This window comes from Lipophrys pholis (assembly GCF_963383615.2).
Source record: "Lipophrys pholis genome assembly, chromosome: 18".
Classification (NCBI taxonomy): domain Eukaryota; kingdom Metazoa; phylum Chordata; class Actinopteri; order Blenniiformes; family Blenniidae; genus Lipophrys; species Lipophrys pholis.
Window position 1 is genome coordinate 24,570,669 of NC_137646.1, and position 71,733 is coordinate 24,642,401.

The following is a 71,733-nucleotide window of genomic DNA, read 5'->3' on the forward strand; positions in this document are numbered from 1 at the left end:
CGGAACACCTTCCGCCATTTTGACAGCATCCGCGTTGGTGACTTTGGAAGGCCTGAACATTTATCGTATTGCTGCAGACGGTTAAAACCTTGCTTACATCAAAGATGCTGCAACGGAAGCAGAGAGAGAGAGAGAGAGAGAGAGAGAGAGAGAGAGAGAGTGATGCCAAGGCAGCTCGTCCAGAGCTCGTCTCACGGCAGACACCGCCATGGTAACAGCGGGCCGTAATGACGGGCCGGCGGAGGACGACAAGATGGAAGCGATCACCGTCGTATCAAACTTTGCATAACCGCTTTGCATTTTGTTTTTTTTCTCCTCGCAGAAGCAATTTGTTGATTCGTTTGAGCCGAGTGGAAGTCATTTCAAAATAAAAGTCTGCTTTGGGGTCTGGAGGGAAACCGAGAGCGTTGAGAATCAGAATCCTGATTGAGGAAATGTCGTTGTGTGTGTGTGTGTGTGTGTGTGTGTGTGTGTGTGTGTGTGTGTGTGTGTGTGTGTGTGTGTGTGTGTGTGTGTGTGTGTGTGTGTGTCATTGCAATTGGGAATAAATCTGCAAGACGCCAGAGTCAGAGACGATCGTTTGTAGATGAATTGAAATCATTCAAACTTTATTCATCCCTCTCATGATCCGTCATTACAAAGCTTTGGGGCCGCTAGCTCGGATTGTCATCAGCCGTTTGTCGCCCAAACAAACTCGTCCGTCCAATCTCAAATATTCAATCAAGGAAAAAAACCAAAAGAAACAAAAAACAAGTGTCATTCGTCTCATTTCGCAGATCACAATGTTATCAAGTATGTGGAAATGAACAGTTTCCTTTATATTTATTATTTCCCCTCAGCAGGGACTGAACAAAACAAACAAACAAACAAACAAACAAACAAAACTGCTCCAGCACAAGCAGTCCTTACATTTTGTACGGAAAAACAAGACAAACAAGCTCAACAATGGAATAAAGAGGGCAGCTCAGGAGACTTTGGCATAACTTTCTCCAAATGTTTTAAATCCTTGTGACATTTTTTTCTTTAAAGAAGAATTGTCGGCAATAGGATTGACTTTGTACCGTCACTTTGTCTAACAATAAACGGGGATTTTTCCACAATGTTCACACGACAACGATCGACTGGAAACTGCATTTAAGTTCGAACTCCAACGTTTTGATTGCTGAAATGCCAGAAATCCTGTAGTTTGCATGCCAGGCCACTAGTAGGTGCTGTTTTTAACAACACCACCATACACACACAATGTAAACATCCAAGCACCTTTAAACTGACTCTCTATGTCATACTTTTCTCAATATCTGCAACAAAATATTCTCTACTTATGCAGATGATGGCATTGTTTACTGTTTTGATCGTAAAGAAATTTGGTTACATTTTGGGGTGTCAGTTTATGACAATTAAGTTTATGATAAAACTCCATGCAGACTAATTTAAATGTAAAATAGAAGCCTTATATTGAGTCACTGAAAACGCAGGTAGACGGGCGAAAACTTTCTGTGTAGACGGCGGAATGGCTGTTATCGCCATGGTAACTAGTAGTTCTGCACAAGCTCAGTAGAGCCAATCAGAATGTTTCCTCCGTCGTGTCATGACTCCCAGTCCATATTCTCCGGGGACTCGGTAGTTTTACAGTTGACAGTCACCCGGAATGGCACAACCAACAGCACCATCTTGTGGCCTGGCATGCAAACTACACCACCTTCCGACATTGTTTTCAGAAATGTTTCTGAATCCGTCTAAGCTGTGTTTGAATAAACGCAAAAATGATGCGTTTTCTCTTGAAACATTGTCGTGTAAAGGGGTGTTTCTGATCAGTGCCGAACTTTTCCATGAAAAGTTGTGTTTTTGTTTACACGGCCAGTTTCTGAACGCTGTTTTCAGTTGACTCCCAACGCCATTGTCGTGTAAACAAACAGCCCCAAAAACACTCAAAAACGCTGCCGAGTAAACAGCCTCGGTCGGATCTGACACAGAAATGCTTTTGTGGAAACACGTAAAGGCTCAAAAAGTACAAAATGACACAGATCAACAGTGCACGAAGTATTGTAGCTGGCAGTTTGGTTTTCTTTGTTGTCTCCAGTATATCCCTTTAAGTTGGTTTGTCTTAATCATTCAGACAAAACAACCCCGTTACGTAACGGCCGCTGCCCTTTCCGTCTCATTAAAGTGACACGCTGTGATAAAAGGGAATAAAAATGTCACCGTCTGGTATAAAGCCCATGAATAAAATAAAGTGGAAATAAACTCTTGATGCACGCGCTGTGTATCTGCCGCTCCCCGAACAAAAACATACATTCAGTTTCTTTGTGTTACAGCACTTTGTTTTGTTTTTTATAAACAGTAGATACACAAGTGGTTGGATTCTAATAAACTCTTTCACACAGTCAACTGACCGAACATCAAAACGCAAAAAAAAAAGAGAGAGAATATGTTTAGTAGATTATTTCTGTTTTCATCAATGCTTCTTGAAAAGAGTTTTTTCATGGATGTAGGATTCCTTCTTTCCTTCCAAATGTAACCGTTAAAATAACACCAATGGAAATACTGTTAGAAAAACTAGGCATTCAGGTTTGGGGCCCCATATTAAAAAAACAAACAAAAAAAACTTAAATAGACTTAATTTTTAATTTTAATTTTTAACAAATTTGCTTTTTTTTTTTTTTTTTTTTTTTTAATGTATTGACCATTTTCTCATATGTTTGATGTTTTTTAAGTGCCTGTTTTGTCTGGAATTTTAATGTACCGCTGCCTGTCGACACTCTTGAAAAAAACATTTTGAATCTCAACGAGGTTTTTCAATTTGTAAATGACAAAAAAAGCTGGTGGAAAGCATAAAACTCACACCCTTTTTCCAAATCCTCTACACTACCGAGTCCTACAAATTTATTCAGAAACTCGTCGATATGACTTGTTTGTTGTATTGGATGAGAGTTTAATATTACGCACTGGTGTATTACCAAGAAGAAGGAAGGATGATACAAAGTGGAGCATTTCCAATTGAAATTTTTACTTTAAAGCATGTTTTCTTTTGATTTCCAAGGAAAAGTTAAGAAAAGTATACGTTTTCCAAATATGGCCGCTTGTCTAACAAACAGATTGCCGAGAAGCAGCGTCTCAACAGAAATGATCCATAAAACACAGATTTTCTAACTTTATTGTTTTTTTGTTTTTTTTGTATCCCTCTTAGATAAATCCCCGTGAAAACACCAAAAATGAAAGGAATCAATGAGCGTCTGCAGACGACTTCAGGCTTTGTTTTTTGTCTTTTCGTGGGATTTGTCAACAGAGAGAACAAGAAACAAATTTAAAAAAACAAAAAAACATGTAATCCAGCTTCACCCACTTGAACCAAGTTTTTTTTTCTTTACAGTGTAAGTACCTTCAGGAGACAATACAAGTATCCGGACATATTTTTTGAAGAAAGCGTACTGCATTTACATCTGATTGAATAAAAAAACTCCAAATTACGCAGAGGAGCTCGACTCAAGTTTTACTTGTCTTTAGGTTTAGAAAATACTTTTAAATAAAGACAAAAAAAACCAAAAACTGTTTTAAATGATGAGAAATACGGGAAAATGACTGGCACAATAATCAGAGAGATCCCTTATTAACAACAAACTATGACAAACAGTATTATCCTGTAACATGTGAATGCAATACGCTTCCTCGGATTTTCAAAATCAACACAAACGTGTCTCAAGTTTTTCCCAGCCGAGGTTCCCCGGTAACAAGATCCACACATTCAGCGGCTTCGAAATAAAAAGCGTACCGTTTCTCTTCCTCTTATCCTGTCAAAACAGCAGCAGTTTATGTATTTTCACCTGCGACAAACCACACGTCGTGTGGTTGAGCACTTAAGTAGCGCAGAGTGAACGATTTAATCTTAACGCTCACGTATTTTATTTTTGTTAGTTCTGCATTATGTAAAAGAAGAATCGAGTAAATATTTGATACCTCGTTCCTGCTCTCATCCAGTGATTCGTGTCAAATAACAATTTAAAAAAAAAAAAAAAACCTCAGCGGAATAAATAATATATAATTTTAATCAAATCTCACACGCAAGTCTCACAAACGCCCCTCCCCCCGCTTAACAGCGCCCCCTGCTGATCGCCGGAGGATAAAACAGAAATGACACAATAAGCACGAGCAGAATATAAAGGAATCACAGCGGAGATAAGTGGTGGCATTTCCCCACTTTCCTTCAGCCTCCTGCGACTCGAGAAGCTTTCACCTGGATCCAAAGTCGCGTTCCTTGATGAAAAAAAACATACGGCGGCGTAACCCGAGAACGCAGGCGAGAGGAGACGATTAAATATTCAGACAGCGTGACTCCGGACGCCTTTCAAGTCTTTGTCCTGTCAAGTGGCTTTATGCTTTTTTTTTTGTTGTTGCTGTTGTTGTTTGCCCCAGCGTTTGCTGGTAGGTTATTAAATCCATGTCTTTCATATATAAGATGGAGGCCTGGAGATCTTATTGCAATAATCTTTAAAAAGAAAGAAAGAAAGGAATCGTCTAGAAAGCTTGACGTACAACATAGAAGGTTGGAGGAGAAGGTTTCTTCTGTGTGGATGGAGGGATTGTTCAGGTCCAAGTGTCTCTTGTCTCCTCCAAGAAGAGTCTTTTCCTTTGTTGTTGTTGTGCTGTTGTATTATTGGTTGGATGTGATCTCAGAGTCCGCCCGGCCTCTTAGGAGGCTCTTTGGAAACCTGACAGCCGATCCCTTTATGTCATTATGGCTCTCCCAAGGACTTTAAGTGGCATATGTCAGGGAGCAGGAGAGAGAGGGAGCCCGAGAAACAAAGAATAAAAGCAAAGTAATGTGATACTTTTACCAGTGTGATACACACAAAGACGCACTCTGTGCCTCACAATAGGCCCGATATCACCACTTCCCTATTGAGTCGCAAGTAACAGATTTGCTTCAAAGAACCTTTTTTTTTTCAGCTAAAAGTCTCGAGCGAGAGATTCAAGTTCAAGTTCATATATTTCTAACCCCTTAATTGTTTTTTTTTATATCACAAACTCCATTTGGGATTAAAACGAGACGAAATATCAAATATTTTCGTCCCCTTTTCATTATGGTGGAGTCCGGGGCCGGGATGGGAAGAATGACGCAGTCTGTTGGACACATATGTTTGTTTGTTTTTTCAAGTCACTCTGCAGTTTCGCTCTGTGAAGCTTGAGGCCCTAACACTGCGGTCCGACCTGGAGATCCCGCCGCCGGCCTCGAGGTGGCGGTGGACCCTGTTCCTGAGGCAGGGCCTGGAGCCGCGGGTGGCGGCGGCGCTTGGTCTCGGTGGACTTGAGGGTGTCGAGGCAGGACTGTGTGTATGGGCTGCTGGAGCGGACGTGACGGCGGCTGGGGGCGGAGCTGGTAGCTGCGGCGGTACCGCAGGGACTGGGAACGCAGCAGCACCTGGGTGTACTGGACCTCCGGCATGATGAGCTTGAGGCAGAGTTCCTGCGCCTGGCCGGAGAAGCCGTGGCTCAGGTTTGTCGGGAGGTCGTAGCCCACAATGTCCACTTTCCCGCTCGGCTGCCAGGGACGGAGGTCTTTGTTTTTGATTTGCGCCGCCGACCGCAGCAGCGGCATCCTCCCGCCGAAACAGCTCCTCATTAGCCTCTCCTGGGCCCGCCGGAGCAGCCGCACCTCTCGGGCCACGCAGGCCGCGCCAAGGGCCGACAGCTGGCGCCACAGCGAGGCGTTAAAGTGGTCGTACAGGCGGGCGTCCAAAGAATTCCAGGCCCGGATTTTGGCGGGGAGGCCTGGCGTCAGGCTCCGCTTGGAACTCGGCGTCCGCATGTTGAGCTTGACGTAGAGGATGTCGTCCAGATCCCAGGAGAGGAGGTGGCGGAGGAGGACCAGCGACTCGTCAAAGTACTCGGCGATCATCACGAGGGAGAAGACCCGCTCCACCTCGGCCACGAAGGCCCGCGCGTACGCCACGTCTGTCGCTGGGCGGTCTTTGTCCCCTCCCAAGTCGAAGGTCAAAGTGTTGCGTGCGTACATGGAGTCCTTCTCGTCGGGCCGGTAGTAGCGCCACGGCTCGTCCAGGAAGGCCTCCAGGGACCCGTTGGGGACCCTCTTGAAGCTCTGGCAGTACTGGTTGTAGTAGCTGAACAGGGACTCGAACATGGAGCCCGGCTCCCGCAGGATGGTGATGTACACGGTGTCGTTGGGCATCAGGCGCTGCAGCTCGCCCTTGTTGAAGCGCATGTGGCTGCTGACCACGTTGGGCGGCAGCGTGTGCGGGTGCACGAAGTGGGCGGCGAAGGGGCGCGGGTAGCAGAACTGGTGGCTGCAGGCCTGCACGGGCAGCGCCACCGTCAGGTTGTTGCGCTCTGCGAAGCGGAACAGCAGGTTCTGCATGGTGGTGCTGGCGGTTTTATGGGTCTTGAGGAAGACTACGTTGGTGTGCTTGGGCTTCAGCCCCGCCGCCGGGTGGGAGCGCAGGGCGGGGCAGCCCAGGTGGAAGGCCTCCATGGTCCTGGAGGGGGAGAGAGAGAGAGAGAGAGAGAGAGAGAGAGAGAGAGAGAGAGAGAGAGAGAGAGAGAGAGAGAGAGAGAGAGAGAGAGAGAGAGAGAGAGAGAGAGAGAGAGAGAGAAAAATGTATTTATTTGAGGCTCCATTAGGTCCAAAAAAGAGGAGTAGCTGCTACTTCAGATAAAATAGGGACATTAGCCGAGTAATTGCACAGACATTGGGCTCCTAATGGAAAAAGGCCGAGGTGTGGAGCAGGACAGGGGGAGAACGACAGGAAGGTAAAAGGAGTGATGGTGTGGGGAAGCCAAGAAGAAATAAGGAAAAGAGTGCGAGATAATGAAGGAGTTTAAACCCACTGAGTAATGGACCGGACGGAGAGCGCAGGATAATGTACTGTCCGTCTGCCGTACAGTCGCTGGATGACAAAGCAACTTCATTGTTTACCAACTGCAAGCTGAATTATAATCGATATGAACTTACTGATAGCCTCATAAAAATAAAATCTGATGAGTTATTTTCAGTTCCTACATGTTTGGAAGTACATTTATTAAATAGACGCCACAATGCTTTTGAACTACCCAGTTTATTCAGTGATATCATATTGGTTTACTTTATGTGTAGGTCAATTTCCCATCTTATTAGAAATACACTGATAACGATACCAATAACAAATGTGATTTTCCCTGAATAAATATCCATTACAAGTTTCAGTCTTCCGGAGAAATACAATGTGATTAATCGCAATTAATTACAGAAAATTGTGCAGTTAATTATTACATTTTTTCAATTGATTGACAGCACTAATATTTTGCAACAGTGTGTTATTCCTTTTAAACTTTTAATTGGATCAAAATAAGTTTGTGCATGTAACATTACAGTGTTTCTTATACAGTATTTTATTTGGTTCTGGGCCGCAAAAAGAGAATCAAAAGTTTTATTTTGAAAAAATAAAAAAAACACTTCCGTCAGCGCTTCATTCCTGAGTTTAACTATTTTTTCCTCCACACGTCGTTAAGGCCTTATCGCACACCGTCTGTGCAGCAAAAAAAAAATTAAAGATCATGGAAGGTCACATTTTCAAAAGTTGTCGACACAAGGAGGGTCAGTGAAGTACGACAGAAAAAATATGAATAATACAACAGAATACTGCACTGTCAAAAAAAAAAAAGAGTCTACACTCCCTCTGCTTTTATAATTGGTCCCTAGAACCCCGTGGTGGAACATCGGCGTTCAAAGTCTCCACATCTGAGTACAATAATAAGCCGGAGCCGCTTTAATTTGAAGGAGGACGACAGGAGCTGCCATCGTCGGGATTCTTCATTGTAATTAGCGCCATATGGGCCTGATGGGGGAAAGTAGCAGGGACACCGTGTTTTCCTGGCGTATCGTGGGCGTGTGATTCAGTCACTCACCAGCTCAGGTGACCCCCATGGTGCAGCAGGAGACTGACGGTGCTGATGGCGATGAAGACCAGGAATATCTTCTTCTGCGACATGTCTCTCTGCTTCACTGGGACTGCAAGCAGGAGGAGGAAGAGGAGGAAACAATGAGGCCGGATCAAGAGGAGGCCGAGCAGCGAGGGCGAACAGGTGGAGGTGAGAGAGAGAGTATAAGAGAGAGAGAGAGAGAGAGTTTTGTTACGACTGCTGTCGTATCTGTGTGTGTGTCTGTGGGTGTGTGTATGTGTATCAGTGTGCTTCTGTGTCATCTGGGATTGTCTTTGTCAATCAACTATGGAATTAGGGCTGTGGCGTCCCGACGACCTGATTGGTTGAAGTACCCCGGTTCATAAGGAGGAGCTTTGATCAGAGGGGCGGAGCCAGCTTTCATTCTGCCAAATATTTTTCTTTTGTTCATTATTGTGTAGGAAGGAAAGACTTTGTGTCTGTTAGGCAATTTATTCCTAATTTATTTGAACACTAGAGCGCCATGTAAATAAATTCACTTTTACACTTAGAACTAGTTTGTTGTGGCTGCTTGGACCAATGGAGTGACGGCAAGTTTATGTCACGTTCCAGTAGCTCCTCGGCTGGATTCATGTCAAACTTTAGACGAGTGTGAGAAATCCCGGGTCGTGGGAGGACGTAGTAAAAACTCAGAATATACTGATGCCCAGATTAATTCTTTGGCAGAGGCCCTACACAATCGAGCATCACTCTTTTAAACGGCTCCCCAAGGATAGGAAGTGCGTGCAAAGGTGCCGGGGGAACAGGTTGATGAGGTTTTCCAGCGAGCTGACAATATATGACAAGATCGGCAGTGATTGGCCACGTCTATTCATCCATCCATCCATCCATTTTCTCCCTCTTATCAGTTTCTGGGTCGCGGGGGTGTCAGTCTGAGCACCATCACCCAGATCACATAGCACCCATTAAGAACCTTCCTGCAGGTGGCGAGCCCACGGGAAAGTGGCGCTCGGCGTGGGACATGAACCCTCTACCTTGAGATTACAAGTCTCATGCTCTACCAGCTGAGCCGGCCGGGGGCTCACGTCTATTCACACCTGGCCAAAAGAAATTGCGCAACACAAGGCTGCAGATCAAAGAGGACAAGGTATGCAGGCAGGAGTCGGAGGTAGTGTACCGCCTACTGGTGCTTTGTCTTTATACACCATTGTTTAGCAGGCCATCTTGGTGTGTTGCGCAATTTCTTTTGGCTGGGTTTGAATAGACGTGGCCAATAAATGACGATCTTGTCACATACTGTATGTCAACTCTATAGAAAACCTAATCAACCTGTTCCACCGGCACTTTTGATCGGCCTAAAGTCAGGAAGGTTAATAAGGTTCATAAGGAGGAAGTTGGCAGAGCTTTGATCAGAGGGGCGGAGCCAGCTTTCATTCTGCCAAATATTTTTCTTCTGTTTATTATTGTGCAGGAAGGAAAGACTTTGTTTCTGTTAGGCAATTTATTCCTAATTTATTTGAACACTAGAGCACCATGTAATTAAATTCACTTTTACACTTAGAACTAGTTTGTTGTGGCTGCTTGGACCAATGGAGTGACGGCAAGTTTATGTCGCGTTCCAGTAGCTCCTCGGCTGGATTCATGTCAAACTTTAGACGAGTGTGAGAAATCCCGGGTCGTGGGAGGACGTAGTAAAAACTCAGAATATACTGATGCCCAGATTAATTCTTTGGCAGAGGCCCTACACAATCGAGCATCACTCTTTTAAACGGCTCCCCAAGGATAGGAAGTGCGTGCAAAGGTGCCGGGGGAACAGGTTGATGAGGTTTTCCAGCGAGCTGACAATATACGACAAGATCGGCAGTGATTGGCCACGTCTATTCATCCATCCATCCATCCATCCATCCATTTTCTCCCTCTTATCAGTTTCTGGGTCGCGGGGGTGTCAGTCTGAGCACCATCACCCAGATCACATAGCACCCATTAAGAACCTTCCTGCAGGTGGCGAGCCCACGGGAAGGTGGCGCTCGGCGTGGGACATGAACCCTCTACCTTGAGATTACAAGTCTCATGCTCTACCAGCTGAGCCGGCCGGGGGCTCACGTCTATTCACACCTGGCCAAAAGAAATTGTGCAACACAAGGCTGCAGATCAAAGAGGCCAAGGTATGCAGGCAGGAGTCGGAGGTAGTGTACCGCCTACTGGCGCTTTGTCTTTATACACCATTGTTTAGCAGGCCATCTTGGTGTGTTGCGCAATTTCTTTTGGCTGGGTTTGAATAGACGTGGCCAAAATGACGATCTTGTCACATACTGTATGTCAACTCTATAGAAAACCTAATCAACCTGTTCCACCGGCAGGAAGATTTATAAGGTTCATAAGGAGGAAGTTGGCAGAGCTTTGATCAGAGGGGCGGAGCCATCTTTCATTCTGCCAAATATTTTTCTTCTGTTTATTATTGGTAGGAAGGAAAGACTCTTTGTTTATTCGGCAACTTTGACCCCCTTGTTAATGATTCCTAATTTGTTTGAACACGAGACCACCGTGTGAATAAATTCACTTTTGCGTTGCACTTCAAAAGAATAATTCCGGCGATGGAACCCGGGACAGCGTCCTTCTCTCCCTCGACAGCTTTAACAATGACGGACGTCTCTCTCTCCTCGATCACACCGCCCCGTACACCGTCGCTCCGCGCCGCCGTATTTCACGCCATCCGGCGGAGGGAGGCGTCAACGAGGGCATCAATTTCAAACGACTGAGCGTGGCAGCGCGACTCCGCTCCAATAAAAATGATCATTAAGGCTTCGCCGTACAGGCAGGCAGTCCAAACGGGAGGAAAATAAGTGTTAAATCTGTCTGGCAGTTCGGAATTTACGTTTCCGATGAAGTGACTCGTCATTTAGCTCGTAGAGACTCATGAAATGTCGGCGAGGAGGAGCAACGTGCAGCTGATTCTCCAAATTACATGTAAATAAACGTTCGTATTTTTCATTTTTGCAAACAAGACTTTTCGCGCCGACTCAAACATTTTTCACTGAACATCGCTAAACCGCCAACGCGGACGTGAACACACCTTTCAAAGAAAATTCATATGAATCGATTGACGCGACGTCTCAGTCCAACGTCAGCGTCTGAAATCAGTCAAAATCGCCGACTGATCAAACCGAGGCCCAGTTTACACGACAAGGTTTCGAGTAAAAAAAAAAAAAAAAGCCTCATTTTTGCCTTTTTTCGTTTCAGAAAAGTTCCACGTTGACAAGGCAACGTTTTAAATGCGATGTCCGATCACACGGAACTGGTAGTAGTTAGCCTGACAGAGGACGAGAGGTGTTTTCCTCCCGTTTCCACGGAAACAGAGTTAGAGTTTTCAAAAAGTAAAGTCCCACCCCCACCCCCTTTTTTTTTTTTTTACATGGAAACGTGGTCGGCGCGTTTTCAAAAAGTTGCATTTCCCCCTTGTTTCCACAGATTCGGAGCATTTTCAAAAAGTTTTGCTCCTTGGATAAATGATATGACAGGTATGACGTGCTCCCAGTCAAAATCTTAATAAAGCTTAATAAACTAATGGTGTCAAAATGAAGGCAGGAAAACATGCCAGAGGAAATAGATCACTTTAACATTGGAATTTCAAACATTTCAAAAATGGAAAAGCGGCTCGCAGGAATCATTAATGAATGCACAATAAAAAAAACCCATAAGAACAATTTCCATGCCACAAAACACAGAGTCACACTTTAGTCTGGAAATCCAAAGCTCATAAATAAGAATGAGCTCATTTCATGTGCAAATTGAGAAAACTGTGGCGGAGAAAAGTGAGTCATCGCCTTCAAGTAGAATCGAGATCCGTTTCCCACGTCGTAATTAAGCCTTCGGTGCAAAAAAAAAATATATATATATATATAAGAAAAGAAAAAGGAGCTGATTTTATGTCAAGTTGTTAAAGGCAAGCTTTGTGAGATTAGAGTGAAAACTGACACTTTAATTTAGTTTAAAAACCTTTAAACGGCTGTGGGCTGAGCTCGGTGGGAATGCACACACACACGCACACACACACACACACACACACACACACACACACACACACACACACACACACACACACACACACACACACACACACACACACACACACACACACACACACTAATTGGTGTACTAATTGCAGTGGACACACAGTTTGATTGGCTGGTTGATGTGTGACTGTTGGTGTCGATACGGTTTGTCCTCTCTCCTCCCAGCAGGGCGGCGACAGTGTCTCTCGCTAATTGATCTCAACATTCAACTCGCTTACGTTCACAAACTCTCATCTTTTATAGCATAAATCGTGTTTAGTTTCCGTCTTTACTTCAATCACGTTCTCCTTTTAGTTTTATTACGTCTTACTATTGATGTAATACACTGAAATGACAACATGCGCTGTCTATTAGGCAGCGTTTACGCAACATTTTCGTTTTGTAAGATATTGTTTGTAAAAAAGTTGTCACCCGGAAATTACATTTTTCCTTATTAAAACATGTCTTTTGGTGTTGGAACTCAGTTGAAAGCTGAGGTTTGAAAATGGCAGTTTCCTTTTTTTGTTTGTTTGGGCACTTTGTTCAAACCAGAATCGCCCACAAGGGGGCGCCACCCCCCAAAACAGGAGGTTTTGATTGTCGTCAACGCAGGAGGACGATATCTTAAACCCACCGCCGTTAAATTGATCTACAACAACAACAACGTTCCTGCGACTCTCCCAACTGAATTTACAAGTAAACAGACAGGACCGAACTGCCAGTCGGGCTAGCGCTAGCTGCTAGCATTAGCCGCTAACAGGACTAGTATAAACGTTGAGCCTCATGCAATTTAAAAATGAGCCTGCGGCGTGGATGTTTGTAGACGCCGGCACTATTGTTTTTTTTTAATTTTTTCGTGTGAGCAAAGGAAACTATGGAAACAGAGGAAAATGAAACTTTTTGAAAACACTCCCTCTTGCTGGAAACGGAGGAAAACGCAACTTATTTTTTTAAAGCTGCGACTGATCATCCTCACCACGGCTGTAGTGACTAGTTCTTCTGCACATGCTCAGTAGAGACAATAAGAACAAAGTTTCCTTCATGGTGTCATGACTCTCAGTCTATACTCTCCTGGGACTTGTTACTTTTATTTTGAAAGTCACCGTAATAACAATCCAACTTGGTCGTCTGTCCACTAGAATGTCCGCGTACGAACATTGTTGATGTTAAGATTAATTCGGATTGTTCTCTGCTCTACGTGTGTGTGCTTTTATTACAAAAACAAACGAGACATTTATTTTAATCTGCTGCCTTCCACCCCCCCTTTGCTTTGCTCCCAAATATTTCCGTCTATTGATTCACACGAGGGGAAACCAGTGACAGCGAGGGCTAAAACATGAATCTTGAGATATAGAATTAAACCGAAAGTAAGTCTGCAGGTTGAAGTGGTTATCAAGCAAAACGCATCAGTTTCAGTCTTTTTACAACCGAAAAAACAAGATAAACACATTTTTCAACACAAAGTTTGTTTACGCTGCAGAAAGTTGTGGGAAAAAAATCTACACAGAAACTAAAACCGAGTTTCTTTCAGCTCTTTAATGAACAAAATACATTTATATTTAAGCCTTGTTTCCCGTCTCCCGCTCTCCTTCTCACATTGTTACCGTTTTGTCTGCACGCTGGGTTGAAGGTGTTCATGTTCTTGTTTTCCTACCTTCAGAAGAAATCATTTGCCGCCGTAATATCTCATAACAGCATGAAAAACAACCTCCAGCGACTTGAAAATTGCCTGAGCTTGGATAATCCATCACATTAAACATGACACCTTAATGTGGTTCTGCCACAGTTACTGTTTTTATATTTATTTCTCCTCCTCGCCGTGCCCGAGTCGAGTGCTTTCAATTCCGTGCCCCTTATCGCATCACGCTCCCCTTACTGTCAATCACTTCACACCCACAGGAGACGGATCTGCCAGGACGCCGAGTCTGAGGGAGGAAAAAAAAAAAAAAAAAAAAAAGTAGAAATCTCTTCAGCATCTTAATTGTCAGGTTCCTTTTGTTTTTTGACGGGAGACGAGGCGCGGGCAAACAACTTCAGGTGTTCTCGTCAGGAAATGAACATTCGAGAATCTAAATGAAAACGTCTTGAAAGATTCGACTCTTCATGAAGGAAAGCTTGGAAACCCGAGAATCTGGAAGGGAAATAACTCGGTTGTATGTATTTGTTGTTTGCAGACTGTTTAAGTAACAGTGGAAAAAACTGACTGCGGGTAATGTGACGTGGCGTTTACTACAATTTGCGTTTACACTACAGCAGCGGACACAACAATGTAGTTAGTATGCCGGGCCATGGGAGGGCGCTGTCGCTTGTTTTTATAATGAACCCACACAGACGCCACAGACACGCTATACAAATGGATAAAACCCGACATCCGTATGGACGGATGATGAATCGGATGATATCAGGGGAGAGTACCAACTACTAAACTACCGATTTGGACGATAAAAGTAGAATCCGAGTCAAACCGCTACGGGGGCCGCCATGTTTGTTTACAGGCGCATGAGCAGAAGGAACTATTTTCAAGTGAAAACGTAACTTTTTGAAAATGCTCCGACTGCGTCGCTGTGGCAACTTCTTGAAAATGTTCTGTCTCCATGGAAACGGGGGAAAATGCTACTTTTTGAAGGGATAATATTATTATTATTATTATTATTATTATTATTATTATTACTATTATTATTAGTACCATCATGTTGAGATGTTAATAATTTAATTTCATTTAATTTGATATATAAACAATATTACTGGCATTTAAGAAGTTGCAAGTTTGTAAATCTACCACAGCATATTGAGATATACTATGATTTTATTTTCAATATTATGTCTTATAGAGTGTTAAAAACATTTCCTCTAAGTGGAACAGGGTGAACTTTCCGTCACCATCCTAACACGCCACCTTTTTCCAGGCGGGTCAATTCCATTCAGTTACACTGGGTCCGGGGGGGGGGGGGGGGGGGGGGGGGTTGGATCTCTTGCTCATTTGCATATGAAAATGTCACCATAATACCTGCTCTGAGACGCAGACTTGTTTCAGTGACGAGATCAGAGCTGCCGATGCTCGCCGTTGTCACAATGGCGGCGCAGGAGCGCAGTGAGGGGAGCCCCGGGTGTGTGTGTGTGTGTGTGTGGGGTGGATGGAGGTGGATCATGTGTCACACGGAGTTAATATGGAAAGGGATTTCGCCTCCTCGCCTCCTCCTGGACCGACTCTGCCTTCTTTAATTACCAAGGTCTGATTGGGTTTCTCCACCGATGATAGCCTGGCGAGAGGAAACCCGATCCCTCCGTCAGCAGACAACGATTGAGAGAGGGGGGAATTTAACCGGGGCATTGATTTGATGATTAAGTGAGTGACGGTCCGCGAGGAGGCGTGTCCCTCTTTTGCGGATTTAAGTACAAAACGGGCTGAATAGGAGGATGTCATACATAATCCCTGACCAGACGGTGGATTATCAGTTCCAGGTGGATTTCACTCACACGTGGTTATTAGGGAATGTCTAAGATCTGGAGGTAAAAGTTTAGAACGCAGAGGGGAGGCATTAGCATGACATTAGCATATTGCCCCTGCTGCAGCATATATGAGTCGGACCAGCAACAGAGACACGCTGGACCGAATGTCCATTTGAATTTACTTAAAGTGGTGCCGTGGACAATATTCCTGCCTCACATTGCATGTTTTCAATCCGCCGCCCAGAAACATGCATGTTGATGTATTAGACAGTTGGATTGTTATTTCGGTGACTGTCAAAATAAAAGCCCATGAGAATATGGACTGGGAGACGTGACACTCTGGAGGCGAACATCGTTGTTATTGTTCAACGACCACGATAGATTTCCGCTATCTACAAGGACACGACTACGATTTTAAGTGAAAACACAAAAACTTTGGTTGCGTTTCGGGTGTCGGTTTACACGACGGCGACGCTCGGAGTCACTGAAAACACAACCTTTTGAGAAGGTGGAACTTTTTGAAAGCGTTCTGACTTCGTCAAAAAACGAGTTCCGTGTAGCAGAAACGCTGCAAATGCAAATGCTACATTGTTTTCAACGTTTCCTCCTGGTGCCATGTAAACAAACAACGTTTTCAGAATGTTGCCGTGGCAACAGGGCCTTATTTTATTTTTTTTTATAATAATTACTTCTTAACAAAAGAAAGAAAAAAAAACACCCCTGGGTAGCGATTCTCCTCAATCCCAGATTTTTCTCTGCTGCTGCGTCGCCCAATGAAAGATTATGGAATAACCTGGTCTGATAATTTTTAAAAAATCCACAACACTTAAAACCTTTAAAAGGCAGATTAACTTCACTATTTTTGAGAAAAATATCAACCTCAATAAATTTAAATCCACTGTGTTTTTTTTCCAAGTCAAGTCTCAAATTATACGGCCGTTATACTGTAATCAGTTTTGAGAATTAATTGCTTCAACTAGTTGTTTGAGTTACAACTAATGAGAAATATATTGTATAGTAATGGAATGTACTCTTGTGTGTGATGAGTATCTGTTGGTTTTATCCCTCTATGTTTATATCTTAACAGTTTTTATTTGTACTTTTATTGATTTCATAATGCACAGATGGGTTGGCAGGATTATCTTCCTGTTTGTGTAACACACTGAATTAAAGCAGTGGATGTTTATACAATTTGCGTCCCGGGTGTGTGCCGGGATTATTCTCGCGTCTCTCCTAAACTCTTCCCCTGCAGGTGAAACAAACTTTACTTCCTCTTGTGTTTCTTTAACTCTCCTCTATCTTCGTTTTTTCCTGCGGTTCGCCTCCACTGTTTCCCAGAGGTGGTTTTTTTATATTTTTATTTTTTTAACATCCCCGCCGCTGCAGCTGTGTAAAGCTGCGCCACCTCCGAAATGTCACCTGTTCATAAATCGATGAAAACAAATAGAAAGAGTTCTTTCTTTCTCCTCTGTGTTTTTTTCCCAGGGTAAACGCCGGGCTCTGCCGATATCCAGCAAATAAGAGGATTGCGATTCAGAGATACACAGCAAGTGACAGGAAGTAACACACACGGTGACAGAGATGGGGGGGGGGAGGGGAATTAACAATAATCCAATTTCTAGAGAAAAGCTTCATTTTGGGAGTTGAAAGCGATGATGTCATAGTCCCGCCTCTCAACCTATAACCCCATGACGTCTTTTAAAAACGACAATGGCGGTCGACCTGCTCCAGGTCGAGCTGCAGAAGCTGCTGACACCTGTCGCTTTAAGAAGATGACATGTTGGATTTGTGTTTTTTGACAGTTTTTTCACGCTCCGTGTCTTCTTCTCTGTTTTTGGTGTATAGTTGACAGTCACTGGAATAACAGTCCGACTTGGTCGTCTGTCCATACGAATGTCGGCGTTCTCCCAGTGTTAATGCTTAGAGCGTATTGTTCTCCACATACGTGTGTGTAGTTTCACTACAGAAACCGAACAACAGCGCCCACGAGTGGCCTGGAATGCCCACTACATCGTTTTCAGCGTTTCAGTGTAAACGGACATTGTTTTCAAGACGTTGCCGTCTAAACTGGAACGATAAAGAAAGAAAAAGATGCGTTTTCACTTGTGGTGGTGTAAACGGGACCTCACAGGAGCACCACAAGATGTGTGTGTGTGTACAGTTTATCTTTGATGAGGTGTGTGTGTTAGACATGGGGGGGGGGGGGTCTCTAAAAGTAAAACTGTGTGTAAAATTACACAAAGTGGTCAGAGGTCATGAGTGACATCAGTTCAGACGACGGATCATAGAGTGAAGCAGCTGTGGCCCCGGAGCATGAAGATACTTTCATACGCTCATTAGGCTGCACTCAACTATGTCTATGTGTGTGTGTGTGTGTGTGTGTGTGTGTGTGTGTGTCTGGGGGTTGAGGGAATGTCATCAACATCTGTGTGGCTGAAGTGAAAATGCATCGCGTTTGCATTTTTTTGCATGTTGGGTTTTACGCGGCAAGGTTTTGAAGACGATGTCTGTTTCCATGGAAACGGTAGAAACACTGAAAACGCTGTAGTTTTCCTACGTTGGGCTACGAGTTGGTGCTGCTGGACGATCATGACACTCCGGAGGAAAACTGTTCTGATTGATTATCTACTGAGCATGTGCAGAAGAACTGTTTACCACTGCCGTAGTGCCCATGGGCAGGAGCAGCGATTTCCACTTTGGGAGCCGTTTCCAAAAGTCATTAAGTAAAGCAAAATTAAACACTGTTTCCATGGAGACAAATCAGACAGAGTGTTTTCGAAAAGTTGCGTTTTCCCCCGTTTCCATAAAGACGAATCAGGGCATTTTCGAAAAGTAGTCTTTTCCCCCCATTTTCACGGAGACAGATTGGAGTGTTTTTGAAAAGTTGCGTCATGCTCTCTTTTTGACGAGACGGCGCATTTTTCGAAAAAGTGTCTCTTTCACCCCGTTTCCACGGAGATGGACTGGAGCGTTTTCAAAAAAAGCTGCACTTTCCAATTCCCATTGAGACAAATTAGAGTATTTTAAAAAGTTGCATTTCCCCCTGTTTCCACGGAGACCGAGCCCACCAGCAACTTCATCACCAGAGGCGTTTGGACCAGCAGTTCCCCCGACGTTGCTCGGGAGCTGCTGGAGCTGGTCTTTGCGTATCGTTTCCCGTATGAATTAAGTACTTGCATTAGTATTAGGGTCGCACTTTAAAAAGGCTGGCATGTTGCGTCTCTCTTGGACGATGGAGTCCATCGCGTCGGGTCGCAGCTGAAAAGTGTAAAAACTGACGGAGAAGCTACACTGAGTGAAAACGACGAGTCCTGATTTTAAAATTCATTCGGTGGCGTTTTGATCCCAGAGGCAGAAGATGTTCTTTCTCCTGGAAAGTGCATGGAAAAGCTTGACAGCCGCTGACCCCGACCCTGACCTGTCCCCCCCCCCCCCCGACATCCCCTCCACCCCAATGCGTCCTGGATATTTTCCGCCCCGTCGGGGATCGATGTCTCTCGCCGTTGATCCTTTCTTATTTATGTCACAAGGTGCAGTGACTCCAGTTTGACTTTGATTTCACACCGTGACCTTGCAAGTAGGGGGAGGGAGAAAAAAAAAAATGGCGGTGGGAGGGGGGGGGGGGATACGAGTGCAAACTGAGGGACTAGAGATTCTTAATGATTTGAGGGATTTACTCAACGAGCAATCCTCAGACCTTAGTGAGGAATAAGAGACCGAACTGCAGGACGAGAGCGATCTAAGAAATCTATTCATTTTCCACGGAGGTTGTTTGCGTACGTCCGAGGCCTTATCTCCGGAATCCTCCAAATCAATCGAAGATATGAGGCTTGAAATTATTTTTCCACGCTCGAAGCCTCCTCCTCTCCCTCGGCCCGCCGCGGCCCCTCGCCAAGCCGAGGGGGCCTCGGTATTTTTAAACCCATTTCTTACCGGGGTTACACGAGTACACTGAAGTAATATCGGCGAGTCCTTGTGTTTCCCTGCCGACAAACACCGAGCACTGCAGCGGCGAGCTTCTCACCTCTTTACAAAGAAAATGAAAATGCAGTTTGAATTAACTATTTGTAATTTTGATTTATGAGTTAAACAATGCGGCTATAACCTTTAAATAAAAAAAAAAAAAGCATTTTAATTTTCAAATGTGACATTTCAAAATGACTTCTGGTGACGAGTCTTTGGAAAATTAAATCTTAATCGTCGTTTCCTCTTTTCATTTTCATTAAGTCACAGAATAAGTAGTCATGTCAAAGAAAATTAATATACAGTTTGGATGATTGATTATTAATTTTTATTTATGAGTCAAAAAAAATGCATTTTAATCTGAAAATGAAAAAGGTTTTCTCTTAATATATTTCAAATGGATTTTTTTTTGAGCCAGATTCGCTTCCATGATTATGAGAGACCTTTAAATTGATCTTTTGGGAACGTGTTATTAGCACAAATCTGAATAGATTAATCAAACGGTCACAATGTAGGAATCGTACTTTCAATCAAGCGTCGTTTTATTTGGAGGAAATACAATAAATAATGCAGATCAAGACTTTTGTGGTTTTTTTTCCCTGCGGTGATGTTCTTTTTTCTTTTTTTATATATATATATATATATATATATTTGGCTCGGACAGACTGAGGTCACGGACCTTTCCGTGCAAAGCCGAGATTGGCTGATTGTTTCGACTCGACGAGCACTAAAGAGACGAGGGCGGCGACTCGGACGGCGAGCGCCCGGCTAAATCTTGATTAAAATCTGATGATGTCGGGGGTCTGTTTTTCCTGACCCCCTGCCAAGAGCGGGGGAAACGTCAATCAAACCCTCAAGCCCGCGATCCTGATTAGGACGCGGTCCTTTTTCGTTTTGAGCCACAAGGTTTAACCCTTTAAGTGACCATGTCCGGGAAGGGAAAATTCAAGGTCCCATTTTATGCCAAATTAATTTTCTCATGCTTTTCTAATGGTAATATATATAAGCTGTGTACAAGGCTCGAGAAGTGACGAAAGTCTGCCATCTCACTCGCTTGCTCCACTTTTTAGCGAACATGTGCTCATACGGGCGATTCAGAGATTTTCCCTTCATGACATCATGAGGGGGGTGGGGGGTGGGGGGACCCACTCCCTCTGGTAGTGGATACTCACTTTGACCCTCCCTCTGGTAGATGAGCTCTGCCCTCTCAAATTACAAATTACAATTGCAAACGATCCGAAACAGCTCATTAGTATTTAAAGGTACAGACACAGAAACAGCCTGTTCTCAGTCGCGCTCACTAGAGGGACTTTTAGACTGAAATTCAGGACCAAAGCTGGATTTGCGGAAATACAATTTGAAGACAATATTATTGGACCTTCTGAGAAAAACTGTATAATAATGGACCTGTAATGCAAATACAAGAATATAGCAAGGGAAATGAAATATATATCAGTTTATTCTAGTTATAATATATGATTGAGCGAAACATTCTTATTCCCTTTAGTGTACCTCATTGATGCCTTCATCTTTTGAAATATGACAAAAAAAACTACTTGAACCTCAGCACTGTACACAGAAAACTACAGAAGTAGAACATATATATTTAAAACATATGCCCAATAGGTCTAGGAAATCATATTATGTATACTTTTCTGTAGATAATGCATTACATTATGGTGTAATGGTACTCAATAATATATAGGTAATCTTTAAGGTGGGAATAAAACCCATTAAGATACATTTTTAACTATAAATGGTAAATTTTGTCAGTTTTAGGCCACTTTGTAAAGTTTATCCGTATACTGACTTTGAGGTAGTGAAGTATAGGAAGAAACTTCAGCAAAATCCTTTCAACTTCCACAAATATACTCTAAAAAGTGTAAGTGCATTCCCTAAATATCCACAGACTCGATGTGTAGCTACAATTTGATATTTCTTAATATCACTAAACATTGTCTGTGTACTCTGTGTACTTTGGACAAAGTTGCATTAATGTGATTTGGTGTTGGCGCCACAAATCTCTGAGAGTACTTTGTTAAAACAAATAAATACATAAATAAAAGCCTCTGACGTATCCCTGAACCCTCCATCCTGCTTCACATCCATTTATTTGTACAACGTGTGCGTCCCGGACGCTGGCTGTGCCTCATTCCTGAGGTTTCCTCACTGCCTAATCCAATCTCTGACGACAGGGAAGTTGTTAGTTTGTGTGAATTATGCACGGCGTTCCGGTCGTCTCTGGAGTATTCATCTTGTTTGTGTCGCCTTTCACTCGTAAAACAGAACATTTGAAGGCTCCTGCCTTGTTTCCCTTTGTCTCCTTTTGTCTCCTCCAAGCAGAGGAAGATAAACTTCGTGTTGAGGAGGTACTTTAGTTTTCACTCGTCTTAATCTGAGGCTCCAATTAGACGATAGTAATCTTGGCGCCTCGACTCTTAAAGAGGCAGGCACACAGAATTCCATTGAAAGTATATTTTTTTATGCTGAAAAACTAAAATTGTCCCTTTAATTAAAAAAAACAACAACATAGTTGTATTGTGTGTATTTTTTAAGTCTTCAAGGGAAAAAGCATCATTTCAGAAACGTTTTGTGTTTACACGGCAACGTTCTGAAGACGATGTCCGTTTACACAGAAACGGTAGAAACGCTGAAAACTATGTAGTGAGCATGTCAGGCCACAAGTTGGTGCTGTTGTTTGTTTTTGTGATTGAGAACAAAATGCTATAAACATTAACAATGTTCATGCACAGACATTGCAGTGGATCGTTATTAGGCATACTGTCAAAATAAAAGTATTTTATTTACAACTATTTTCTTATTGTCCATCTACTGAGATATTTACCACGAGCGTTTACCCCCGGTTACATGGCGACGGAACCTCCACCGTGGGAGCCGCTTTTCAAAAAGTTGCCTTTTCATGAAGACGCGTCAGATGATTTTCAAAATGTTGCGCTTCGCCCCGTTTCAACAGAGACAGAGTCGGCGTGTTTTTTTTCGATAAATCTGCGTTTTCCCCCGTTTCCATGGAGACGGAGTCGGAGCGTTTTCGAGAAGTTGCGTTTCCAGTGGCTCCGAACACCATTATTGTGTGAACAGACTCCCGACACGCCATGGAAGTTATGTTTACACTTGGAATCATCAAACGGGTGCATCTTTCTGACACTCCCTCCTCCTCCTCCTCCTCCTCCTCCTCCTCCTCCTCCATCCATCCACCCTCCACAATTCTTTATGTTCACTATGATGCAGTCCCAGATCTCCACCCAGGCTTTTATATGAGGCTCTTCAGACCCCACCCTGTTTCTGGAGACATGATGGAATCATATGAAATGCATTTCTGCACTCCGCCATGTATGCTAATGTGTGTACACACAGCTGTATTTGCTTGGATCGGCGTGTGTGTGTGTGTGTGTGTGTGTGTGTGTGTGTGTGTGTGTGTGTGTGTGTGTGTGTGTGTGTGTGTGTGTGTGTGTGTGTGTGTGTGTGTGTGTGTGTGTGTGTGTGTGTGTGTGTGTGTGTGTGTGTGTGTGTGTGTGTGTGTGTGTGTGTGAGAGTACGCCCGAGAGCGTGTCTGGATCATTACTTGTCTGCAGGGTAGACTCCCCGCGGACCCCCAGATACAGGCTTTATCTCACCCTAAATGGCCCCCCAGAGAGGGTGATGAGAGGGGGGGAGGACGGGGGGGGATGAGATTTGACAAAAGACAAACAGAACATGGAGAGAGAAAACGAAGGAGGCCTGAGAATAAACGAGCGCGAGGAATCAACACCGGTGATGGAAGCCTTTTAGAGGGTTTCTTACCGGCAAAGCCCCTTAAGCCAAATCCAGAGAGAGAGAGAGAGAGAGAGAGAGAGAGAGAGAGAGAGAGAGAGAACATCAGCAACACAATGTTCCGTTTGGCAAAGTCAAACGACAAGCACATCTTTTCAAAACGCGCCGCATGCCGTCTGCTGCCTAATCCCCCGAACCCAGATGAGCCGGGTCTCGCCTCGGCAACACTCCTGTGATAAAGTCTGAATAGCAGCAGCAAAGGTGGAAGAAGAGCATTAAAAAAAAAAAAAAAGCAGTAAAAGAAACGACAGCAGTGGTATTTTCTTTTTCTTTTTTCTTTTTTTTTAACAAGCTGCCAGGATGCGTCACCAAAAGGTGCTTCGGGGTCGGCGAGGAAAAGTGGAGAAACACAACACCTACACCTTCCCTTCTCTCAAACGCGCCACGAAGACGTTCACGCCTCAGCGTCTGAACAAGCGACCGGGCTTTTCTCACGTCGGCGGCCTAAATGTCGTTCGTGATTCACGCCAAGTATTAGCGTGGGCCAATTAAAATCAAAAAAGTATTAAAAGTGGAAACGCCACCAACACGGTGGAGATGAACGAGAATGACATCCGAGTAGTCGAGGACGAGGCCAAAATGTTACGAGCGGAGACAAAATGCCCAAAATATAAAAGATAAGAGTTAAAATGTCGCGAATTAAATTGATGAAAAATTTGAATGAAGTCAAACAGTCAAGAAAAAAGATGAAAATATGAATTTTAGTTGGGATACGGCGACACCGAGGATGAGCTCAGTAATACTTTATTCATGTTTAGCATGTAGCATTGCTGGTGTGTGGGCCCCGAAAGTCTTTAGCATGTAGCATGTAGCATGACTAAGAGTTTCAGCATCGGGCTAACGCTAATGGTCCAAACGTCTCTGGCGATTAAGTTGCCGGTGTCGTACGAACTGTCAATATTTTGGCAGAACATAAACGGTTTCGGTGACGTGAACACGCCAACGAACTCTGAACTGAAGGAGTATCGTGGTTGTTTGTGGCCACGAGCTAAACTAGCCTAGCCACCACGGGCTAAAGCGGCGGGGCTTCCGGACCAATCGATGAGCCGTGTTTCTTCTTCACTTCCTCTCTGCTCAGTGTTTGTTTTGGGCCACAGCGCCCCCTAACCAGCAGCTGTTGTAATTGCGTGACGTGATCCAGTCTCCAAAGTGAATGTGAACCCCCCCCCCCCCCCCCACCCCCACCCCCCCGCTCAAAAAAAAGAAAGAAAGAAGAAGGAAGGAAAAAGAAGTACTACAGTTCAAATACTTAAAACTAAAGTCAAAATGACAAAAACTAAATGGTGAAACGGTTGATGAAAAGAAATGTAATCAATTAACAAAAGAACATTTTAAGAATCAATTAACTAGTGTAACTAGTGTTTGAGGAAAAGGAACCAAAACACTGAGAAGAAGAATAAAAACGTAATTTGGATCGCAGCTCTAATCTCTCGGAGGAAGATGCTCTCCTGCCGCTCCGTACGTGTTTCCGTCTACGCTTCAATCCGGGGGGGGGAGGGGGGGGGGGGCGTCTTGTTTACGTTTCAGGGGAGGAAGTACTCCTTCAAAATATCACTCCCCTCCTCTCCTGCATTCATATTCTGCTCAGGGAACTCAATGTGCTTCTGCACCTCAGCTGTTCATTTACATAAAACGCAGCTTCCTCCGGTGCCAAATTAATTTAATGCTCCGAGGCCGAGCCCGGAGCCCCCCCACCCCCACCGCCCCTCCCCCCGCGATGGAATCGCAGCTTCCTGCCCAGTCCGACCCGAGAGTGAGCCAAGCCAGCCGGGACGACGCACCAATTGTCATTTGCAACAAAGAAAAATTGTGTGTTTTACAAGCACAGATCCGAGGAATACTGCAGAGTTATCTGTTTTTGGGGCCGCAGCCTATTTTGGATCCTCCATTTTAACAGATGACAGTTTATTCCACTGCAGTGAGCCACAGTCTTCCTCCCCATCACTTAAGATAAAAGGGACGGCGGCACTTCATCAGCGTGACAAAAAAAGAAAGAAAGATTTATGGGTCCAAACCTGCTTCTCCCAGAAACACTGTATATTTTTGTATACTTTTTGTGTACTCCAACCAGATCCCAGTCTCCGTCTCCACGACATTTCAAATGAAAACGCATCTTTTTACGTTTTCGTTTCAAAAACGTTTTGAAAACGGTGTTTGGACACGGTGTAGTTATGCACGCCAGGCCGCAAGTTGGCGCTATTGTTCGTTTTTTTTTTGTCATGAAACTAAACACGCGTATGTGCGTGTGGCTTCATTGAAAGCAACCAACAGCGCCCGCTAGTGGCTCAACATGAAAACTGCATCGTTATCAAAACGTTGCCGCGTAAACGCGAAACTTTTCTCAAGTGAAATCGCAAGGACGACGCATTTGCACTTGAAATGTCGCCGTGGAAACGGGGCCTGGGAGGAGTCATGCCACTCTGTAGGCGGCCATTGTTGTTATTGTCCAGCTCTCTGTACACAACAAGTATTTACTACAACCGTGGCATGCTCAGTAGCAGCTTTTCAGAAAAGTTGGGGGGGGGGGGGGGGTCATTTTCAAAAAGTTGCACTTTGGGAGCCGTTTTCAAAAAGTTGCGTACGAAAGTTTTCCGTCTTCCGCGTAGTTGCGTCAACGGCTCCTCAGTTGGAATTGAATATACAGTATGTTTTGGGCCCATGCCCAGTGAAAACCTGCACACAGGCGGTAAGAACATGCAAACTCAGCAAAACCTTTGCTCAATGAAGAGATACTGTGTTCGGATTTCAAAGTTCAGGTTGTTCCTGATAGAAAACGAGCATAAAGTTAGATTTCTTCCACTAAAACTAATCAATAGGTCGTTGTGTGTTCTATTTCTTTCAGCTCTACATTAAAGAAAAGACCAATGACGTGAAAGATGCTGACACGGACTTCTGCCTCAGCGTCTGGTAAACATTTTTTACATTTATTTCTTTCTGCCAAGCTTGTAAACACATCACACACTCTTTCCCCAGACTTGATGTAGCCGAGCACAAAGCCGCTTCCCACGCACTCCCAGTCTGCCTCGTTCCCCCACTGAACTGCCGGGTTTGTACAAATAAGCCAACCTGGGGTGAATCTATGCTGTAGATTCTAACGGCAGATTTAACAAAGGATGTTTCAGCCCTCGCTTCTCCGCAAACCACAACTTGCACTAAAAGCAGGGTATTTACGATTTCTGTTTGGTGGTAACATGATGTGGCTCACTGGGAGGTGTAGACGAAAACCCCCACCCCCCCACCCCACCCACTTCTACTTAATTATTTATGCGCTGCACATTAAGTAAACCTACTTCACCAAAATCTAAGTAAAGCTGAGCCGCCGCCTCTTGGTGAGAGTGACTTTTTGTTGATTGGGGAGCCAGACTGGGGATATAACCCCCCCACCCCCACCCCCGTCCCCCCGTCTGCAGTCCGTTTGAGAATGAAAGTAAAAACTTATTTAGAACAATCGGTCTCGATGCCCGTCCACACGAGAACGCCGTTTCACGAGTTCTAGTCAACTACTATATTTATATGTTCTCTGCGTCTTCTTCTAGGTTTTTGCTGTATTTGTTGAGTCACAGCGCCCCTAAAGGCCACGCCTGTAATTACAGCTTACCCCAAGACTTGGCCACTGGATGTCGCCAATGAGCACGAAACGGAGATTCATCCTCTTTCAAAGGAAACACTGCTACTGCACATGCACGCCATGACGTAGTAGATAGTTTTAGATCTGTATCTGGGTATAATGAGCTCTTCTTGGTGTGATCGATCCTCGGTGTGGCTCTCCGCTATTCGCCATGATGATCTCGCAGTGCCTCGGAAACAGAACATAACCCGACCGACGGCACACAGGAGTGACTCATTACACCGACACAAACATTCCCCGCAGCCAAACACATGGAAATCTCCTTCAAGACGCCACACTGGTCATTTTCTCACATTCGGTCGATTGCTTCAGGCTGCATTTGAACTTTTAAGAATATCACCTTTAAAGACTGACCTTTGGTTAAAGTTTGCTGTGAATCCCGGTCAGACACGTTCCCCCTTTTAAACCAACAGCCTTCCCTCGGACCGGAAGAAGCTCGGGGAACCAAAGGAATCCCTAAATATGGAGCCGAAATCAGGTCCAAGAGTACGGAGATGCCTGAACCCCGACCCTCGCTGTCGCTGCAATGACACACATGACACGGACTAATGAGCCGATAGTCCAGCAATACAACGATCAATGCAAAGTGGATCAATATAACAGCGTTGTTAGAGCAAAGAAAAATCCCCGCAAGCAATTAGGAAGCACTGGGAGAGGCGTCAACCTCATTCATTGCCCATTACCGGCGGGTCAAACGGGTTTAATTGGGTGTCGCTATTCTTGATTATAGCTAAAGCGAGCAGATCACCAGTTGTTTATTATGCTGATGGAGAGTCGCTACCCGGCTTGATTCCGCTTGTGTCTCCGGTGATCATTGAGAAATTAAAAATAAATAAATAAATAGAATAAACCATAATATTGCAGGGTGATGTGTAGAGTAATTAGTGTGAGGAACAGGCGGAAAGGGTGTCCAGTTTTCATTAATCCTGGTAAATTGAGGTCTTTTACCGAGAACGGCGAGCGAATATAAATGAAAAAAGCAAACAAACAATCATTTAGTAGCAGGAGAGGAATTTTTGTTTAAGTGAAGTTGAATCCTTTTGGAAGAGAACAATCTTCTGCAGAAGTCACGACAGCAAGTCATTGAAATGAACAGACTCTCTTAACTTTTCTGACCCGGATTTGAACCAATTTATATATTTATATATTTATTTATACTGCGTATAGTTCCGCTTGCCTCAAGGCCGTCTGCTGGGATACGTAGCACAACACAGCCACAACTGTAAAATGAGAAAATGCATCGTCTTTCCTATATTTCCCATCATGACAAGAGAATTTTTATTTAACAATTTATGTCAAATACTGAAAAATCTGATATTGTGAAAGCTTTCTGGAAAAGGGGAATTAAAACATTCTTCATTATTCATGTTTGTCAATAATTGTATAAACAGCAGCAGATGCAATTTTTGCGTGATTTAAGTTTTTGTTATTTAAAAGCCCCCAAAAATTTTGTTGCGTTTTTGTCTGTTTACGTGAAAACAGGTGTGTGAAATTAACATTTATTACCACATAAACACACACAGGAGGACCGAACATCGGTACCGTTATCGATTCCCAGGTGACGGGTATTGATACCGTATCGGTACAAAAGTGAAAGATCTGTAAACAAACATTTTAATTACACTTGTTCTCTTCAATTTGGGCCAAAATCACCAATTGTCAGTTTCTGCAGCCTTTTCTTTCCCATCTACACGAGCGCCCCAAGAATCAGAGCCAGTCCCAATTTATTCTTTATTCTTGACAGTGGAAATATGTCGCCGCCCGTGTGGCTGAGATGGCACTTTGTATGGAGGTCAAAGGTCGACGGGCCGTGTGTTGACAGCACCGCTGGTCAGGACCAAAGCGAAGCGGACCGGAGTCGGACCGTCTAAAAATTCCAGATTCCCCAGAGTGTCGGTCCCGCTTTGTGCCGGGCGATGCCTCCAGATCGCCGGCCGCTCTGAGCGCAGGGCCGCCGTCTGAATAATTAACCACAACGGAACAATAAAGGCGCTGTTCACACAAGTTCTCCTCACTCGGAGGAACGTCAAACGCAGATGGCACGTTGCCTGCAGCGAAGAGACGGAGCGAGGGAGACGCAGCGAGGGAGTGGACTGGAGAGGATCAGAAAAAGAAGAGGGAAGATAGATGGTAATGATGCCGGGATGGGTGTTCCTACGGTTTCCCTCGTTTTAGTTGCTCTGTGACGAAGCAGGAATTTAAAGCAACTGACTCACTGCAACAAGTTTGAGGCAAAACGTGCAAAAAAAAAAACCCACATGAATTTGAGGGAAGTTTTATTTGGAGTCACACTGACTTTAGTTGACTGGAGGAGACTCGAATTTGCAAAATAAAAATCGTTTTTTAGCTAAAAATTCGATTGTGAAAAATGTTTATGTTTCAGAAATGTTTTGAAAATGATGTCGTTAGTATGTCGGCCACTAGTGGGTGCTGTTGTTTGTTTGTTTTGGAACAAAACCACACACTCATATGAACATTAAAATGGAGAGAACACGGCACGAAGACCGAGTTGGATTGTCATTAATTGTCCATCTACTGAGCATGTGCAGAAGACTTATTTCCTGTGCACGTTGCACGGCAGCCGTGGTTCCGCCGCCGACACAGAAATGGACTTTATTTTAAAAAGTTGCGTTTTCAGTGGCTTTGTTGCTGTATAAACGTCCCAAAACGCCCAAAACACAACGACAGTTTTCCGTTTTCACTTTAAGACATTGTCGTGTAAACCGAACCTTTGAATACTAATAAAAATGAAAAAAAATATATATATTTTTTTAATCTCATCAGTTGCTATTCATAGAAATACTTACACACATGAAAAATAAAACATGCTTTAATTCCTTATTTCATCAGATTTTTCAATATTGGCTTGAAATGAAAAAATAAATATGCTAATTAATGATGCACAGGCAAGCAACAGTAAGAAACATATAAACCCAGTTTAAATATATATATATATGTATGTGTTCACCCAGTCCACCAGTCTTCCGGGCCTGAAGATGAAAACCATTAAAGAAGAGCAAACGCTGCTGGATGAAGACCAGGCTGATAATGAAGGCTCATTTGTCATTCTGTGCACTTTTCAATTTGTGGAAACTAAAATTGAAAAAGGCTTTGGAAACATCTGCAGTGATTTATGCAAAAAAATAAATAAAAAATTGTGACATGTTTGCAAGGCGGTGCAACTTCTGCAGGGAAGCCCTGCAAATGTTTTCAGATATTTTGGAAACTCTTTCACGGTGTAATTTAGCAAATTGTCGCAGTCGCAGTGTAAACCAGCAAATTCTAATGATATTCTGCATCACTGAAGGCGCGACATAAGGCCCGGGCAGCGATGGCGGGAGGAGAGAAAACACGTCGAGCTGAGAGAAAAAGCAGTGAAAGCACGGGGGCGGGATGTAAAGGATCGGAAAAGCCATCGAGGAAAGCCCCCGTGGTTTCGCTTTTTCATCCCCGGGGGGGGGGGGGGGGGGGGGGGGGGGGGGGGGACGGCGCTGCAGACGAGCCGTTCATTGGGTTAGGCGAGGCGGCTGACGAGACGCTGCGTTTGACTGTAATCAGATTTCACACCGTCCGCTCCCCGAATCTCAACCTAACTTTGGCCCCGTCGGCCCGGCGACGTCACGAAGACGTGCGGTTACAGTCGAGGCAGAAAATAGCAGCAGGCTGAGGTCTCGGGAGAGAAAAAGAAAAAAAAATGTACTGTAGATGTCCGCTGTATTTACTGAGCTTCCAGAGCAATACACACTCCCATTTGCATTGATCTGTGTGTGTGAGTGTGTGAGTGTGTGTTTGTGTGTGTGTGTGTGTGTGTGTGTGTGTGTGTGTGTGTGTGTGTGTGTGTGTGTGTGTGTTTGTCCATGTATGCTTGTGGGGACCCTACACTTTTAGAGCAAAAATGGGGACGTTTATCGAGCTTTTGTAGTTTCAAATTTATTTGCCCAAAACTATTGTACTCCCTTAAAACATCTAATTTCATTGGTTCAGCTTTCACCCTCACTGTCTCTCATAATCTTACATCCTTTAAAAAAAAAAAAAAAAAAACTTCACTATGTTAAAAGTGAAGCGATCACGACATTTTGTCCTATGAGTCAGGATTGGTAATGGAAGGCAATGGAATACACCATTGTAATGACACCTTTGGACAGATAAATGTAAATTGGTATCAATACTGACCAGAATCAAATGTTTTGTTTATTATTGAAGTTTATTATTTGTTTATTATTGTGACATTATTGAAGGATACATCCCTAAACATGGTAAACATTTGTGAGTAACTGCTCAAGTACATGCGTTTATTTAATTTTAAGGCAAAAACATGATATTTTGGATAATGTTTTGGAAGTTTCTGCTTGTATTTCTTTGCGTCCTGTCTGATAATGGTGATCCAAATTTTAAGCTTTAAGCGTCTGGTGAAAGGCTCAATCCGACATTTGAATGTGACGTTCGGTTGCTGCAGGGCCTGGTTGGTAGGAGGAGGCCCATTTCGTTATGTGATTTATGGGCGTCCTCACATGCCTGGAAGTCCAACTGCATGTGTGTGTGTGTGTGTGTGTGTGTGTGTGTGTGTGTGTGTGTGTGTGTGTGTGTGTGTGTGTGTACACCTGCGTGCGGCCGTCTGGGATCGTGCTGTTTGGACGCAGCCAGCATCCCTGTAATGGCCTGATAACGGAGACCCTCCAGCCAGGAAAAGGATTAATTAAAGGGGCCAGACGAGAATCCCCGAGGGGTGGGCGCCCTCCGCGCCTCCCTTCCACCCAATAAACACCGGTACAGGCACACGGACACCGGTGTGGATGCATAAAAACACTTGTGCACATTGACGGGGAGGCAGACGACAGCAGAGCCGTTCACAGGTAAAGAGCAGCCAGCTGGGGGAAGTCTGTGCACTGTGATCCAGAGGAAAACGCCCGCAGCGCTTCACCCAGGGCCTTTTAACTCGCCTGCCTGGGCAGCGCAACACTCATTAAGTTCCCCCTGTTTATTAGACCAAACACACCGTGGGGGGATGAGCGGGGTGTGGGGGAGGGGTGAAAGTAAAGGACTGAACAAATATAATGCAAAAGCACAAGTTGATGTTCTCCTGATTTGAAAACAAAAGTTTTACGTTTACTCAGCAGGTTTTTGAAAACGGTGTTGGTTTACATGGAAAAACAATGAAGTTAGCATGTTGGGCCACTAGTGGGCACTGTTGTTTGTGATTGTAATGAAACCACACACACACACATAGAACAAAACGCTGTAGACATTGCGATTGTTATCACGGTGACTGTCAAAATAAAAGAACCAAGTCCCGGGAGAATACAGACTGGGAGTCACGACACTCTGGCACAGCAGCAGCGCTTCAGAAAAGTTACGTTTGCTTCCGTTTCCATGGAATCAGAGTCAGTGACAAAGTGGGAGTGTTTTCAAAAAGTTCTGTTTTCCTCCACGTTTTTGAAAAGTCACACTCTGGAAGACGTTTTCAAGAAGTTCAGTGGCTCTGAGCAGCGTTTTTCATTTTAAATTTAAATTCAAATTGTCGCGTAAACAGGATCTGAGTGTTTTTAAAAGTACTAGCAGTATTAGATGCTTTCACTTTGACCGGTGGGTTTGTCTTAATATTAAGAAGTCAGCATGTGACACAACTGGTACACACATTATTTATCAATTTAGTGTATCTTCTTCACTGCGAGGCAGGAAAGAACGAACCGCCAACGCGTGGGAGGATAAAAAAAAAAAAAAAAGCTTAAAAAAAACTGTAAACATGACATCTGGTACGTGTCCACGCCAGCAGTTCACTCAAATCCCATTTGAAGCCATAATCTGATTAAAGAAGCAGTTATGTAAAAAGCGTAATCAGATTATCTTCATCAGAATCATAACTCGGCGGGTTGAGAAGACGCCCCTCGCCACGCGCTCCGTTTAGCCGCTCCTCCATCAATCAGACGGCAGGATTTCAACCCCCCCCACCCCCACCCCTCCACCCCCCCCCCCCCCCCAGGAGAGTTCAGCGCACTCTTTACCGAGCACTTGCAAGACATTACGTCCACGTTTGCTGCCGCTCATGAAGATCACGTGACGCGGATGAAAGCTATGCTGAACGTACGAGCGCCTTGGGGTTTTCAATATCAGGCATTACATTATTAACTGGAGGACGTTGACCACGCAAACAAACAATATATATAAGAGCAGGTCAGGATTTCTGAATAAGAGAGAAAAGTAAAGACAATATGTTCTCATTTTAGTTCCTAAAATATCATGCACATCCATTCTCATTCTGCCGCGTTCAGATGTAAACCGAAACCATTCATTTACATCACGTCTGTCTCATGTCTGTCATTTCAAATGGTAATTCAAACATTAAAAAAAAGCCACCCGAGGAGGCGATCTGTCTTACTTAAGGGCTCTTGAGCAGTGCGTGGTATCAGTCTTGATATAATAACCACCTACTCTCCCTCTACATGCATAACGATGAGAAAATAATTGCTCACCAGTCACACGGTCAAATATCAGGATGGGCTCACAAGTAAAAAAAAATAATAAAAAAAAAGCGTCGTAAAGTTTATAGTTGATTCTTTCATAGTCGAGTCCGTGTTGAAGTGACTCAACACGCCACCTTCTGGTACAGAGTGGTACTACTAGTGGTCGGGATGACGTGTTCAGCTTGCTGTTTTCTGGTTTGGGGCAGCTGTGGCCACGTTGGGAGAATCTTTCAGCGGGTTCGAGTCCCCATGTCCCCCCCTGTCCACACGTCAAAGTGTCCTTCGAGTTTTCATGAAAGCACAATACAAGGACGCCTTCGAGAGGATTTCATGAGTGTAGTTTCACCATTCTGAGTCTTTCAAGTTACTTTTTAACTTAACTTACCACATATTTCATATTTTAAAAGCGTCTTTAGCCGTGAGACAAGAATGTTGAGTCATGGAAGCGTTTTGCTTCGTCACTCGTAACAGATGTTTAGGTGACTCACCACACCATCTTGTGGTACAAATTGGGACTGCATGATGAGAAAGGTTAAGAATAGCTTGTTTGGTTGCTGAACCGCCTCACAATAAAAAAAAAAGAAGATTTTTTAAGATTGTTTCTTAGTGTTTCAAAGTGGTTCTCCACTAAAATTGTCTCTTCGTGTACGATCAAGGAGCATCACCAAAGAACCTGCCGTTCGCTAGTTAAAAGCCAGCTGGAAAAGGGAGTGAACCAAGAGTTGCCAGCTTAAAGGTAGGAAGCCTATGATCAAATATAATGAGCATAAGGCCAAGATATCATTTTACCACGACAAACCAAAGAAGACATGAATCATCGGCTCGTCCAGATTATTCTTTTCTTTGAAAACTTCTGTTTTTTTCCTTGCATTTGACTGGTTAGAAAGTATTTTTTAAGCTTTAAAATTAACCCATTTGAAGCCAAAGTAACCACTATACAGGAGCGTTCGCCTTGTTATCCATTAATCCTCATTTAAATTTAGATCCTATACGACATCACCTGGTGGTGGAAAAGTGGAACTACAAGACTGAAGTTAGGATTCGCTGGTCTGCTGCACATATTTGACATCACAGCTGTTGTATCTTCACATTATTTAGCTTTAAACTGAAAGGTTCACATATTGTACTTTTTAAAAAGCAACTTTACCCCACGAAACAGTTTTTCTTCTGACTTCTGGATTTTTAAACTGATCAAATCTCATGAAATATTAATCCTTCAAGCTAATAAACGTTTCTAAAGGGATCCTTTCCCGCAATAATTTAATCCATATACTAATCTCTAATGCTTTTTCAAGAATCAATGATTACTTTTACTGATGATAAAGTATCTTGTTTTACTAAATCTTTTATCTCATTCTTGTCATGACAAGCGACAGAAATTGTGTGGATGAAAAGAAATATCTATCAATCTTAACTAAAATCAGACTTTGAGGTAAAAGATTCGACAAAATGCCGGCATGCCCTTGCTTTATAATCAAACTTTAGAATTTCATTAATTTAAATAAAATAAAAAAATGTCATGATACTATTCAGAGTAAAATCACCTTCAAGCTTTTATTCATTGAAAGACTTTATTAGAACTCAGAAGTGCGGCGAGTCTCTCAGTGAAAACATCAAGGTCGGAGCCCAGAGTTTATGTGCGCCACATGAGGGACGCTAAGATAAGGAGGCCTGTTCGACAACAACAACAACAACAACAACAACAGCAACAACAGCCAAACTGAGACGCTTTCAGTATTAATAATACATAGCGCTTCTCCGTGTTGTTGTGGGACTGCCGAGCCGTCCAGATACGGGACTTCTGCTCCCGTAATCTTCCAGCCCAGACCATTTTAATCCGGGGTCTGCTGGAATCTGCCCCGCCGGACATCCACAAGTAGATGAAGTCGCTCGCACCGAGGGCGAGCGCCTGGATCCGGGCCCAGACGCTCGTCCAAACCCTCGTCCATCTGCCTTCATCCCACACCAGCAGCCGCACGCGACACGAGAGCCTTTCTCATTTCCGACAAACCACTGTACCATTTCTGGGTTTTTTTAAACCGTGTGCAAATATTTTGAAGTTTCTTCCTCCTTTGTGTACGAAGCCTCACAACAAATCACCGACGTCTGGCGCTGCTCTGCGGGGAATCAGTTTGACCCAACGATACACGGCGGCATGAGGGATGAGAGGTCGTTTCTTTTTTTTTTCACTTTACACGCTCCCTCCTCTTCTGTATGCATCCCCTCTACTATAACCTCCACTCTCGAGCGAGGTGGCGCCCTTGTGTGTGTGTGTGTGTGTGTGTGTGCGTGCGTGTGCGTGTGTGTGTGTGTGAGTGTGCGTGTGCGCGCAAACACGCGGCAGCACATCAAAATCAATTTGATCACAAGCCACAATGAGGAGAAAATGCACCTTTGCACTCGTGCATCAAAGTGGCAGAAAGTTGGCCCGTGTTCAAGGTTCTGTGTGTGTGTGTGTGTGTGTGTGTGTGTGTGTGTGTGTGTGTGTGTGTGTGTGTGTGTGTGTGTGTGTGTGTGTGTGTGTGTGTGTGTGTGTGTGTGTGTGTGTGTGTGTGTGTGTGTGTGTGTGTGTGTGTGTGTGTAATGGATATTTATCACCGTTGTGGGAACCAAGATCTGTTACATATTCACTTTATGGGGACTTGCTGCCCTTGTGGGGACAAAAGGAAAGACGATGAGAATCCCTGCCTCTGAGATGAGCTTTAAGGTGAAGGTCTGTATGTATTTTGAGAAAGTATAAAGAATGAGTGCATGAAGCAAATTAAGTAAGTTGGTTTTTTATAAAACTCCAACATATACGTGTGTGTGTGTGTGTGTGTGTGTTCTTGTTTTAAGTGCTCCAAAGCCTCAACGCACACTCGTGGGGTCCGGACTTCATTCTGGGGAACTCAATACGCTTTTAGATTATCCAATCAAAACTATTATTACGTCACTGAATGAGCCACACAAGTGAAGCTCTACGAGCACGTTTCATGTTTTACCGACATTCAGGCCTCGTTTACACGGCAACCATTTGAAGTGAAAAACTTTAATCTTGTTATGGGCAACTATTTACACGATAAAGCCGTCTGGATACTCCCATAAGAACACATAAGAACAAGAAGAAAGAATAAAAACTATTATACTATCGTACTAATATCACACTCCGAACAAAACTTCTTCGGTCAGAAGAAGCTGGCCGAAGAAAACGACGCCATTTTGTACAGCAAGGATCAGGAGGATGACTCGATCCTTTCTGGGCCTTTGAGATTTTTCAAAACGGCTCCCAAGGTGCAACTTTTCGTTAATGCTGAAGTCGACGGCGGAAGCGCTGCTAGTGCGCATTGCGCAACACGGCCGCGCCAAATACTTCTTCTGCACATGCTCAGTAGATGAACGATCTGTGTCACGACTCCCAGTCCAGATTCTCCTGGGACTTGGTAGTTTTATTTTGACGGTCACCGTGATAACAATCCAACTTGGTCGTCTGTGGTCTGCGTGCGGTTTCATTACAAAAACAAACCCAACAGCGCCACCTCAGGTCCAAAGCCAGAACTCTGTACGGACGAACGTCACCAGAACTGAAGGTTTTCAGTTTGAGGTATTGCCTTGCCCCCCCCCCCCCCCCCCCCCCCCCAAGACGTCTGTACTGTACATCAGTACTGTACTGAACTTAACGCCTTCACATCTCACCTGTTCAGAACTGCTTTTAATACTGAGCACAAATCTATTTAGGACTGTTTTTTAATGTTTCTCTTTTTTAAACTTGCTGATTCTATTACGATGTAAAGTCGTCTGAGTGTTTTAAAAAGCGCTCTACAAATAAAATGTATTATTATTATTATTATTATTATTATTATTTTGAAAAGTGGCTGTTGGTATGTAAGATGTACGTGCACAGCGGGCGCATGGCTTTGTGTGTGTGTGTGTGTGTGTGTGTGTGTGTGTGTGTGTGTGTGTGTGTGTGTGTGTGTGTGTGTGTGTGTGTGTGTGTGTGTGTGTGTGTAGTCTAAACCAAAAGGTTTGTTAACATGAAGCATTAATCTCTCTTAGGCTCACGTCCACATGTTGTGCAATAAATTCAAACACACACACACACACACACACACACACACACACACACACACACACACACACACACACACACACTCCCTCAGTCCTCCGCGGTGAGCTGAGATGCCCACAAGTAAATTTTTAATCACAGGCTCTTTAATCACTCAGGCTCACCGTCCATCTTAAACAGCAGTCACGACCTCCACTAATACACACGGAGACGAAGCTGCTGCCGTCGCCACAAGCCGACCCTCCAACATGTGTCCGTACGCCGCGCTCGCTGTCAGCACCGACTGTACAGGCGGGGGGGGGGCACACACACACGCCATCTGTGCTCCTGTCTGATTTCCGCTCATTGGCCTGAGCTTGTGTGAAGCTCAGCTCTCTGCTACTTCAGTGTCTTTTTGCCTCCAATGTTTGTTTGTTTTTTGTGACCGGCTGCAAAAATCGGCCCACAAAATCACCATCTGGAGGGTTTTCCTCTCGTCCTTCCCGCCGCCGGAGTCATACTATTCTGCTTTTCAACACTTTAACATTTTCCTCGTCGGTCCAGAAACCTTCAGTATTCTAAGTTTCTAGCTCCTCCTTGATTTTCCTCCATTTGAATATTGGATCATAGGAGCTGCATTCACAATCTGCTGTGTCTGTGTGAGCTGGACTGGCTCCGCCCACACATGCCCATCTTGGGAAGAGGAGGAAGTACTTCCTCTCGTGGTGCCATGTGCCAGAGCAGAGCTGCCTAATTGTGGGAGGAGTCAAACGGAGGGCCTACCTTGATTGGGATTGGCTGAACCCTCGATGACACTATATAGGGTTTGATTTCTGATTGGCTGGTTGGAGCAACACACTTTTTAAAACCTGAAACAAGCCGGGGAGAGAGAAGACAGACTGTCTTCACTTCTGGGGCGTCAGTCCAGGTATGGGGACGAGTAGTACTGCTGGAAAACTTTTAGAAAGTGAGTTTTGCATTATATGACCCTTTTAAACAGAGGGGTACGTCTCTTAAACGAAAATGCAAAAACGATGCATTTTCACCTGAAACGTCGTATAAACGTATAACGTCATTCTTAAACGGATTGGAAGGTTAAACAATAAAAACTCAAAACAACTACTGAGAATAAAACCTCTTCAGAAGAGATCAGCTATTTATATCTGCAATCTTATAACGAATGTATAAAACAATCATGTTTTTTACGCCAGATAATTAAGGGCCGTTGTTGTTTTTCCTCTTTTTTCATTTGATTATCTTCTAAAATGTTGGGAAGCTTTTTTTTTCTTTTTTTTTTTTTAAATTTAAGCAATTTACGCTAAGAGAATCATTATTATTACAAATTAATGCAAAAAATAACCATCAAATACTGTGATTTCAACCACAATATCTAACTGTGGTTTCAACCAATCGACGCAATAAGTCAGATTAACGTGGACAATAACTGGATATTTGTCGACTCGGCCGTCGGTTTCTGTTGCTCAGAGGCACTTGGGCGTCAGCCACACCGTCTCCTGACCCTGTAAACCTTCTAGGAAACGTGGACGGTGGACCGCAGCAGGAATCTATCCCACCATATCTGAGCGTCTTCTCTGCCCGAGGAGCAGTAAACAGTGCTTCCTCCTTTGGCTCGGGGCCTGAGAATCGCAGAGCCGTGCATCATCGCCTCACTCCGTATAAATAAACTCCTTTCTCGGCGCGCCGGCCCTTTAAAGGGCGACCTCAGTCCAGAAAGGCTCCTGCCGTGAAGTTTAACATGCAGTGAATCTTAGTCAGCAGCGGCGCACTTTATCATTCTGACTTTAGAGACTTTCTGTGTGTGTGTGTGTGTGTGTGTGTGTGTGTGTGTGTGTGTGTGTGTGTGTGTGTGTGTGTGTGTGTGTGTGTGTGTGTGTGTGTGTGTGTGTGTGTGTGTGTGTGTGTGTGTGTGTGTGTGTGTCACTGATTTAACCCCACCTCTTCACCGTTCGCCTCCATTGTTATTCTCTCTGCGTTGCACATTTATTTATTCACTCGGTCTCGTTCTCGCAAGCAGGAAGAAACTGGAGGAACCTTTTTAGTTTGAAGTCCGGTAAACGAGCCGCCGCCGCCGCCACAAAAAGAAGGTCCAGTAAGGGTCACGCTCACGCCATCAGCTTCCCGCATCAGCGTTATGAACGTTACGGACATTCTGGTGGACAGACGACCAGGTTGGATCGTCGTTACGGTGACTGTCAGAATAAAAGCACCAAGTCCCAGGAGACTATGGACTGGGAGTCATGGAACCACGGCGGAAACTTTGTTCTGAATGTCTCTACTGAGCATGTGCAGAAGAACTGGTCACTACGGCCGTGGTGAGCGTGATCAGTAGCAGCTTTAAAAAAAATAAATAAATTGCATTTTCCCTCATTTCTATGGTGACGGAGCATTTTCAAAAAGTTAAATTTTCCTCCGTTTCTACGGCGACGGAGCGTTTTCAACCCAAAGTCCCAGGAGACCATGGACTGGGAGTCACGACACCACGGAGGAAACTTTGTTATCGTCCATCTACTGAGCGTGTGCAGAACGAGTGACGATGGCCGTGATGCCGTAGCAGCATTTCAAGTGAGTTGCGTTTTTCTTTCCGCCGTTTCCATGGAGACGGAGGCCGCCATTGTTGTGACTGTCCATCGACGCACACTGAGAGCAAGAGCAATCTGAGATTTCGGACGTCCGTCAAAAGTTGACCTGGACTCTGACTTTTCTTTTAATTTGATGGAATCTTTCAAGGCCTAATATCCGTCTGTGGGGAAAATTTCGACAAAATCCGCGGAGTAATTTTTACGTAATCTTGTTAACAGACAGACAAACGATGACGATCTTATTATGTCCTTCATAGGACGTCAAGGTAGTTCCTTCACGCAAATATGCTGAGTATTTTAAAATGTTGGTTTTCGGAACATGAATAATTTAAGTCCCTAATCTCATGGGACTTGGTAGTTTTATTTTGACAGTCACCGCAATAACAATCCAACTTGGTGGTCTGTCTCACGTTCCGTCTCCCATTGTTAATGTTGAGAGCATTTTGTTCTCTGTGCTGCATGTGTGTGTGGCTTCATAACAAAAACAAACAGCACCGACTAGTGGCCCGGCATGCTAATTACATCTGTTTGTTTTTTTTAATGTTTCTGACGTTGCCATGTGAACGGACATCGATTTCAGAACGTTGTCGTTTAAAATGTAAAACTTTTCTAAAACGTAAACACAAAAAACGATTCGTTTTCACTTGAAATGTGCCGATATGATTGTTATCAGCTGTTTAGATTTAAAGGCCGTAAAACTCAATAAAAATAATAATAAAAATCAGTTTTCATTTTAAATATCAGATTTTTTTTTTTTTTTTGTGGTCTGGCTGGTCGTGCAGCTAATTTTAAGAAGCCCCTTTTATATCAAAATACACCAGTAAATACCAGCTGGGACCACTAGATGTCACTGTATCACAACAGGATGCTGCTACCGTAACGAAAAACCTCCTCTACTTCCGTATTTGACTGAAAAGTGCATGTTAAATGTCTCCGAAAAGAAAAATAAGGTACACAGCAAGTTTTAACTCAACACAAGTAAACTAAAATAAATAAAAATGCAAAAATTAGGCATTTTTTGTTGAAATTTCTGTCTGGACTTTTGGTCCATGAATTCTATGTGTCAGCTGGAAACCACCAGACTTTCATCCACACCTTTGTGTTTAAAGGTGACGATATGTTCACACACATCCTGATGATGGAGTGGCAAAAAAAAATAAAAAAAAATAAATTAAGAAGTGTAATTGACGTTGCAGCCTTCAAAATAAAACTTCAGGCGAGTTCACAGCAACGTGAAACGCTGAGCAACAGTTCATATATATTCAGTAAAGACACAAACCGTGAGGGTAGAATTGTCGCCCCTCCGCGCGCGCGGCCGGTTCACGTTCATCGTCTCTCGCGGTTCATCTCCGCGTGCGCTTTAATGAATTCCCCGGCAAAGGTGTTCACACTCCGTTAATCTGATTGAACCGCGGCGGAATCAATCATCCCGGCGAGCCTCGAGACGCTCGCGATCAACGTCCCTCGGCTGCGCCGACCGACACGCGCGCAACACGCACGACGCTTGTTACAGGACATAAACAACAACAAAATCTCCTCAAGAGGATGTGGAGCAGATGAGATTAGATCTGTGTGTGTGTGTGTGGGGGGGGGGGGGGGGGTGCTGGATGGAATCACATATAAATGACACACACACACAGACAATACACACACGTGTGTGTGTGTGTGTGTGTGTGTGTGTGTGTGCGGAGAAAGTGTCAGCGGGAATAAAATCGTCTTTAACGGAAAACAGCGCGGCTGTTCTGTGCGTAAAAAAAAAAGAAAAAGAAAAACACCACCACGCCGGCCCCGGTTTTTTTTTTTTTCTGTCGTTGGTTTGTGGCTCCAGCAGACGAGCCCCGTCCTCCACCTCTACCTCCACCTCCACCTCCACCTCCAGCAGCACCGGATTACAGCGGCCATGTAGGACAGGAGATGCTGATATTACACAATAAGAGCGCACCGTCACCCGCCGTCACCCACCTTTGTCATCCCGGAGCGGCGATGCGACGTGACGCCCGGTGGCGGTGGTTTGTCCCCCGCTAGACGGAGCTGAGTGTCCCGGTCAGCCGGCTCCCTGCTGTACGGCTGGCTGCTACCACTCCTCCTGCTCCTCCTGCTCCTCCTCCTCCTCTTCTTTATTTGAGGGAAACGCGGTGCTCCTTCACGCGCGCTTGGGTTGTCCAGGTGTCGCAGTCAGAAGCGCCGAACGTCTGAACGTCCGTCTGACAGCCTCCTCGCGACTCCGCGTGCTCCTAACCGGGGGGGAGGTGGTCGTCTCTCTCTCTCTCTCTCTCTCTCTCTCTCTCTCTCTCTCTCTCTCTCTCTCTCTCTCTCCTCTCTCACCAGTTCTTGGAGCGCCAGTGTGTACTCGCATACGTCATGAGAAACTGCTTGCAGCGTCCTCGGGAAGTTCGGAAATGCAAATTTACGAGATTAACGTAGAATTAGAGCGCGAGCGTACTTGATCATGTGGTGGCTGTGATGGAGGAGGAGGTGGAGGAGGTGGAGGAGGAGGTGGAGGAGGAGGACCCTGTTGCCTCTCTGGGTCAGTGGCTGATTTGTACATGACATTTTATATGATGATCTAAACTATAGAACATTATTTTAAATAGTACCTTATTTGTCACATACATGCTGTGTATAGTACCGTGTATAGTACCCTGTATAGTACCGTGTATAGTCCAGTGGTACTATTACTTCCAGCCTCCTATACAGCCTTTCTATTACAATTCATCTCCTCGGACTTAATCTAACAATAAAAGCAGGAGATTTCCTAGTAATACAATTATTTTACTTTTATACTGAAGATCCCTGATGTTTATTAAATGAATTAAGCAGCTTTAACACATTCCTGCTGCTTGTTGTCATCAATATTTACTGTTTGTCTAATATACATCCTGCAGTTACACACACCAGTCATTAGTACTAATCGTTTCTCTTAGGAGTGAATACATAAATACACACACGGCTACACTGTCGAGCAAAGATATCAAGCAGAAGTTAAAGGAAACTTTATTTAACAAACGTCAGCAGAACCGACCACAAGTGAGAAACATTAAGTACGTAGAAAAATGACTTTGTTTTCTATGTGCATTTTTGCACATATTCTTTAACTTTCTGGGTATTTTACCTCCATTTCTAAACATTTACAGTGACTTGCTGCATATTTTAGAACAACAAACCCGATAAAAGTGCTGATTCTGCATTTTTTTTAATTTTTTTTTTAAAGTACAGCTTCTGCAACTCCTGTAAATAATTATTCAAAAAGGGGAAAATTGACTTTTTTTTTTGAGGCAACCTTACGAGCAACTTAATGCAACTTTCTTCAGTTTGCATCCATTCCTCCACATTTATTCTCTCTGCACATCCAACGTGTCTTTCTCCCACAGGAAGTGGCTCTTCAGACCCCGTTTCCACGACAACGGCGGAAAACGCAACTTTTTGAAAATAAGAAGGTGGAACTTTTCGGAAATGCTTGTAGCTCCGCCTCCCTGGGAGCTCCCGTAGTGAGCACGTGCGTCACCCCGTCGTAGGAAATAGTCCGAGCTCCTGAGTCTTCTGGGCGCTGCCAGACTAAAACAAGCACCGGCGCCCCCCCGTGGCCCGGCGGACTAACTACATCAATGTCAACGCAAAACTCTTTTTTTTTTTTTTTTTTTTTGCACGGCTTAGATGTCGTCAGGTGAAACGTTGTCGTGGAAATGGGGCCCGGATCCTCCGACTCACAGAGGCGCATCACTCTGGCTTCGCCGGGGATTCGGGGAACCGTGGCGACATCGTTCTGATCTCCCCTCCCCCGTCGGCTCGACGCGAACAAGATCTTTTTTTTTTGTTTTTTGTTTTTTCCCGGGATCCAGACTGAGCTCCTGGTATCACACTCGTCTCTCCGCGGCGGATTAATTACTGAATCCTGCTCGGCGTGGGTTTTTTTTTTCCCAGCTGCGACTTTTGAAGGACTTTATTCTCCTTTGTAGTTTCCTATATTTTCCCCCTAATTTTAAACTTTTCTTAGAAACTTCCAGACTAATAATGAGTCGCTTGAATTTTTAGTTGGTGACCTTATTGCTTTTTTTTTTTCCGCCTCTTATTAAATCTCACTACTTTTTGATCATACATCGGCGCCGCGCCGCTCCCGGGAGGCGGCCATGTTTTTCCTGCAGCATCCTGACGGACCGATCGAGTAACGATCTGGACGTGATGATTTAACGAGTTATTGTGTTGGAGCCTCCGTATGGAAGAACTTTGATGAGGCGCCGCCGCCTCGTCTTCCCATCGACCCTCCTGCAGTTTGTGTCCCAGCGGTGAAGCTTCACGTCCCTGCTGAGTGGACGGGGACGTCTTCCGATTGACGGTTCACCTTTTTCTGCTTATTTCTTATTTCTAAAAACATACATGCATAAATGATTCCTTCCTTCCTCCATTTTATCGTGATCAAAGATACTTTTTAAACATTTATACCAGGAGTCTGCAGACTTTCCTTTTTTTGATGTTTCGTTAGTATTATTATCATTTCCCCATCTCAGTCTATATATATATATATATAATATTATATATTTGAACAGTTTCTTCTTGTCATGTTAGACGTTTTAACCGTTTGACCTGTTTTTGCTCCATTCCTGAACGTTTCAAATATTTTTTGCCAACTTTTGTTTTTGTCTTTTTGTAAATAAATCAGCTATATATATATATAAAAAAAAAAATTAAAAGATAATAATAGGATGAAAATGGTTCTACGTATCATTTTCAGAAAGTTTCACTGAGCCACTACGGAGGAGCTGAAGAGCCACAGGTTGCAGACGCCCGATGTAAAGCCTTTTTTTTTTGTTTTCGTTTCAGAAGAAACGTTGAAAACGAAGTGAGCATGCCAGGCCACTAGAGGGTGCTGTTGGTTGTTTTCGTGATGAAACCACACTCGCATGCAGCGGAAAACAAAACGTCACAAACACTAACAATTAGAGAACCTTCTACATCACCGCCGTCTACACGGAGACGGAGCCTGAACATTTTCGAAAAGTTGTGTTTTCAGTGACTCCGCTGCTAACGGTAAGTTTTCTGTTTTCACTTGAAATCCTCGTTTACGCCGCAGAGAAACCCCTGAAACCTTCTGATTAAAAGACAGGTCTTTCCCGACGGAATCCAGCCACTCCCGGCCGTCCCCGGTATTCAGAAGCTCTACGTGTGATGTCATGAGGAAATATCTGCTGCGGTTTCTTTGCGCCGCCGCGACACCGACGGCGAGCGTCGGTCCAAACACTGTGTGAACGTCACCGGCTGTAATTCTTCCACATGACTGAGAAACAGGCCTGGACAAAGTCACAGCGCCGTTTTTATAAACATGGCCCCCCGCTCTGTGAAGGCAGAAGGCGGGTGGAGGTGTGTGTGTGTGTGTGTGTGTGTGTGTGTGTGTGTGTGTGTGCGTGCGGGCGGGGTTGCGCCGCTGTCCAAACCCCCCCCCCACCCCTACCCCGCCCCCGCCCCGGACACGCTTCACTTCATCTTCCATTTGAGCTGTCAGGGCGCAATCAGCAGCTCTCACTGGGTCCTGACATCACTTTGACCTCTGCAGGGACCCTAACGCCGCTAACAAACCCTCCACCTCCACCTCCCCCCACCCCCACCCCCCACCCCCCACCTCCATCTGGAGCTGAATTATTCAGCATCGTGAGGCAGTGGACGGCGCCGCTGCCGACGCCAATGAAGGGTTGCAGGTTTGATGTCGCCGGGGGATCAGCTGAGCTGTAAATGGCGTCCAGCTGCGGTGTGAAACCGTTTGGAAGCTTTGAAGAGCAAGCGACACCTCGTCATCGTCCACATGTTTCATATTACATTGAGTTCAAGGTGCGACCCCCCCCCCCAACACCCACCCCCCCACCCACCCCCCCACCCCCCTCCCCCCTCCCCCCTCATGTATTCCGTATTGTGCTTTATTATTTATATGCAGGATAAACTTCATCCCTCATCATGATTAAAGGGAACAAACCCGTGATATTCAGAATATATGTAATAGCAGAGCTTTATAGTGGATTGTTCTCTGCACACGTCTGTGGGGTTTCATTATAAAAACAAGCAACAGCGCCCTCCCGTGGCCCGGCAGACTAACTACATCGTTGTCAGTGTGTTTTGCTGCTGCAGTGTAAATACACTCCTCCTTCTTAACCGGTGAGGTGTTGTCGTGTGAAACGTCGTCGTGTAAAACGGGGCCTTAGATGTCTGTTTGCCCTCCGGAGCCACGGAAAACACAACATTTTGGAAATGAATCCCGCGGGGGGGGGGGGGGGGGCTTTTCGAAAAGGCTCCCGACTCCATCTCTGGTGTTAGACGGAGGGAAACACCACCTTCTTGAAACTCTGCCGCAGTAAATAACAATAACAACGATGGCGGTCTACACGACGACGGAGCCCGAGCATTTTCGAAAAGTTGCACCCTGGGCGCCATTTTCAAACTGTTGTTGCAATTTACAGTCATAAAAACTTTACTTTTTTAAACTCTACATATGAATTGTAAACCTTTTGTCTCCCAAATAAGCTTTTTACTCAGTGGTATACAGTTTTAAATCTATTTTAACCACTATTTTAAGTTTTAACAAAACTAGACTTACTGGCTCTGTCTTTTTCCGATTTAAACAAATATTTACACATTTTAAACTTATTTAATTATGGAATATACTGTATAACAGGGCTACATGGACTTGAAATTGTTCCGGCAGGTATTTAGGGGTATAAACGATATAGAAGATGGATGTTGGACGTCTTTGCGTTTAAGCTTCACTTCCCTGATTGTATCACGTCGGAAAAATAAGTTGCTTACAAGAGTTTATCCTGGTAAATAAACTTTTAACAACTACTACAAATGATCTTATCCAGCCACCCTGGACACCAACACTTCATCTAAATCTAAAAAAAAAATTTTCATTACATTTTTTATATATTTCTGAAACAATTATAATCTATTTGATTTTACCCTGAATAAATCCTCACATTCACACCTACGAACAGCTTTTTCTTTTGTCTCTACTTCACATTAAACACGTTTGTTTGGGGAGGAATTGGAGAAAACAAACAAGCCCAGCATTGGAGTTCAAACCACTGCACCACTGCACCACCGCGCCGCCGCGGCTCCGTTCCACCGGTGCTCCTCTCCGCTGACGGCGCCGTATCTCCTCCGTTCTAAAAATAAAGTTTTGCTTGCTTCGCTTAATCGCCGCTGAAACGAGAGCCGGCCCTCGTGCTCGAAGTATTTAATAAGAAAATCTGACGGGCGGGGGGGAGGGGGGGGGGGGGCGGGGGGGAGGGGGGGGGGGGGGCGGGGGGGGGCAATAGTACCTCATTTATTAGGACAGATAAAACCTCCACTGTTCCAAGCGGATCCGTCGGCGCCGCTTCACTCTGAATAAACACTTTCACACGCCTCCTCTCCTCTTCCTGTCTCTCTTTTGCTCCGTCCTTCATATTTTCGGTCCATTTCACCTGTTTTTCCTGAAACCGTGTGTGTGTGTGTGTGTGTGTGTGTGTGTGTGTGTGTGTGTGTGTGTGTGTGTGTGTGTGTGTGTGTGTGTGTTAATGAAATCCTCCCTCCCTTGGGTTCAGGAGAGGAGCAACACGAGGCCCAAGGTCCGAAGTGGTTTTCCCGTTTTCCAGAATAAATTAGCAGCGTGGGCGGAGAGAGAGAGAGAGAGAGAGAGAGAGAGAGAGAGAGAGAGAGAGAGAGAGAGAGAGAGAGAAGCCCGTGGTCATATTACTCAGCATGGGGGTCAGAGGTCAAAGCCAATGAGCCGCCACATACAGAGGGAACTCTGTTCCGACTGAGCCGCCGCTCGTCTCTCCTCGCTGTAGAACAGCAGCCTCTTGGTGTTGTTAGGAGGTAATGAGCGCCGTGTTTCTGCTTCAACGGGCTCTCACACACACACACACACACACACACACACACACACACACACACACACACACACACACGCCGCTGAAGCGTGTGTGTCACCCTCGGCGCGTATCAGCCCAAATTTAGACGCTTTTTATTTTCGACTCGCGACCCAGATTTGACGCGGCGTCGCAGTCGCCCGGAACGTCTCGTGGTTCGTTCTGTGTTTTGTTTTTTGGTTTTTTTTCGCCGACAGTCACCGAGGCGGGAAAAGTGAAAGTACCGCCGCACTGAGGAGATCCAGACTTTACCCCGGACCCACGACAGAGGAGAATCACTGAACCCCAAGATAAAATATAGAGGAAACGTGATCCCAGATAATAAGAAGTACAACAGTAATGTAGAGGCTTTCTGAATCTTAGTAACCGCTGGCAACCGCTAGTAAGCGCCAATAACCGCCAATAACCGCCAATAACCGCCAATAACCATTGGTGACTGCTGGCAACCATTAGTAACCGCTACTAACCACTGGTAACCATTGGTAAGTGTTGGTAACCACTGGTATCTGCTCGTAAACATTGGTAACCGCTGGTAACCAATGGTAACTGCTGGTAACCATTAGTAATCATTGGAAACCATTGGTAACCACGTGCTACTCCTGGTTACCGTTGGTAACTGCTTATAACCGCTGGTAACCAATGATAACTGCTGGTAAACGTTGGTAACCGCTAGTAACTGCTGATAACCACCGGTAACCATTGGTAACCAGTGGTAACCATTGGTAACCAGTGGTAACTGCTGGTAAACGTTGGTAATCATTGGAAACCATTGGTAACCACGGGCAACTCCTGGTTACCGTTGGTAACTGCTTATAACTGCTGGTAACCAATGATAACTGCTGGTAAACGTTGGTAACCGCTAGTAACTGCTGATAACCACCGGTAACCATTGGTAACCAGTGGTAACCAGTGGTAACTGCTGGTAACTGCTGGTAACCGTTGGTAACCATTGGTAATCAGTGGTAACCAGTGGTAACCAGTGGTAACCGCTGGTAACTGCTGGTAACCGCTGGTAACCGTTGGTAACCATTGGTAACCACTGGTAATCACTGGTAACTGTTAGAAACCGTTGGTAACTGCTGGTAACCAGTGGTAACCACGGGTAACTGCTGCTAGAAGTTACAGGTGGAGGATGGTTGATGCAGCATTGAGTTTCACTGTTCCACCTCCTGGCATCAATAATGACTGAGATACTTTGATATACTTTATTAGTACTTTCTCTCTCTGGGTATTGAAGGGATGTACACACACACACACACACACACACACACACACACACACACACACACACACACACACACACACCGGCCCCCAGTGACCTGGTGAGCGGTCATCAGCTTAGCGGTGGTCGGCCTCCTTCCTATCGAAGGCGGCGCTTTAATCTGCAGGTCGACTGTGTAACAATAATCTACACACTTTATGAAATTGAACTGCGGCAGCAGGAAGCAATCATCATTACTACGTGCATCCTGCATTTCATCCATAAAGGCCACAATGCCCAGATAACCCCCCCCCCCCCCCCCCCCCCCCTCCGCCTGACCCCAATAAACACACCGTCACATGCTGCTCCTCCATTGTTTCTACCAGCAGGAGCTCCTGCATTCATTCCTCCGTGGATTGAAAATCAGCTTAAGGAGATTTCCAGACATACGTGGTCCGCCGATATAAACACCAGATTATGGAAACCACTCAGAGAAAACAATCCCGTAAATATCTCCTCCGGCGTTTCGGGCAGTTGGATTTGGAAACTCTGGGAAAAAAAAATGTCTTTTTTTACATAGTTATGATAAAACCGCAGGTTTTGAGGTTGACGGTCAGTGTTACAGGTACAGTACGAGTTTATTTATGATCCACCGCGGTATAATCACCACTAACTAGTGGGAAATGTGTAGGAAAAGTGCTTGCAGACTATAAAAGTGAACCGATATTGAGGTTTTCTGACATTTTGAGTTGGGTCATAAATAAAGGGGGAAAATGTAAGTAAATTAAAAGTAAAAAAATTAAATCGAATAAAACGATTACACTAAAAATAATTAAATTATATCACATGAACTAATCAAATTAAATTCAAATGAAATGAAATGAAATAAAATGATTACATTAAAATAAAAGGAAATTAATTAATTAAATCAACTGAATTACAATAAAAAAATTGTATAAAATATAATAGAATAAAATAAAATAAAATAAAATAAAATAAAAAGTTTCTTTACGATATATGATACAGAAAAGTAGTATTCAGTCCTCCACTGGGGGGCACCAGAGAGTTCAAGAGGGTCAGGGGGACGCCTTGTCCCAGTGTGAGTTTCCTATAAACTAATTCCACAAAAAATTCATTAAAATGAAATAAAGAGAAGATACATTTATCGTTAATATTAAAAAAAAAAACTGTTTGTTTTTTTGATGAATGTTGTTGATTTTAGTGATTCATTCATAAATTTTAAATAAAAGCAATGGACACAAATCAAAGAAGAGTTATTCTCTTTTACTGATGCAGCTTTTAATATCTCAAAATGTAGACAGATTCCTTAGTTTGCAACTGAACTAAAACTTGTTTTCAAACTATTCGTCATCTTGATTGAAATGTGATATGTCAACGGATGTTCTGTCGACTCAATGTGTGATAACAACAGAACTATTATCATCAGTCATGAGTCACTCGGTTTTGATTTACCACTGGAAAACACCGTGCAGTTTTGTTGCTTACCTGAGGAGGTTATGAGACGAAACTCCATTAAACCTGACCCACACTTCAGCTCGGTTTTCAGCTCGTCTCTTCATGCAGACACTCTCCGGCCTCGGGCTCATCCGCTGCTTTTATTGCTCATACGAGCGTCCATTGTGAGGTCGTGTTATTTCAGCTTCATTTTGCGTAGTCTGGTTTTAGTCGCTGTCACGCATGGAGGACTCACCTTACAACAACGTCCTCTGGTGGAGTTGTTCCTTTCATTTTGTATTAAAAGGAGCTCAAATATAAAAGTTTCATGAAGGTTTCTAGCGGAACGGGGACTTTTTTTACTGGTGGAATATAAAAGAAACGACCCCTGAGGTCATTGGGAGGAGGTTTACCGAGTGTTTCAAAGTTAGAAGAAACAAGGTGAAGCAGCTTTTAGTTTCTACGCTCTTCACCTGTGGAACAAACTTCCTACTGACACATTAAATTATTTCATATCAGACCTGAAAACATTATTATTTATCCGGAGGGCTTTCCAATAAACACTAGATTTTACTTATTTATTACCTTCATGTTAATTAAACTTTATAATTTATTATGTTTTGAATTATTTTCTTTTTAGCTTTGTTTTGATTTTTTTTTTGACGAATTGTAATTCCTTAAGCTTATTAATCGCTTTGTTTTAATTTATTTAATTTATTTCCCTGTAGAGCACTGGGAATTGCCTTGTGTCTGAATTGTGCTATAGAATAAAATTTGTCTTGCCTTGCTTTTAAATCAGCTCCAAATGAATAGAATTAGAGTTAGGGTTAGGGTTAGGGTTAGGGTTAGGGTTAGCTCTGACCCTAGAGCTGCAAAAATCAGATATAAAACTAGAGTCTGTTTTATGTATGTATTGATATTCTTTGCACTTTTAATTAAATGCTAAGTTTTGAGTCTCTCAGAAATTCTATATTTTGTGTTTTCAAGGTATAGATGAAGACGTTAGTAAAAAGAAAAATCATTTTTTTCTTTAAGTTTTGTTCTATAAACCTTCTAAATTGGCTTGATAACAGATTTGAGAACCTCTGCAGTGACTCGTTCTGACCACCAGGTGGCGGTGAAGTGCGAGTCCGCGTCTGTGAGGTCTGACCTCACCAAGATGGCGGCGCCCGCTACAAAGTGCAGCCGGCTCGTTTCCGCTTGCAGAAAAGTGGGAAGTTTCCTCTTTAATTCAGCTTTTATCGCTCAGGAGGTGGCCCGGGTCAACAAAATGGACTCGGAGCGACCCACCAAGGTTGGATGAACTTATTTTATCATGTTGTTTGGCTCCTGTTTGATGTTTATACTCGCAAAAATGTCACAAGAATAAGAAACGACTCATTTCGAGGCGCTGTGAGATGCGAGTGACAGATAATGGAAGAAGAAGCCTGTCATGCCGCAGCTCCAGTGGTTTAGTGTTGATCCTTCAGCTACTGGGGTTTCACGTGAGCTTTTGTCCTCCACAGCTGGAGTTTGCCGTGCAGATGACATGTGAAAGCTGCGCGCAGAAGATTAGAGCAGTTCTGGAAGGAAAACCAGGTGAGACCAGATCCCAAAGAGCTCCTATGTTCACATCCTCTCGGTCAATGGTTTGTAATACTATTTGTTCTCCTATCTGTGTGTAATCAGTTCCAATATTGATTGTACTTTCAAAACATCGTCGACACAGTTGAAGCAACAAGTGGGAACGACAGGAGGGGGAAGAAGGATCCTATCACTTAATTATAATACAGTTAAAATCCCCTCTTCATTTTGTTTACAATGAGAATGAAATACATGGAACTGAAGTCATTTGACACACTGACAGTATTTATTTTGATCATAAACGTGTTTGTTTTCACGTTTTAAAGACTTCCCCCCCCCCCCTTCTTTTCATCACAGTGGTTTGTTCCACTAATTCTGAATCCACAAATTTGTGCAAAATAAAATTTAGCCCAATTTTTTTAAAATCTCTTTGCTTTATGACAACAGCACACGTTACATTTACAAGTGGCATCCACGGTCTATGGACAGTGCTCACGAACGTTCAGTTCCAGGCGCCGTTTACGTGATTTTCATCGCGTTTTGTGTGTCAGTTTACGCAACGACCACTGTAGAGGGACCATAACAAACATGGCGGCCTCCAGAGTGTCATCACTCCCAGTCCATCTTCTCCCGGGAGTCGAAGTCATTTAGTTATCATACGACAATTCTACATAGAATAACGCGCAGTGAAATGCTTTAAGTACACGTTCTGCCCCGAAACAGTTTTTATTGGATAGAAGAATAAGAGTAGAACTTTAGAAAATGTATTCCATGTTCTCATGTTAACATGAAAACGACATCGTTTTCATTGTTTCATTGTCGTCTTTTTCAAAACGCACGAGCTTGAATTCCAACACGTACAAAGGTTTTGATGGAGAATGAAAACTGCAAGCCTGCCTCATCCAGCCGTCTGTCTGCGCTCGCAGGAGTGACGTGGTTCAGCGTCGACGTGGGGAAGGAGGAGGTGCTGGTGGAGTCCGCTCTGACCAGCGCACAAGTTCAGGCTCTGATCGAGAGCACCGGACGCAGGGCCGTGCTGAAGGGCATCGGGGGATCGGAGCAAGGCGAGGAGCAGCAACCGACACAAACAATGACACATCTGTAATCTTAATTAATCACACACACGTCAAACAGTCAAACCTCAATCTTCTATGATTTCATTTTATTACAAAAAACAACGACGCCCACTAGTGGCCCAACAGGAAAACTACATCATTTTAAGCGTTTTTGTCGTTTTCTGAATGTTGCTGTGTAAAAGTGAAACTTCTCTGAGAGGAAAACGCACCTGAAATCGTGTAAACGGGTTTAATGAATCAAACCCGGGTCCTCTTGGCTTAAAGAACGAGTGTTAGACGACACTGATCACCGTCGTCTTTGGTCGAAACGTCACTATATTGTGTTAAAATTGCTCATTGCTCAAACACCATTTTTAACTCCTCGTGACAGATTTGGGTGCGGCGGTGGCCATGCTGGACGGCGTGGGCGCCGTCCGGGGCGTGGTTCGCTTCCTGCAGCTCTCCGAGGAGCGCTGCCTGATCGACGGGACCATCGACGGGTTGGCGCCCGGAGCCCACGGCCTCCACGTGCACACGCTGGGCGACCTGACGCAGGACTGCCTCAGGTGGGTTCAGACCGTCGGGAACGATGGGCGAGTCTGATCGTGGTGCGGACACACAAAATAAATGTCTCACTCCTAAGACACGGAGTGAGATTATAATAGATTATCTAATGATTAATGGGAATAATCGTTCTGGTAGATGTATTTCTTTTTACGCAGCAGATGATGAGTGGACTTATCGGGCCCGTTTAACTCGGAGTTCTGCACATGCTCAGTAGAGACAATCAGAGTGTCACGACTCCCATGATTCTCCTGGGACTTGGTGCTTTTATTTTGATAGAATAACATCTTCTATAATGTCCGTGTACGAACATTAATGTTTGGAATGTATTGATTTCTGCAGGCGTGTGTGGTTTCATTACAAAAACAACCAACCAGTGACCGATTGATGAGGTTTTCACTTAAAATGTTGTTTAAACGGGAATTTAATTTATATCTGCAAATCTAATCTTTGTCCCTGTGATGTGGTGATCTCCTCCAAAGTTAAACTTCCTCTCCTCTTTTCATCTAAATTCAGGTTGTTGTTGTTTTGTTTTGTTTTTCTTAATTTTTTTCCTTTTTTTTCTTATTTTTTTTACCTTATTTTTCCTTTTCTTTTTTCTTTGTTTTTCCTATTTTTTTTCCCATTTTCTTATTTTTGCCTTCTTTTTTCCCTTAAAATTTTTCTTTTTTCCAATTTTTTTTCCTTTTCTTTTTTTTTTTCCCATATTTTTCCATTTTCTTATTTTTTCCAATTTTTTTCCTTCATTTTTTTTCTTTTCTTTTTTTTCTTGACACACTGGAAAAAAAAGAAGAAAAATAAAGAAATAAATTCTTGTGTTTCTGCAGTTGTGGCGAGCACTTCAACCCGTTTGGGAAGTCACACGGGGGCCCGGGGGATTCCGACAGGGTAAAGTCACGCCTCCGTTTGAACAACTTTTGGTTTAAAGTGTTTTTTTTTAATGCTCTGGTAAGAGTTTTGAAGGAGGAGAAGCAGAATCCTCCGGCGACCGTCGGTCCCGGTCGTTCAGCGGCGCCCACAGATGAGTCGTGTGCCGAAGTGTCATTGTCGCACGGCGTTGTGTGTTGCAGCACGTCGGCGATCTGGGAAACGTCGTCGCCGGACCAGACGGCAGAGCCTCGTTCAGACTGGAGGACACCCAGCTTAAGGTCTCTCACACACACACACACACACACACACACACACACACACACACACACACACACACACACACACACACACTTAGCCGCGATCAACGAGCTGAACCACACGCCTCGCTGTGGGACGCAGGTGTGGGACGTGATTGGCCGATCTCTGGTGGTGGACGCCGGCGAGGACGACCTGGGCCGGGGCGCTCACCGTCTCTCCAGACTGACGGGGAACTCCGGGGAACGGTAAGAAACGTGGAGAACAAACTCAAACCTTTTTAAAGATACAATTGTACCAAAACATATGAAAACAGTACGATAATAATTAGAAATACAAGTACCTACGGCCTGTACCTATAGTATTCTAGTATTTTGTAAATTATAATAAAACAGTATTATCACTGCGTTTTTATTTATTGTTGTTATGAAAATTCTATTGACCTGTAATATTTATATTTATTTCCGACTAAATTCCAGAGTCTGTGGTTAAGTCGCTCTACCTAAAGATGAAAAATATCTTTTCCCTTTAAAAAAAAAAAAAAAAGTTTAATAAAGTCAAATAATTTTAAATAAACATTGAAACAACATTGCTAGGCAAAGTAATAATAATACAAATAAAATATTAGTAAAATAAAAGAAAGGTAAACAAATATAGCAAAATGACGATTAATATTAAAGACAAGCACAGTACTTGACTTAATAGGAATATTTCAAAGTATCTCTAAATATCTATTTTCAAAGGCTGGCCTGCGGGATCATCGCCCGGTCGGCCGGCCTCTTCCAAAACCCCAAACAGATCTGCGCCTGTGACGGCGTCACGCTCTGGGAGGAGCGGGACCGACCGGTCGCCGGGACGGGTCGGCGCAAGGTCGCCACGGAGACGCCCTCGGCGAACCTCTGAAACCCGGGACGACGGCGCGGAGGAGAGACGGGAGAGGACGTCCTGTCGACCGAGGGCCGGAGCTGCGGGAGGACGGACACCGAGGAGACGGGTCGTCCCGGAGACCTTTAGTTTGTGTTCGGCGCGGCGTCCCGCGAGGTTTCTGATCCACCGGAGGACTTTTAGAAAGTCGCAACTGGTGGAAGTTTGTTAATGTTGTCTCACATGATCACTGGCTGGAACAGGCGTGTGTATGTATGTGTGTGTGTGTCTTTTATTTTGGAAGTCTGTTCATGTTTCACATCAGATTCTCAAAAAAACCCAAAAGTAAAACTCCGGTTCAGAAGCAGTTTGTTTTCCTCTCCTGATCGACTCCGTGTTTATCTGGTTTGTTTATTGTTTATAAGACACTTATTGAACCATGAGTTCTTTCTATAAAATAGCAAAGACGCCATATTAAGCCATGATATGAAAAATAAAATGGTGTAAAAGTGACCAAACTCACACTTATTTAAACATGAAATAAAAAAAGCCGTGCTATTAATTTGTGCCGGAAGTTTGTGAAAATGTCATTTAGTGTCAAATGTACTGTGTTTAAGAACAGAAACTTTACAGCAGGAAATACTAAACTAACTAAATACTACTATATTAAAAGAAATAGAGCTTTTTTAAAAACTCTCTTAAACACTGAAACTTTGAGTTAAACCTTCCTGGGAGAGCTGAAGCTGTTCTAGCTTCACCTTCGTCACTTCAGGTGTTCCACAGGGTTCTGTCCTCGGGCCTCTCCTCTTCATACCCCCCTCCCCCACCCACCCCTCCCCCACATTGTCTGACCTTATTTCTACTAGTTTTTACTTTTCTTTTACCTGAACGTTGGTATTGTGAACCTATAAATAAAATGTATTATTATTCTCGTCATTGTGAGGGGTATGAGTATTTAAGCTTTCACTTCCTGCTAATTTTCATTCGTGCAAATGTAGATTTAGAGAATTTTGTTTCATTTGTTTTTGTTTTATTCACCTCAATATTTATTTTTTTATGTTTGTGTTCGAAATAAAGATTCATTCATTCATATTATTATTATTATTATTATTAAGAATAGGATGTCAGTTGAGTTCATATGCGTCTGAAGGCAGGCGACCAAATACTTTTGGCAATATAGTGTATCTAGTCAATGCAGAGGGGGAGACAGCAGTGTTTGTGTAGATATATATATTTTTTTAAATCACTTCAATCTGACTTAAATGTCTACCTTACGTGTCCACGATAATGATAATAATAATAATAGATTTTATTTTCACTTTGCATTGGAACAAAAAACAAGTATAATTTAAAAGGTATGTAAGAAAACAGTTTTTTTTAATAAACTAAATTCAAAAAGAGAAACCATGAAAGACATTCAGGGAAATTCTTTTTTTTAAAAAGTAAGTTTTTAAGTTTCTTTTAAAATCCAGAGTCTGTGCTGTGACTCCGCCTCCAAACAAAGACGTCATTGAGGCGGCGGCGGCGGCGGCCGCAGGAGACGTCTGCATCCATTTTTTATTTTTATATATTTTCCTCCTCTGAACATCTGTCTCGTCCTGCTGAGCTTGTTGGACATCCCGTCCTAATCTTTAGCCCACGTCTTCATTCTGTTTGTGTCTCTGAGCTGATTACTTTCAGTATTGACCCACTGATGAATCGTCTGTGTACTTTAGATGTATATTATATAAGGAATATTTTTTAATGTTGCCTGTGACGTGGTAATGGTGCCACAATAACCTTTAGAATTTTAAATTTAAAGCTTTTCTTTGTTGTGGCGCAGTTTATACGTCATGAGAATGTTTATATTTTCACAAAAACCAAACAATTGCAACTGAAAATGACTATAATCTCAATATATTTACTTGGTTTGTTTGGCCGAAATTTTGCCTCTTAAAATGGTAAAAAAAATTGTAATTAAATATCCAAAGGAAAAGTGAATTAAATGATAGAATACAATAATTTTTAACTTTGACTTTAGGAGACCAACACTTGAGGAGACCAAGACAAGACTAAGATCAAGACTTTAAGAGACCAAGACAAGACTAAGACCAAGACTTTAAGTGACCAAGACAAGACTAAGACCAAGACCTTAAGAGACCAAGACAAGACTAAGACCAAGACTTTAAGAGACCAAGACAAGACTAAGACCAAGACTTTAAGTGACCAAGACAAGACTAAGACCAAAACTATAAGAGACCAAGACCAAGACTTTAAGAGACCAAGACTTTAAGAGACAAAGACTAAGACCAAGACTTTAAGTGACCAAGACCAAGACTTTAAGTGACCAAGACTTTAAGTGACCAAGACTAAGACCAAGACTTTAAGAGACCAAGACTTTAAGAGACAAAGACTAAGACCAAGACAAGACTAAGACCAAGACTTTAAGAGACCAAGACAAGACTCTAAGAGACCAAGACAAGACTAAGACCAAGACTTTAAGAGACTAAGACCAAGACAAGACTAAGACCAAGACCTTAAGAGACCAAGACAAGACTAAGACCAAGACTTTAAGAGACCAAGACAAGACTAAGACCAAGACTTTAAGTGACCAAGACAAGACTAAGACCAAAACTATAAGAGACCAAGACCAAGACTTTAAGAGACCAAGACTTTAAGAGACAAAGACTAAGACCAAGACAAGACTAAGACCAAGACTTTAAGTGACCAAGACCAAGACTTTAAGTGACCAAGACTAAGACCAAGACTTTAAGAGACCAAGACTTTAAGAGACAAAGACTAAGACCAAGACAAGACTAAGACCAAGACTTTAAGAGACCAAGACAAGACTAAGACCAAGACTTTAAGAGACCAAGACAAGACTCTAAGAGACCAAGACAAGACTAAGACCAAGACTTTAAGAGACTAAGACCAAGACAAGACTAAGACCAAGACTTTAAGAGACAAAGACTAAGACCAAGACAAGACTAAGACCAAGACTAAGAGACCAAGACCAAGACTATAAGGTGCAGAGTCCGAGTTAATCCAAAGACCAAAGCAGCATCCCACAATCCCCAGTGCAGCAGCAGCAGCAGTAGTAACCCCCCCCCCCCACACACACACACACACACACACCCGCCCCCCCCCCCCGCAGCCTCTCCAGCAGTATGCCCGACGCTCAAACGGAAGCAGGCGCTACCATTTTGAAACACGGCACCGCTTAGGTAAGATGGTAGATCCTCTTTATTTTCCTCTAACCACCTCATTCCGCCGCCACCTAAACCTTAAATCCTCCATTAATCATGTCGCGTTCGACGCGTTGTTGGTTTTCGGGCGCGTGCAGCTGTTAGAAAGCGTCGTTACGCAGAAAGCGCCTCGGTGTTACACCGTATCCGCTCCTCTGCGGGGGAAAGAGACAAGAGAGGAGGAAAAAAAATGTGATTGTTGCTGCATTGCATCGATTCCCACGTTTTCCACGTTTGTTCGTCGTCCTCGTGAAGCGATTTTGACGTTTTCGGCGACTCGGATCGCGTCTTTTTGCGCATCCGGACCTGTTATTGTGCGTTTTGGACAAAACCAGAAACACAACAAGCATCTCCTTTCTCTCCGCCGTCGCATTATGTTTCCTCCTTTGGGGGTGGGAAAAAAAAAAAAAAACAACAACAACGTGGTGTCTGTTTAACTTGTGTGCTTTTATTTTATAGATTTATTTTTCGATATTTTAATTAGAATTTTCTTGGGGCCACATTGTGAAATGTGTTGACTCAGCGTCGCGCTGCGTCATCAGCAAAAGCCAGCTTCCCCCTCTGGTCATGCCTCGAGTGAACCCAGTGCTCATGCAGCAGCCATATGCAAACTCCCATACACACACACACACACACACACATCTACAACCTGCATGTCTTTTAAGTGTGTGTGTGTGAGACCCCCACCCCTCCAGGGGGGAGGTGTAGGGGGTATTTCATTCACTCAGGAGCAGCTTAGTGAAGCCTAAACCAAAAAATAGAAATGCCATTCTCTGGTGTCATGTTCCAGTCTTTGCCCTTTGATTGATTTACAGCCCTCCATAAAAAGATTAAAAAAGAAAAAAAAAAGGTGTTGACCAACCTGTGGAAACACCGTTTTAAGTTTTAGATGAGCAGCCGCTTCAGTTTTAAACGTTATTATGTGCAGCGGTTAAATCCTGGAATCTATTGAGAGTATTGGTTTAAGACTTTGGTCCCCGTTGAAGTGTCGCCTACCCGCTTCAAAGGTGGAACTTCTCTTACACGATCCCCGGGTATGACTGAGCATGTGCACCACCGCCGCGGTAAATACTTCTTACCGCAAACAAACATGGCGGCCCCCCCCCCCCCCGCGTAGTGGCCTGACTCCCGGTCTGTATTCTAGTTTTATAGTTGCGAATCTCCTCTGATCGCATCCAATTCGTCGGCTGTCCATACGAATGTCGCGTACTCTTCATATAGCGTCTTCTTCAACCAACAGCGCCCACTTGTGGCCTGGCCTGCTAACTACACCAATTTCTGGACACCTGAATAGGAGCCGCAACCACTACATTTAAAAAGAAAAACAAAAGTGTACATATAGCGGCGGCACCCGTCTGGAAGCCGCAGGTGTCCACGTTGTAACGGCAGGAATTTCACTACGCGGATGGGTTTTATTTTTTAAGAAAAAATGAGTTGTAAAACACAGCTTCCGGGGTGGGGAAGAGAGAGAGCGAGAGAGAGAGAGCAAAGTATTTAATCAGTTATTTGCTGATTGTGATTCTGAGGAGGAAGGTTTTCCTCCGAGGAGCGCAGCAGCTCGGAGTTACGCGATGCGCCTGAACGCATCGTTAACCCGCCAAAAGCTATAAATTAGCCGCGTCGTCGTCGTTTAAGCCGCAGGGTTCAAAGCGTTTGAAAAACTGGCGGAAATTACGGTTCGTTGTTGTCAGTGTGTCTTCATTTTTGAAAATGGCTTCAAAGGTGGAACTTTTCGAAAACGCTCCGGGCCGTCTTTGTGGAAACGGCGGAATAAGCAACTTTATGGCAGCACGTATTTTTTGACCATATTTTTTATCCTCTCTCTCGTATTGTTGCCGTGTCATCGTCGGTTGCCGTGGAAACGCAATTTTCTTTTCCCTCAGACAATGCGTTTTCACTTCACACGTTGCCGTGGAGACGGGGCCTAAATTAGCGGTCCGCAGAAACCTGGAGTCGCGTACGCCTCCCTGGCGTTTTCATAAAAAAAATAAGACGTAAACAAACAACCTTGTTTGATTTAGCAGCGCTCTTTCATCAACATTGTGACACTTCAATGAGAGAAGGTTCTGTTATGTTGTTTGTTGTTTGTTTGTAAATCCGAGGGAAGAGAGTGATTAGATGCAGACGGACTGTCTGTTTTATAAGTGGAGAGAAACTTGCAAACGACAAAATAAAAGTCTTCTTGAAGGAGCCGCTGTTTTATCCGTAGCTGTAGTTTTTCTGTTGCTTTGGCAAAAATTAAAATAACTTAGAAAAGCTGAAAGCTTTGATCTCTGTTTTAGTTTTTTTAGGCTTGTGACATTTAATACATTTTGTGCAATCACATACATCTCCAATAGTTCTATACACACACATCCTAAAATATATACACCGTTTGATGTTAATAAATAGATAAATTATATCTTATGAAAATATAGTCATACAAAAAATATATAATCTATGTTTAATTAGACCCACACATCTACATACATACATACATACATACATACATACATACATACATATCTCATATATCTGATTAAAACGCCTGAAAAGGGGTAGAAAGAAGTAAACTTATCAAATCCTACCGTTTCTCCAATATTTAATAGTTAAATATTATAATTATCTTTCTGTTTTAAAAATACTATTATATATGTAAATATAACAGTAAGAACGTTATCTAATATAGAAGACTTATATATGTATATATATATACACATTTACAACATTCACATATATACATATTCATCACATATGTTCCACACACTCACATATATAAACACAAAATGTCAAAAAGGTTTGAGAATTAAGACTTTTTGTGGCTTGATTTGGCCAAAAGGTTTAGGAGAATAAAAGCAACAGTTTTCAAGTTTCGGGAGTTCTCCGGTCGAGTATCTGCGTGTCTTCACCTCCTCCGCCACCTGTGATTTGTGCCTCTTAAAACCTTCCGGTCTGTCGGCTCGTCTGTCATTATAAGAGTTTTGTTTTTCCTCCTCCTCCTCCTCTTTAAAACCCGCCTCTTCGTCTTCCTCTTGCAGCGCCATGGACAAGAGCAACACGGTGAAGCTCTTCGTGGGCAACCTCGCCTTGGACACCACCCAGGAGGAGCTGTCGGCCATCTTTGAGCCCTACGGCCAGGTGGTCAGCTGCAGCGTGCTGCGGCAGTTCGCCTTCGTGCACCTGCAGGGCGAGGGCGCCGCCGAGCGCGCCATCCGCGAGCTCAACGGCCGGGAGTTCCGCGGCCGGAACCTGGTGGTGGAGGAGTCGCGGGGGAGGCCGCTGCACTCCACCAAGGTGTTCGTGGGCAACCTGAGCGGGATGTGCACCACCGAGGACCTGCAGCAGCTGTTCCAGACGTTCGGGAAGGTTCTGGAGTGCGACAAGGTCAAAGGTCAGCAGAGCTTGATTTAATATATGCCAATACAATATATTGCAAAGACAATATATTGTATTTTAATGCACTATAAATTCACGGTCTGCAGAGCAATGTATTTAATTCACGGCAAACATGTAGCCTTTTATATATTTTTTTAATTACTACTACATATCCATAACCTATTACAGTATTTTAATCTATAATTAAATTAGTATTTTATGAAAACATATGTGCACACACCAATACATACATCAGCCGTTTTTCTAGTCCAACATGCGTGAAGAGGCACAACTAATCCTCCACTAGTCCCTTGTCACATCATTTTATTATATTATAAATATATAGTTTTATGTGTAAATATATACAGAAATAATGTCACGTAATTTAAATGACACACACGTGTGTATATATGTATATACACATACACACATATACAGATACATCTACTGAAAATACATACATATATTTACATACATGCACATGTATATATATATAATATATAAAAAAAATATATATATATATTTTCTTTTGCACTCAAATCTAAACCTTCACACATCGTTCAGTTATGACATTATAAATATATACTTTTATATGTAAATATATACAGTAATAAAGTCACGTAATATAAATGATTACATACGTACACATGTGTGTATATACATATATACACACACATATACAGATACATCTTGTGAAAAGACATACATATATTTACATACATGCACACATACTGTATATATAGTAATAAATGTATATTTTTGAACCTAAACCTTCACACATCGTTTACATATGAAGTTTGACTCAGGCTTTGTGGGATCTAATAAGTACTGGTATTGGCGAGTAGCTCAAGGTTAATATAAAATAGTGGTAATGGTGCGTCCAGTAAGTGAACGTGAGTGTCTGAGGACACAAACAGCAAGAAGAAGAAGAAAAGACGTCAAAACACAAAGAAACGTCTTTTACTTCAACATATTGTCAGAATACGAGATTGTTCAGCCGACGTCATGCAGCTTTACTACTCACAGTAAATATCGGTTCGGTTGTGGTGAATCCACGTCTTCGGTTCGACTGCTCTCTGACGCCGCGCTCTGCTCCGCTCCGCTGCAGGCTACGCCTTCGTTCACATGGAGAACAAGGAGGACGCCCTCCAGGCCATCGAGGCGCTCCACGGCACGTCGTTCAAGGGCCGCCCGCTGTCGGTGGAGCTGTCCAAGGTGCAGCCCAGCAAGCAGACGCCGACGGGGAAGATCCCCTGCGTGAACTGCGGGAAGCAGGGCCACTACGCCGGCGAGTGCCCCGTGGGGAAGCCCTCCCTGGAGCAGTACCAGAGCCAGGCGGCCGTGCTGGCGGCGGCGGCGGCGGCGGCGGCCGGCCTGCCCCTGCAGGTCCAGCAGAGCGTGCACAACTCGGTCTACAACACCTCCACCTTCGACCCCACGTACGCCGCGCTCACGGGGATCACCACCGGCACGCGCACCGACGGCAACCCGGTGAACCCCGCCGTCTACGGCGCCCTCGCCAGCCAGGTGTACGGCGCCAACGTTGCCAACCAGCTCTACGGGACGGTGGCCAATCAGGCAGCTCTCACCGCGGGCGCCACGCAGGTGTACAGCTCCATGACGGCGAATATCTACGGCCAGGTGGCCGCGTCCCCCGCTGCGGCAGCAGCTGCCGCGGCCGCCGCCTACACGACTCCTGTTTACACGCCGGCTGTGGCCAACCCGCCCGTCTACCTGGCGGCGGCTCCGGGATTGGAAATGCCAGCGGCGGCGGCAGCAGTCAATCCCGCCTACAGCGTTGCCTCGGCGCTCTACGGCACGGCCACGCCAGCCTACGCTCATATAAGTGCCATGGGAGCGGCGGACCCCGCCACCGCCATCTTCGAGGCCGCCAGGCAGGCGCACTACTTCGCCCAGGGCCAGCAGGTTGTGGCCGAGCAGCAGGTGGCGGTGGCGGCCGCCGCCGCCAAGTCCGGCGAGAGGGACCGCAGCCCACTCCGGCGGTCGGCGCCGCTGCTCCCGGACCCCGTGATGAAGCCATTCATGTACCAGCGGGCGAAGCCGCGCCGGCCGCTGCTCCCGACGCCGGCCGGCCGCGCCGCCGAAGAGGCGGCGGAGGCTGCGGAGGACCCCATGGCCAGGTAGGACGGACCTAAAGTTCACTGTCACTTTAAACAGCGAGCGGCGGCGTGTGTGAACACAACTTCTACCTGCGTCTGTTTCATTTTATGAAAACTAACAAATATAAATAAATGAAGGAATGACAGGAAATATTCACTTTTAAAAAGATGAAATTGGAATATCAGATTCACCAGCGTTGGAAAAATGCCAGATATTAAATACTGAAGCTACGTCACGTCTTCTGTCAAACATCTGGATGCCTGGTCATTAATATGCACTGACCCACTCAGATGAATTAATAAAAAATAATCTGCAGCCATAAAATCGAAATAAATGATTTAAACACCTGAACTCAGTCGTATCTTTGGTTTTTAACATTTAATTTAAACTAATTAGGTAGATCATAATAACTTGGTTTGTCTCGTCAGGTTATCGATTGTATATCCGGCTGTAATAAACTTGGAATGGAAATAAAGTTAAAGTGATTTATTGATCGATTCAACCGCAAAATCAACGTTATTAGATACATTGTTTGGCTTCATGATCTTTAGATCTGGTGACGTTAGCAATGGAAAGTTTTCGTTTTCACTTGATTTTTATTTTATGATAATTAGGGACGTACCGATACCAGTTTCAATACCAGTATTGATAGCAATACCGATACAAATTGTGATACCGATATCTGTATCCATATCGATACCCGTATCAATATCAATACAGATACTGTTATCTGTACTCGTATCGGTATCGATACTGGTGTTGATACTAGTAACAGTATCGATTGTGGCATCGGTATCTGTACTCGTAACAGTATTGATTCTATAATCGTTATTGATACTGGTATCTGTACTTGTATCGGTATCGATACTAGCAGCAGTGTCAATACCGATATCAGTATCAATACAGATACCAGTAAAAGTATTGGTATCATCCCTAGTTGCAATTGTACATTATTGTACCACCATAAATACGGTGGCCGTCCCTCTAAACTGTCCCATCGCCAGTATTCCATAACACTTAGACTGATCTAATGTTTCTATAGTGGAACTGTACACAAAGTATTTCACTTACTTTCCAGTACTGAATCATGCTGCTGCGACATTTCCAGCGTCTGAGTCAATAACTCTCCTCTCGCCTCAGGTACTACGCCGAGTACTACCAGCAGCTGCAGCAGTACCCTCAGTTCCAGTACGCCTACCCGCCGCCGAACGCAGTGACGGCCATCCCCGGCATGCCGGGAGTGCAGGCCATGTCGGCCGTGCCCACGATGTCCGGCCAGCCCGTCGCCACGCTGGACGCTCTCAGGCCAGTGGTCCCCGCCGCCGCGGCAGTGGCAGCCGCCATGGCCGCGCCCAGGGTGTATGAGCCGCCGTTGCCGCCGCCCACGCGCAAGGAGGCCATCCTCCGCCGCCCCGAACTCTCCCTTCACACGCCTGAGCCCCCCTTCCGATAGTCGCACACAACTCTCTGCCCCCCCCGCCACCCCCCCCACCCTCCTCCTCCTCCTCCTCCTCCTCCTCCTCCTCCTCCTCCGCTCCCCGCCTCTCATCTCCTTGACCACCTTACAGCAGCTGTATGTATGTATGTATGTATGTATGTATGTGTGTGTGTGTGTGTGTGTGTGTGTGTGTGTGTGTGTGTGTGTGTGTGTGTGTGTGTGTGTGTGTGTGTGTGTGTGTGTGTGTGTGTTGGGGCTCCAAGTGTGCGGGCTGGGCTTTGAACCTCCTCGGTTTTATTAACCTGCTTTTCCACGAGGGAACTCGACGGGCGAACCTTGGTCCAGTTTGCACACTCACACAGTGCAGCCCTGGAGATCTCTCGCTACGGGCATTCTCTCCTCTCGCTTTACTTTTCTGTTCTTTGTTTTGTTTTAGTTTTTATTTTATTTTTTAAATCGTGCCAGTCTCACACTTGTGCCAGTATTAGACCGACGCCGGCTCGGTCGCTTCATATTGCCTTTATTTCTGACCCAGTTATGATTTTTCTGAGGCCCAAAAAAAAACCCGAAAAGCGACCCCCGACCCGCCATCGGCCTCGATAATCAGCCAGGGCAGCTAATTAGAAAAACCTTTTTTGCCTTATGTTTAAATTTGTTCGTCCACCAGACGGGAAGCCGGGATTCGCACACTGTGGTGCGCCGGCTGCATTGCATCGTGTCCCAACAGAACCAAGGTTGTGTTTTTATTTTTTTTATATTTTTGTTTCGGGTGGGGGTGGGTGGGGTTGTCTTGAATGTGACATGCGAGCGACTGAGGTGCGGGGGGCTCTTTGACCTCGCAGCACAAACGCAGCAGCCGAGACTGCAAAGACAAAAGACAAAAAAAAACAAAAAACAACAACATAAAGCACACCTATACGTACTGTAATGTTTGTTCGGATCTCCTTCATCCCCCTTTTTTTTTTTTTTTCTTGGATTCCGACCTCCACCTCCCTCCATCCCTCCCTCCATTCGTAACCACACTGAAAGACACTGCGTCACCTCTCTTTTTTTTTTTTTCTTCCTCTTTCTAACTACAGCTGCCTACCTCTTAACGACAGACTCGTCTTTTATCCTCCGGTCGTTTTTTTTTTTCTACTCATTTCTAGCGGGTTCAGAGTGGGCGGAGCCACATTTCAACGATGCCAGTTGCGTTCACACGGCCGCTCGATCTGATTGGACCCCCCCTGTCCCCCCCGTCCCACAAAGTCACACTACTTCCTCCAGATACAAAGTGTTTACATGATACTACTTTAATTACTTCTGGTCCGTGTGAACGCAGCTCCTGACTTCTTGTACATATTCATATTAAGAGGCCTTTCGTTTTAAAACTAGTGTACATGGTTTGGTTTTTTTTTTTTTTTTTTAGTGTAGTTTACATGTAATGTAAAGTCAGACTGGGATGTTAAGGATTGTAAATGGATTAAAAAAAACAAGAAAAACCACAAAAAAAACCCACGTGTGACTACTGAATGAGCTGTTTACTCTTTTAAAAAGATGAGAATGAGGATGTGACGAGCTCAGTTATGTGCCTAGAAGCCTTGAGTGAAGTGCATTAAGAGGAGGGGTCTCCTTTTTCTTTTTTTTCTTTTTTAAGAAGTGCTTTTTACGTTACTTTTTAATCATTTCAAACTCGGCGGGGGAGGGGGGGGGGTGGGTTGTTGATATTACTTATATGTTTTTATTTTCAAGATTACAAAAAGAGCCACAAACTGAGCCTGACGTTTAATAAGCGCCGGATCAAAAGCAGAAAAACAGTGATAAGCACCAATGAAGGGGAGAGATGGGGCAGTGTCTTATCAGTTGCTCCGGACCCCCTCCCCCCCACACCCCCACCCCCACCCCCCCCACCACCCTCCAATCCCAGACCAGCTTTAGATTGTATTTGCAAAAAAAACAAACAAACACGTGTGTGTGTTCTGATGTAGTTGTTGGATCTTGTAGGTGGGGTTTGCTGCATCTGGATAGTAGTGACGGCTTCACAAAAAACAAGTGCAGGTACTACCCTTCCCCTGCCTCCTCTTCCTCCTCTTCCTCCTCTTCCTCCTCTTCCTCCTCTTCCTCCTCTTCTTCCTCCCCCCCGAAGGGCAAATGACCTATTAACATTCACACACGTGTAGAATTTATCCTTCTTTTTTTTTTTTTGCATCTGCTATTTGACGGCGGTCTGATGCACACACACAGACGGACCCTCTGAAATCACCGTACTGCCTCATTGCCCCACCCCCCCTCCTGATCCCTCCACCCTCCCCTCCTCCCTCTCCTGTGGTTTTTAGTGGTTCGGTGACTTTTTTTTGCATCTCACAGTGTAATCTCTCTGTGTCGTATATATCTATACAAACACATTACCAGTTGCATCCTTTGTAGAATTCTGTGGTTTGAGAATTGTCCTGTTTGCCATGTTTGAGATCGTATTTTCTAGATAAAGTATTTTAATTTTGCCTTTTTTTTTTTTCTTCTTCTTTTTATATATACACACATATATATATATATATATATATAGAAAAGACAAAAAAACGATTAAGGAAAAAAAAAAACCCCGACCTCAGCATGCTTTTTATTGAGATTATGTAAACTATACACCTTATTATAATAAAGAATGTTTGGCTGACTACTGTGGTAAAAGAAAGCAAAGGGTTTGGACGTTTCCCCTTTCTTCTTGTTTATGTTGTTCTTCCGTTATCTGTCTCTCTTGTGTGAACTGACCGCCAGACCCATCATTTGACTGGGGGTGGGGGGGGGTGGGTGGGTGGGGGGGCAGGTGTAGATGCGGGCCCAGCTTTGCTCTCTTTGGCCGGGGTAAGTTCGGTTGGTGCTCCTCTCTCTCTCCAGCCTCTCGCCAAGTCCAACCAAAATGGCCTCCGAGGAGGTTTTTGCGATTTGAGATGTTGATTCCAGGAAAGACGGTCAACGTGGTCTCTCTCTCTCTCTCTCTCTCTCTCTCTCTCTCTCTCTTTTTTATTGATTTTTTTGATTTTTCGTGTGATGAAATTGTACCATTTTAAACTTGCATTGAGGGCTGGGGAGAGGCACACAGATAGAATGGCCGAGGTGCATTTTGATCTGTGGGGCAGTCCTGTTCCTGGGGTCGATCGGTGTGCGTCTGGTCTGGTCTGGTCTGGTCTGGTCTGGTCTGGTCCCTCCTGCTGCACCGAATTCTCCCTCTCCGTGTGTCTCTATGTCCAATTTACTCTCAGACCTGCATGTGTGATAATCTGTACCTCTGCCGCAAAAAAACCAAAACCAACAAAAAAAACAACACACAACAAGCCCCGCCCCCTTCCGACAGTCCAGCTCTGAACTAACTATCTCAACTGAATTAGGTCGCCGTGCCGCCTGGAACGGCCAGCGCGCTGCCGTGCGTGAACGTTGGGGGACGACTTTTAGCGCGGCGACGCCACCGCAGCCCCGGAACTTGTTCTCTCTCTCTTCGCCACCAAGGTAAATGAAAAAAAAAAAACGAAACAACCGACAGCAGCAAAAATCATGAAAGCACTGACCCCCCCCCCCCCCGCCTTCTCCCACACCTGCCGCCCCTTCCTTTGACTGTGCCTTGACCAAACACCCCCACCTTCCTCCTCCTCCTCTTCCTCTTCTTCCTCCTCCTCCCCTCTGGCATCACCGCCTCCCCTCTTCCCTCCCTCCCCCAATCCGTAACTCCTCTTAGGACCCCCTCAGTTCCACCTGTGTCCGGCTTTTCTCCGTCATACGTGGATCTAAAGTCCCCACCCACCCCACCCCCACCCCCACCCCCACCCTGCTGTAGGGAAAATGGATGAGAGAATGTGTTTTTGGACTAAAGGGGGCGTTTCAACTTGTTTGCACCAAAAAAGACTTGAACGATTCAGTAAGACGGAGGACCCGTTCACACGACGGCGACTCGAGAGGAAAACGACTCGGTTTTTGTGTTTGGATTTTACACCGAAACATCCTGGAAACGATGTAGTTGGCATGCCAGACCACGGGGTGGCGCTGTAGGTTGTTTGCACTGTAGCAGCGTTTTGGAAAATTTGCCCTTTTTTTAAACCCCCGTTTCCATGGAGACGGAGAATTTTTGAAAGGTTCCACCTTTGGAGCTGCGTTTTCACAAAATGCAACAAAAGGTTTTGCATTTTAATTGATAGATGGATAAACTTTATTGTATTTATTTATTGTCCAAAGCAGTGACAGATATTTTTCTTTAACCCCCCCCCCCCCCCCCAAAAAAAAACCCAAAACATGTACGCTGCTAATTATTTGGCACTGACAAAGATTTGAAATCTTGATTTCAGACAATAGATAATTCAGCAGGACAGCTTGACTGAGATTCTACTTTCTCTGGTTGCAGGTTGAAAATGTTCCTCCAAGGCTCTTTTCACATAAAGTTGCATTTTTTTGTTTTTGCGATGCCGTTTCCATGTTGGGCCACTAGTAGGTGCTGTTGTTTGTTTTTGTAAACGTCTATGGAGACCGGCCCTGAGGGTTTTTTTTCACTGCGTCGGCATGGCGACGGGAGTTTTCAAAAAGTTCCACCTTGGGAGCCGTTTTCCGAAAAAAAAAAAAAGTTGTTGAGAACACCGACGAACGTTTAGCGTCTTCCATTGAAATTGTTGCCGTGGAAACGGGCCCTGTGTCTTGAAGCCCTGAATCTAGCGATGGTGTAAAGCCCCTCCAGTGTGTGTGTGTGTGTGTGAGTGTGATCAATCGCCGAGGCTTCGTTCACGCGGACACGAATCCCCACTCCTCCCCCGCCCGCCGTATTCGCCGCCCTCACCCCTCCCCCCCCCCCCCCCCCCCTTCCCTCCCTCCCTCCCTCCCTTCCCGTCCTCCTCGACCTCGACCCACTGTCCCTTTGCGCCTCTCCTCGCCGCCGTTCACACACCTCACAGCGCTTTTGTTTTAAAAATTATTATTATTATGATTTCCCGCCGCCACCCGCCGCCGCCACCTTGGATCTGGGTTTGTGGCTTCTGGCTCGGACTCGACTTCCCAGAACCACACCGCCTGGCCCAAACTTCCCCCATCCTCCTTTTGTTACCGTAGAGGTGTGTGTGTGTGTGTGTGTGTGTGTGTGTGTGTGTGTGTGTGTGTGTGTGTGTGTGTGTGTGTGTGTGTGTGTGTGTGTGTGTGTGTGTGTGTGTGTGTGTGTGTGTGTGTGTGTGTGTGTGTGTGTGTGTGTGTGTGTGTGTGTGTGTGTGTGTACTCGGTGACGACACAGACGATTGTGGAGTGCTGGCTTTGCTCCGCGGAGATTTTTCAAATCCTGAACCAAAGCAACTTGTGGTTGACGGTTCAGCGACCTCCGGGTCCCTGGCAGCCAATCAGAAACGTCCTATAAGATGGGCCTCGGCGCCGGGCGGTCTGTCCTGCAGATTCTCACCGATCTCAGGGTTCCTATAGGACCTTTCTGGTTCCGGCCGCTGCTGTTTCCTCTGAAGCGCTGGGCTGGGCTGGACATGTGCTCACTGCTGTACGTCTCCTTACCTGTTGACATTGTCTGTGTGCCGCGGCGGCGTGGCGAGCTCGCCCGCCCTCCCGCTCGCCCGCCGCACACCCCGCCGGCTCTCGGTTTGTCACACTTGGCGTTTGCTCTGACGGCCGCAGGACGGAACCAGCCGGGACAAAGACGGCGTCTGTCTTAAAGACGGGAAAAGGCGTCGGGAGAGGAATGAATAACTGGGTTGGTTTGCAGGTGAGTTGTGGAAGGACGCGTCGTGCTCCTTCGCCCCCTTTTTCTTCTTTTGTCCTGATCTTGGAGGAATCAGACGACTCACCAGCAGCGACACGTTAATCTCCACGGTACGTCTAATAATCCGGCTTTTGACCGGAGCTCATTTTGCATTCCAGACTGCTCCAAACAGTTTGGGATTTTATCTTCACACTATCGGCATGCAGATAGGAGATGAGGAAGAACCAAGGGCCCCACCCTCACTAACACCATCAGCCTCCATGATCAGGCC

General features: G+C 44.5%; 3 protein-coding genes across 5 annotated transcripts; 2 read left to right on the forward strand and 1 right to left on the reverse strand.

Annotated features, from left to right (window-relative positions):
- Window positions 1-3,880: 3,880 nt before the first annotated feature.
- gal3st3 (galactose-3-O-sulfotransferase 3) lies at window positions 3,881-42,130 on the reverse strand. Of its 3 annotated transcripts, XM_080486785.1 has the most exons (4): window positions 41,859-42,130; window positions 27,169-27,335; window positions 7,897-7,999; window positions 4,396-6,488 (listed from the first exon to the last, which is right to left on the reverse strand). In XM_080486785.1, exons 3-4 carry the CDS (start codon window positions 7,977-7,979, stop codon window positions 5,153-5,155), a joined length of 1,419 nt encoding a protein of 472 aa, XP_080342911.1. In that variant the 5' UTR covers window positions 7,980-7,999; window positions 27,169-27,335; window positions 41,859-42,130; the 3' UTR covers window positions 4,396-5,152. The 3 variants fall into 3 exon arrangements, with proteins under 3 accessions (XP_080342909.1, XP_080342910.1, XP_080342911.1); XM_080486784.1 differs by lacking the exon at window positions 27,169-27,335 and having other exon boundaries at window positions 3,911-6,488; window positions 41,859-42,122; XM_080486783.1 differs by lacking the exons at window positions 27,169-27,335; window positions 41,859-42,130 and having other exon boundaries at window positions 3,881-6,488; window positions 7,897-8,176.
- A 9,455-nt stretch (window positions 42,131-51,585) lies between these two features.
- ccs (copper chaperone for superoxide dismutase) lies at window positions 51,586-56,708 on the forward strand. The gene is made up of 8 exons (XM_080486826.1): window positions 51,586-51,741; window positions 51,953-52,025; window positions 52,937-53,074; window positions 53,457-53,631; window positions 54,457-54,517; window positions 54,700-54,777; window positions 54,899-55,002; window positions 55,498-56,708. The coding sequence occupies exons 1-8, from the start codon at window positions 51,607-51,609 to the stop codon at window positions 55,655-55,657; spliced, it is 924 nt and encodes a 307-aa protein (XP_080342952.1). The 5' UTR covers window positions 51,586-51,606; the 3' UTR covers window positions 55,658-56,708.
- Window positions 56,709-61,863: 5,155 nt separating this feature from the next.
- Window positions 61,864-65,770, forward strand: rbm14b (RNA binding motif protein 14b; the record flags this gene model as incomplete). Its single annotated transcript, XM_080486032.1, has 3 exons — window positions 61,864-62,212; window positions 63,305-64,337; window positions 65,458-65,770. 3 exons carry the CDS (start codon window positions 61,864-61,866, stop codon window positions 65,768-65,770), a joined length of 1,695 nt encoding a protein of 564 aa, XP_080342158.1.
- Between the last annotated feature and the right edge of the window lie 5,963 nt (window positions 65,771-71,733).

Coding starts and splice junctions, on each gene's coding strand:
- gal3st3 (XM_080486783.1), bottom strand. CDS start 7,979: ATGTCGCAGAAGAAGATATTCCTGGTCTTCATCGCCATCAGCACCGTC. Junction 6,489..7,896: donor CATGGGGGTCACCTGAGCTG/GTGAGTGACTGA, acceptor CTCCCCCTCCAG/GACCATGGAGGCCTTCCACC.
- ccs (XM_080486826.1), top strand. CDS start 51,607: ATGGCGGCGCCCGCTACAAAGTGCAGCCGGCTCGTTTCCGCTTGCAGA. Junction 53,075..53,456: donor CATCGGGGGATCGGAGCAAG/GCGAGGAGCAGC, acceptor TCCTCGTGACAG/ATTTGGGTGCGGCGGTGGCC. Junction 55,003..55,497: donor ACGGGGAACTCCGGGGAACG/GTAAGAAACGTG, acceptor CTATTTTCAAAG/GCTGGCCTGCGGGATCATCG.